The following is a 71,761-nucleotide window of genomic DNA, read 5'->3' as shown; positions in this document are numbered from 1 at the left end:
GGGGGGGGGGGTTAAGCATTCTTGATGTATTTTCGTGCATGTGTTTGCATGTGCGCGTGTATATATCCACATGTAAAATACAACAATTTGTATTTTACATACCCTCCTGGCTACGCCAGTGGTCGACCACCTCGTAAGACTCATAAAGCGAAAAACTGAGGCATAAACACTCGTTGACTGCATCTCATGAAATCGCTTACCACAATGCTCGGGATCTGCCCGAATTTTTTTAATCAGGCATGTAGCTGCAACGCCATCATGACTATTAACCATAATCATGACTGAAGAAAGAAAGAATGAGAGCTGTGGCGGCGCTGCGGCGCTGTAAGGGCAAGGACATAACATTCTTTTCTCTATGCACCTAGGTGCCGGCATCCATTCGCGAGCATCTCAAACTGAACATTTCGTGAACTCTTAGGTAGACGTGCGTGCATCACGAGCATCGGCGGAATGCTGCGTTGGACGCAAGCGCTGTCGCTGCGCATACCAATAAATCATACTCTAGGCATCCAGCCACCTTTAAATGGGAAGAAAAGGGAACGTACTCAGAAAGTGTAACGAAATCGTCGATTACAGGTTAACCGCTCACTGCATGCGCACATACAGCGAGCAAACAAGTGTAACGGCCCAAGAAGTCCTGTTTGCAGAGTACCGGTTTCTGCGGACTCGCTGCGCTGCGGGTCGCATGTAATTACTGGCTGCGTAATTACACGCTTTCCGTCGTCTTGGTAAGAGAGACCGCGCCTATTTATCATCCGCGGCCAAGCGCCTTATCCTTCAACGCGGTGGCAGTTACAAGGAAGGAGGAGTAGACCATACTGAGAGGAAAGCGTTACGTTTCACGATGTGAACCGGCGGCATGTCACTGCGGTGAGCGAATCCGACGTGAGCACACCATGGTCTCCCTGGCCATTTATTTTTTCGCGCCGACAGGGAACCATTGAACATGTTTGTTCGTATATGCCAATATAAACCGCGTGTGGGAGCAAGGCTGTAAACATCGCTATGAGTCCATCCTTCCGTCCGTCATGCTCTCGTGGTCATCTCCTTAACTTGGTGTACAGTCAAACGCCGCTACGACGAAATAGCCTGTATACAACGAAGGATACGAGATGGCATGACCGGATTCCCACTTTTCCTATGTGCTGCGAACGCCACTAGAACGAAGACCACTACAGCGAATTTTCCTGTTTTACGAAGCAATTTATATACGTTCCCAATCGCTAACTTGTTTTATGACGAATACGCTTCGCCGCTCGCGTAAAGTGCAGCGGCAAAGAGAAACGGAGTGACGGCGTTGCAAGGTCATCGCGTTAACTCTCAAAGAACTAAAAATTAGGGCAGCTTCATACCCAAGCCTGAAGGAAGAGGAGAGCTGGGCGGCCTTCTTTGTTTCTCTTCATTTTACAGCATAGCTGTTATGGCCCAGGCCTGCCGTGTGTCGTAGAGAGAAAATTATCGTAATCATGAACCGGCACGCGCTCAATGACCGCGTCCAAGTATTCTGTACAAATAGGTGGTTAACAAGAGAAGCTGAAACGTGACCACCAGCCAGGGGCGGATCCAGGTGCCAACTTTGGGGGGGGGGGGCGGTTCTTTCATCTGACCGGGGGGGGGGGAGTGGTAGGGTAGGCAGACACAGACTTTGGGGGGGGCGATCGCCCCTACCGCCCCCCCTCTGGATCCGCCACTGCCACCAGCTGTGCTGTGACCATACCTTGCGCGACTTAGTGCAAGGTGCTCATACTTTCTTCCTCTCTTCATTTTAAATGCGAAGCATTTCTTAGTGAACCCAAGGCACTTTGAGCGTTTCTATCTATCTATCTATCTATCTATCTATCTATCTATCTATCTATCTATCTATCTATCTATCTATCTATCTATCTATCTATCTATCTATCTATCTATCTATCTATCTATCTATCTATCTATCTATCTATCTATCTATCTATCTATCTATCTATCTATCTATCTATCTATCTATCTATCTATCTATCTATCTATCTATCTATCTATCTATCTATCTATCTATGTAGCCGCCTACATCTGGGTGCTCTCGTGATCGACTCCTAAGCTTGGGTAGACCAAAATTTGCATGGAAGGGTGATAGGGCTTGACGAATATGTCGGTCTGGTCATGACATGAATAACGTGAAAATCCTGTCGCGTACGTCGTCAAACCCTTTCCTCCAGACACGTGTGCACATACCCGTATACCACGGGCCATGGTGAGCGGGTATGCGCCACAGGTCATTGACAGTTCATATCTTCCCAGGGCCGGCGAGAACAGGCATTGGCCATTTAAATGCAAGAGCATAAAGAAAAACCGACATCGGCAGCGTTGTCCCGACGAATGCAAAGAATAAAAATCAGGATCCCAGCAGAAATCGAACCCGAGCAGTCAGGTATTCTACCACAGAGCCAAACCACTTCTTAAAACTGCTTTGGAAAAAGACCCTACCCAGGCGCAATGTCGGTGCAGAGTCAATTGTGGTTGCAGTGCTGGCTATCTAATTTTATAACAAAGCAATGAACATTACATATGCAATCCTATGATACAGGCGTCATGCCGGGTTAACGTCAATTGTGGTTCCAGTGTTCGCTCCGCTTTCATAGAAGTCTAATAAACATTACACTTGTATTCCTCTGATTTAGCAAGCTATATTCAAGCGTTGCTCGACCCCGGAGGAATACGCTAACAAAACTACTATGCTTAGAAAAACACGTCGACCCACCTCGTAACGCTCAAATGGCTCAAAGCAAAAAAAAAAAAAAAATGCAGCATAGACAACTACTCGCGCTTCGCATGAAACCCGATTCCCACATGGCGTGGTATCTGCCGATTTTTTTTTTTTTCGCCTAGTGTCACCTGAATCAATGTTGAATAAACATTTTTCTTCTCTCTCGTTATACTGATCGACTTTATTGGAGTCATTAAAGTGTCACATGCGTGTAACAATTTGACATGTATAAAGAAGACTTTTCCCGGCCCCACCCACTTAGTTCTACAGGCGTTTCTTTAAATACATCTTTAAATACATTGCGCACAATATTCGACGTGTCAATGTCCCACGATACCATTCGCATCGCGTCCTCGGACAAACAGCGCACTCTAAAGGGTCGCCGACAACCGGTATCACAGAGTTAATCGGTAGGTAATCTCCTTTAATGCGTTCATCAACGAAGCACCGGCGAACAACTTCGAGTGAACGGACGTCACACCAACACAGCGCCATTTATTTTATTATTATGATTTTTTCTTGTTATGCGTTTCGTTTATGGCCAGCAGAGCGCGATAGTGGCAATTTGCGGTGCTCCCTAAGCACTGCCGGAGGCTGTGCGCGCTCGAGGTATCTCCGAAAAAGCATTGCGCTGCATGTGTACTTCGCGGAGCGCTGCTATCGCAATTCTCCGGTGCCTAATGATCCTGATGGGAGCGTTTATGTCTTGTGGGGTCTATGATGCGCGACTCGATCATTATGTAGCGGGGCCCGCACACGTACACTGTGGTTTCGTTCTGAGAAACGTGCTGGTATAGCGGGCAAACACACTGACGCATGTACACACACTCGAGTGTGCATGACAGGCTCTCCGCGACTCTCCGTGCATGTTGCGGCTCTTCTAGGCAATCGCGGATGGCATACCCTGCACCGTGCATGTAAGCAGGTGCTGTGCAAACTCGGCCGTTGAACCGGCTCACTCAATGTCTAGGTGAATGGGTTTGACGACCGTCAAGAGGTATACTTGCCAGAGATGGCATGCAGCATGCATGCACGTCGGCGGTGCCGCCTGCAGCCACTTCAACTGTGATTACACGTATACGTGCATTCTATTTGGAGGCTGAGTAGATGGCTAGCAGTGTGTGAACGTCTGTGAAGATCTGTGCGAAGCTGCAAAATGTCGATTTTGAAATCACTATTTACGTCTGATAAAAGAAAAAAAAAAACCGATGTAGTTGTGGTAACTCTCTTGACCCCCTGCCCTATTTCTCCTCTCTTACTTATATGAAATTATTTATTGTTCACGATTTAGTCAGCATGTCAAACGTGATAAAGTGTGGCTCCGACAGTGTGGCTTCTTGCTCACTCGACACGTTTGCTTAAGTCGACAATAAAAAGAAAGGTTGTTTTAGCCGTTTGAATACTATTCAGCAAAGTGTACAATATTATACAGTACCGAATAAAAAAGTATATTTCACCGTGAAAACAGCCTTGGTGAGCCATAAAAAAAAGAACATAAAAACCGAAATCGGCTGGCATCTTCGCACTTGAAGTTTCCGCACCCTGCAGCTCGCCGTGACGTCATAGATATTAACGGTATTTGTTTCCGGTCTAGTTATATTTTCATCGGTAAAGAAGACCTACATTGCATTCGAAGGGAGGCAGATACTGACCTTAGATGTTTTAGAGAACACGGAGTCACAGTGGCTTAGACACAAAGGTGTGCTTTGGAATACGGGACGTCATTTTGACGAATAGCGAAGTCAGAGTTATAAGCTTCGAAATTCAAGAAATGAAATTTCAGTCTTATTTTATGTACTAATAGTCAACACAATGCCGCAATATTAACGATATACGGAGTTTCGAAGAAATATTTTTTGACTAAATATCGAAGCTTCGCTTTGACAGGAAGGTTTAATTAGGTTGTGTGTTTCTTCGATATTGGTAACGTGTTACTCTATCAAGAAATTTTTTTTCTTGTGAAGCTGCCGACGCGTTGTGCTGATTTGGTTTCTTATTAGGTGTTTTTTTCAAGAGTCGAGCTCCCGTACACCATTCTTTGTGCTCTTGCTCTTAAAGGGACATTCAAGCGTAAAACGATCTTTGTCGTAATAATAAATTACGCTTTCAGAATTCCGAAATAACCACTCTTTCCGCTAGAAGATGTTTGGTAAACGGGAGAACGCACAGAAAGAAAGGGAAAATATCGACGCCGCCTTGAAGTTCCCGCAAATCGACGCGACGTCCAGATTTTGACACTGTCTACTAGGGCCTACGTAGTTATTAATGGGCAGACATGAGGTAGGTTGTCCGCTGAGTGGGCCAAACACTTAATATACCAAGTTTCACGTAATTTCTTTGAAACAATGTGGCCAATGTACGAAAGAACAAATTGAAATTCGTGACTTCGTGCACGCTGACGTGCGCGTGCGGAGTTTTCAGCGCGAAATATACTATGATCTCTTACACGTGTAAGTGCTATTGTTTCTATTCGCAAACCTATGATGTCAATATTAACGACAGTAGAAGCTTCAAAGTATGATGTATCACTGTGAACTGATTTATTGCTTCACTTTAGAGTCCCTTTAATGTAAGCCGTCAACGCATGCAGTCTACGACAGCCGAGACGAGTCATCGACAAACGGGAGACATGCGCTCTCCTGCAAGAGAAGCTGACGGGCCTGGGGAGGATATTGCGGTGTTTTCTCGGCTGCGATAAAAATTCAAGAGTGTATATATCTTACTTCCGTTCACGCATACAAAGTTGCACGTTACAAGACGAGTTCAGAGAAGCAGGGGCACGCTAGTCAATGAGATCGAAACCAGGAAACCGCAATCGTCGAGGAAATTGCCATGTGCTGGACAACTTCCGCGGAGAACGCGTGTTACAGAGTTGCACGCAAATGAGGTTACACGTGTAAGCGCTATTGTATAGCGCTGTTCTGATAGCGCGATAAAATAGTGCTACATGAAGTTGCACTCGTTTTTGGGTGAACTTGAGTTTCATCTGTTTGCAGCATACGCTCACGTATAGTTGCTGCATTTAAAGGAACAGTTTTATTGCTTCCAGCACAATACGACCCGGTAATAGTAGTAGTAGTAGTCATAAGCATGCGCAGGGATCTCCACTAGGGGGTTGGAAGTTCAACCGCAGCCCCCCCCCCCCCTCCTCTCATTGATCGATTCCCTAAGGAAATAAGCTTCGCAGTGGATGCGAACATAAAGTGATGAAATGCTTCTCAGAAGTGTCTGCCTTTGGTCCCCGATTTTTGGGCGTAGAGATGGAAACCAAACAGTTCTTGGAAAGCAGTACGTATCATGGGTCCTCGGCCGCCGTCACTGTCAAAAAGTTGCATCGCCATAACCCTGCACTTTCAACAATAATGACGAGACAGGTCTGAACGAGTAAAACGTATGGGCAGACTTGGCGCCCCCCTTAGATGATTAGGGGAGGGAGGGAATGCCCCCCCTCCCCCCCCTGTGCGCACGCTTATGGTGGTGGTAGTAGTAGTAGTAGTAGTAGTAGTATTAGTAGCTGTTGTCGCCTGATTCAAGCTGTTCAAGCTTTACCAACTTGAAATGTTCTAACTGGAACATCAATGCACTGCGCCACAGAATCGGAAAACTTATTTCTCAAATGAGATGCTATAGTAACAGAATTTTTCCTAAATTTGGACATAATTTAATTACAGCTTCACTTCAATTTTATTTCCGCAGTTGAAGCATGCCAGCTGAAGTGAACAATTCAAAAGTTAGCTCGTGAAACTTCGTTATAATTAGCTATAGCATCACTGCAATTCGTCCTGCAGGTTCGCGCTTCAGATAAGCTAGCTGATCTTCCACGGTTCGTACGACTTTCGCATTCTTCATGTTCATTTCTTTTTTACTTGTGGACTTCTGCGGGCCATGCCGATGGAGTCTTTTCTAATCGGTCATTTTAAAACATCTTAATATCGGTGCTATTGACAGATTTCTTACTAATTCCTGCCGACGTAAGTTTAGGAATTCATAGTTTGAATTTTCGTAAAGTAAAAAAAAAGCGTTACCGAAATTTCAAGCCTGTATTACTTAATTTTGTTCGCAGATAAATTATCTACAACGCCGAAATAGTATTAGTTATATTTCGCAGGAAACTTGGTGTACTTACCGCTGATTTGACAGGCTTAGTAAAACTAAAAGGTTAAAACGGCGCGAAACATAAAAATGACGCTTGTGATGTCTGTGTCTTTGGAGCCGGTCATCGTTTCGCGCTATTTTAACCTATCAGTATGTAACTAGCCCAGACTACTAAGCTTGGCGTAAAGCTAGTTCTGAAGTATGTCAGGTATATACGTTCCTTGAAATCAAATATCGTTTCTTCTTAGGCCAGGATTTTCATTTGTACTTGATGATAGAATGATTATCTTGACCCTTATCGAACAACTTTCTTGAGCTGAATTTTTTTAGTTTTTCTTGCCGAAAGCGCACCTGCGCGGTTCAGAAGCTCTTTTGTTTGTTTTGTGCATGCAGGAGCTATACGTTTCTTGATGCGATTTATTTATTTACTTAGTTGCTTACTTATTTATTTCTCTCTCTCTTTTTTTTCACTGCGTATACATACGCGACATAAGGTAGACATAAAGCTTACAGCGTTTAGTTGCAAACTGTTTTACGCTAAAACGGCTGTGCTACCTTTTACCAGAAAACATCTAAAGGACTTTCAGTTGTGTCTTGAGGGACAACCTTTGACACAAGTTTCTAGGTATTACTCTCGACAGACAACTCTCTTGGAACTGTCACGTAAAATCCCTTGAAGAACAAGTAGACGCAATAATGACTGTTCTTCGACCTGTTGCAGGCATAACATGGGGTGGGTCAGTGTCGTCACTGCTGACAGTACATAATGCACTGATAAAGCAAAAGTTCGCATATTCTTCACCAGTTATGGCTCTCTCGTTCATCCGAGGAGCGGCTTCAGCGATGAATAGTCAGAAGCCTCAGATTGTGCTTAGGAGCCTCTCGGGAAACCTCTAGCGCCTTGGTGATTGCAGAAACACAACGCCCCCCGTTTCCTGTGATGAGATCAGTATAATAATAATAATAATAATATCTGGGGTTTAACGTCCCAAAACCACGATATGATTATGAGAGACGCCGTAGTGGAGGGCTCCGGAAATTTCGACCACCTGGGGTTCTTTAACGTGCACCTAAATCTAAGTACACGGGCCTCAAACATTTTCGCCTCCATCGAAAATGCAGCCGCCGCGGCCGGGATTCGATCCCGCGACCTTCGGGTCAGCAGTCGAGCGCCATAACCACTAGACCACCGTGGCGGGGCTGAGATCAGTATAATCTTGACGGCATTACTTCCGTGTTTTCATAAAAACCACCCACTAGCGGTGGCACTAACTGAGACAGAGCTTGTATCAGCACGATCGTTGAGGAGTACAAAAATCTGTTACCAAGACATAAATTTTGGAGCTCCGGTGTGTCTTATCCATGGCGACTTGTCCCCTAATGTTGAACTTTCTATAGAAAGAATTATTCGCAAGCCATACATGTTTATGCTAGTAGCACAGCAACTGGCTTTATAAGATAACTTTCAGGTATCCTGGCTGTATACAAGTTCACCTACGGCCACCTTTGTTATTCCAGAATGGGGCCAAATTAAGACAGTTAAATTATCTTACGCGACATCGTCAAGTGCAACAGAATTATTTGCAATATTGGCTGCGTTACGATACATTAACTTATTTACACGAAGATATAAATGAGTCATCCTGTGTGATTCACAGGAAGCTTTATCGTTACTGGATAATGACATCAATTCGAAAAATTCATCCTTAATTTACGAAGCATTGAAAGAACTTACAAAAGCAAGCGAACAAAACCACCAATACTATTCCAGTGGATGCCTGGCCACCAGGGGCGTAGCCAGGGAGGGGGGGGGGGGTGAAACCCCTTCCCCATATTTTTCAGTTTTGCTTGCATATATACACACGCACACATACAAACGCACGCACGAACATACATAAAGTATGGTTGACCCCCCCCCCCCCCCCCCCCCGAAAAAAATTTCTGGCTACGCCCCTGTTGGCCACTGCAATATCCCTGGCAATGTTGCAGTGGATGAAGCAGCCGGACACGCACATAGTAAAAATAATACATCGGGAATACCTGTGACAAAAAGCGAATTACAATTATACATACTGCGACAGATGTCAGCTCGGTGTTGCAGAGCGACATGGTTTGATGGAAATTAAAGATACTCAGACCTATTTTGCATTGATCCTACTCTTGAATTACGGATCCCTTCGACGTTACATACAAGCAGGGCCTTTGAAACGCTGGTGCACCGCCTCCGGCTGGGTACCGCGTACACAAAACACTTTTTACACAAAATTTCATTAGCAGAGAGTCCAGGATGCGCATGTGGACATGCGGATGAATATGTTCAACATATTTTTTTAGAATGCCCACGATATCAGGACGAAAGACAACACGAGATTTAATGTCACTGGACCGTATAGGCCCTTCAGCTTCCGGAAAATCCTAGGTCCATGGCCAACACACGCCTTGCAAGAACGCGCACTATAATAGCGGTCAACAAGTTCCTATAGAAGGGAGTGGTACTTAAGAGAATGGTATTCTTGGAAATTATTGAGGAAACCTTTTTCGACTGTTGCTATCTATATATAATTTGACCTGACCATGTCGCGTTATGTGTCGCTTCATATGCAAACTCATTCTGCGTCCCTACGACTGGACTTTGCCAATTTCAAAGCTCGTATGTGACTGGACGTTTTGTAGAATTTATTTACAGCATAGACAGTGTTCGTGTAATGGCATTTTAAGTGAACTATAGTGTTATGCGACGAGACTGAATCTTGTGTTTTTGTTTTTTGTTCTGTGAATGGACCTCCATGAACTCTGCCTCGCTGCTATTTTATCCATTTTTTTTTTCATTGCTGTGAGTTTCACATTTCCTATTATCTGTAAAAAAGAGTAGCCGGCGCTATACAAAAGCGCCAACGTCTCCTAAACATCATATAATAATTAAAAAAAATTTCACATGCCATACTTATGCGGTCACTTTCACAAGAATATCTACGTACAGAGTAAAATAACACAGCGAAAATGAGACGGCAACCATATTTGCACCTCCGGCGGTGCAATTACGCCGCTTTGTTATTATGCTATGTCACTCGACACTGCGGTACGCACTCAGAACGGAAGCTGGTGACCTCATTTCCGGTAGGCCACCTACTTCACATGTGCACCACACTTGCGGCTGCTCTGGCAAGGGTTGGAGCACCGTAAAGAATCGAGGCAAATAAAAAGTCAGAATAAGCAAAACCAACAAGCTCCCGGAATAACTCGTCTTTCCTGCTCCAAGAGCATGACCCTGCTTCTCCCTCGGACTACACAAAGGCGCAGGGTGCGGACTGTCTGCTAGAAACCGACGTGACGTCACAGGGACTTACCCCTCCCTTCCCCTCCTCCGGGGCGAAGCCGAAACCGCGAAACTACAACGCGCTGAGGACTCCCGTCTGCGCTGACTGATCACGTCGGCTCCGCCGCCGGCGCTTGTTATCGTGGTGTGACGACGGCTGCTTTTTTTATTCTCGTGGTTCTTTCATTCCCAACACGAAGCTCCAGCTAGGGCACATCAGATGTGGCGTTGCGGGCGACGGATATCCGCTTCCTATCGTGACCGACGCCACAGCGCTCGCTCGATCCAGACGACGCTATCATCAATGGACTTTCTCTCTCTCGCTTTCGTCAGCCTTTTCTGCTCGAATTTCGAGTTGCGCTCATCTCGAAGAGTTCGGGCCGATGACGCGTTGCACTGCTGTTGAAAGAAGTGGGGCGTTCATTGCGACTGTATCGTTGCTGCATCGAACGAGGCTTCCGCAGCGACAGTCATACGAGCATGTTTCGTTCCTGAATCAGCGGATGCGGGCTGGGAGATATCGTTTTGATCACCGTGGCGACACTAACCATAGGCGCCAACATTGGTGCTCTTGAGATTTTTGGTGTTTCTGTTCAAATAAGTATAGACGTTGCATGCATACCGAAGTGTCAATGAATGTGCAGCGCCCAGCGACGCCGCAACACGCGGACACTATAAGGTCCACGTCCTCAGCCGGTGCCTTCGGTCCCGCTGCAGAAGAAGAGAAAAACAAAGATGCGCGACGCGTGCTCGAGGCGCAAGCCGCTGCGACCTCCCGAATCCCAACAAATATGCACGTTTATGAAGCACATATGCTAGACCACTCCGAGGGTTTGCATTCATGGACTGCCGACTTACGTGCCCGCGGTTTCTCTGCATACGTCTCACGTTGTGTGCGGCACCAGGCATTTGACCAGTGGCCAGTTTGCATTTGTCGTCGAATGACGTCACAAACAGCACCAGACTCAGTCGTGAGGTCATCACAAAAGCCGCATGTCAATGATATACGTATACATGCCACGCTCATGCACATTATATGCTCGCAGAAAAGAAACTCGCAGCAGACATTCGATTGCTTATACTAAACAAGCCTGGTGTCCCGCACCCAAGAACACGGATCAATACAGCAGCGTAGCCAGAAATGTTTTAGGGGCGAAGCTCCTTAAGGCGGCACCCGTTCGTCCCTCGTAGTCGTAGTCGTAGTCCGTAACAAGTCTTACGCTTTGACCTCCAGTTTGGTGCCGGTGGGAGATTTTTCCTGTGCGTTGTTGAACAATAAAAAATTCGCAGCGTGCGCGTTAACTAAAAGCCGAATTCTTCTGTCTCTCATTCCCCATTAGCAGCCATTGGCATGTTCCAGTAGGAAACGTTAGTAGAAGTAGAAGTGTAATTGTTAGCTAAAAGCCGACTTCTTCTGTCTCTCATTCCCATTAGCAGCCATTGTTTACCTCCAAGGTAGTGCCTGGTGAGATTTCTCCTGTGCGTGATTAAACAATAAAAATTTTGTTCAAAACGCCGTTGATTGATGAAATAAACCAACGAAAGACGCCAGATGTTTTGTAAAAGCAAAACGAATGAACGCCAGATGTTTCTAAAGCAAAACGAAAAGACGCCAGCTGCTTAACGAAAGACGCCAGATTTTTCTAAAGCAATGGTTTTCTAAACAATGAAAATTCACAGCGTACATGTAAAATTAAAGTGAGCTGCAAGTCGTCATAACTCATCGAACCTTTAGTATAAACGCGCCCGATCTCACGTCGGTGATGATGTACTGGGCAGAATTCACGGAAGATTCGCGGTTTACCGATGAACCTCCGCAGCTTCGCCCACTCATCATCATTCACTCCGTGGATATGCTGTGATTTTTTTTCGGGGGGAGGGGGGTTCAACCATACTTTATGTGTGTTCGTGCGTGCATGTGTATGCGTGTCTGTATATACACATGCAAACTTGAAGGAAGGAAGGAAGGAAGGAAGGAAGGAAGGAAGGAAGGAAGGAAGGAAGGAAGGAAGGAAGGAATACAAGACACTGACATAAAAATTTTGCATCCTATTTTTTCTGTTGCAATAGGTAGCTAATGAGCCACTTATCACGGCTAGAAAGCACGTTTGCTCGAGCGCGCGACGGTTAATTATATGGAGACGGTTTTACAGCGCTCAGTCGCAGTTTCTGTTTCAGCGAGCGCCGAGTGAGGCGGGACCCAGAGCGGTTTTCGTGTAAACATAGCTGGCTACCCTACGCCGGGGGAAAGGGGGGTGGAAAGATGAGAAAGAGAGAGAGGAGCGAAAAAAGCTTTCGGGGGGGGGGGAGCAGGAAGTGTAATATTTATTATTCTTCCCCCCCCCCCTCCCCCTGCCGTTATACCATTTACCAGTCTATACCGTGACTCCTATTTTGTACGGAGGACTGTGCACAGTGAACCTTGTATTAACGGTATTACTCCCCAATGTGGAACGTAATGTCATGGGAACCTGGCTCACCCCTTTTGCATGGTCCAAAGAAGCTACGTGATGTGCTTTTGCGATAAGCGAAGATGACTGACCTGTGTGCGTCGAGACACTGTGTTTAGTGCAGTATATAGACACTATATCTGAAATGCCTTGCTTTCTCCCTCATATCTTAGTGTCGGACATGCTGCATCATCTTCGACTAAACTCGTTTCTTGCTGCGTGACACTCAATTTTCATTGCTTCTTTATTTTTTAAATGCGAAGCATTTCTTGGCTATATATCTAGAGAGCGTGTGCATCCAGAGAGCATGTGAGAGAAGGACGAGCGAGCAAAAAATGTATCATGTAACCAAGGCAATCGAAGTCCCAGCATTCTCTGTTGCAGAGCTGCAAAGCATGGGCGGCGGTGGTCCATAGGTCACACTCTGGCGCTCGCCGTTGTCGCCGCTTGCGGTTCCTTTAGCACCTCTACGACGCATCACGCAAGGTTGCCGCCTCGATTCAGACGAGGTGCTCGCGGCGGCTGCCAAATTCCACGATCCTTCGGATCGTTACAGGGCTTACCCTTACAAAAATGGCTAGTAACATTGAGTAGACCACCTAGTAACCATCTATTGACATTGGTGACCGTCTAGTAACATTTGCGATCTAGTAACATTTGTCAATAGACCGTCTAAAGACCTCCTTCTTACTTTTGTATAAAGACTATTTTATGTAGACCGTCTAAAGACCTGCTTCTTACTTTTGTATAAAGACTATTTTATGTAGACCGTCTAAAGACCTCCTTCATACTTTTGTATAAAGACTATTTTATGTAGACCGTCTGAAGGCCTGCTTCTTACTTTTGTATAAAGACTATTTTATGTAGAGCGTCTAAAGACCTCCTTCTTACTTTGAGAAAGGCTCCCGCAAAATTCGCTAATTAAAAAAAGTCGTTGAATGGTAGGCGGATTTTTAGTAAAAGATAGGTGTGCCTCAGTGGTATCTATAAGCCCACCGCAAATTTACACGTACGCCATGAGTGTTTGTTGCTTAATCACACGGAAAAGAAGTGTCCCATCTGAGCTACATTGGAGGTCAAGATGTGGTGCCTATATATATACTCGGTGACCAAAGTTTGGTTGTGAAGAGCGGTACAACCGGAAATAAAGAAAAAAAAAAAGAGCGGGTGGTGAGCGGTTGTCAGTGTGAGTGTTGTATTACTTTGCGAATGTTGTGTGCATGTTTGTGTACGTGTGGTCGAGTTTGCGTGTTTCGATGCTAATTTAATTAAAGATTCTCTGGCGCATGGTGCGACAGCGAAAAGCTCCCCTATGGATGTAAACAAATACTCCCCTCAGTCCATCCAAAACCTCCGTCCTTAAAGGGGGTAAATTTTTTACTCCCCTGGACGGAGTATATAAAACCCCATAGGCGCGTGCGCTAGAGGACGAGTCCATTTACTCCCATCTCGGCTTTTTTTTGCTCACAGTGATAGGGTGTCTGTTGAACATTGTTGATAGGGCGTTACTACGAGGTCACCAGACAACCTATGAACATGAGTCTGTTCAAAGTTGGTGGCCAATTGCAGCCAGAGCGTTGATTGATTGTTGGTACAGACGTCTAGAGACAGTTGGTAGACACTCTTTTGATTGTTGGTAGGTTCTAGTAACAATTGTCTTTAGACCATCAACTTAATGTTACCAAATATTTTTGTAAGGGACAACTCACCGAGTTTCGTTATGACCGCGCCATCACAGTGACTCGTCCTAGACGAACAGTGCACCATCTACTCCTTGAGTGCTTGCAAAATAGTACGTGTTTCTTATAGTTTCACGCTGTCGCCTTCATGAGTGCTTGCAACATATTTTGCATGTTACCGAGTGTGCAAAAATCGTTGAACACTGGGTGTGTTTCGCTATCGCCGTCATGTGTCCTCACGTCCGTCCGCCTCAATTAAAGTAGCTGAATGCGTTTCGCGGAATGTTAAAAAGAAAAAAAAAAGCGGCATACTCAACTTCCCGCCGCCGGCTTCGCATAACATCGATTCCAACAGTGCGTGGGATCGGCCGCATTTCTTTCTCTCTCTCTCTTTTTTAGCTGTCTTCCATTCTCGTCACTCAGAGCCGCCTACTCAATGCCCTCGCTTGAGCCTTGGTGCAAACAAGAGTTCCACGACTATTGCGGTAACTCTTCGGCTGTAGCTGTTTCGAATTCTATAGATATCTATTCTCTTCTCTCCGCATACGAACAATTCGAGCCTTATATTCTTGCAGACACTTGCAACAGCTTTATCGGCTCGTGTTTCCGACGAGCGCCGCGGGATCCGCGTGAAGCGATCTTTCCCGATTCATCTCTCGAGCGGATACGCGTGACGTCGCTGAATACTAGGGTCACGGTCGTCGGCCTTTGCTGTGCGCAGGAAGTCAGATTTCTTAGGAAATCTGATATCTCAGCTCGCGACTTTTTCGCTGCTCGATCGCATTCCCGCAAGCTGAACTAGCGCGTAACCACAGATACACCTCGCTTCGACCGGTATACTGGATGGTTTCTCCATTCGGTCGGCGAACTCAAGCCCTGCAAGGAAATGTCTGTTAGGAGCGTGGATGATTGGGCTAGTTGGTACTCCATGATATAAGACGGTATAGCGCACTAATAACCACAAGAAACACACAGAGACGGACGAGGACGTCCTCGTCCGTCTCTGTGTGTTTCTTGTGGTCATTAGTGCGCTCGTCTTATATCATGAAATGTCTGGTATAGAAAAACATTTGTAACTCAAAAGAAAGTCTTGTTGCAGTATCTATAGCGCTCACATTGCCCCCCCCCCCACCCCTTTTTTTTATTTCGATCTGCGAAAAATTATTACAGTCAGTAATGCAAAAATAAAAGATTCCTCACGTCCCGGATGAAATTCACAGGATGCGCGACCTCATCACAGAAATAACCATTACGACGAAGTATTTCGAAGGTCCCGACCACTAATTCGTTATAGACGCGTTTTACTGTAGTGGTGCGGAAAGGACAGTTATTAGGTTGTTTTTTTTTTTTTTTCCAAAGTGCGTCAACTGTCTGCAAACAAGATTTAGAAAGATCAACCCAATGGTCCTCCCCAAAGAAAGCACGCCGTTGTATCTTGGTTAATGGCATGAATATTGATTGTATGCGAAACCAATGTACTGTGTCAACTGAACGTATTGCATGTGCACTTTCAAAAGCGTATTGTTTTCGTCGTATATATGCTATTTTTGTAACCAAATTTTGGCAATGAGAAATGACCTTATATGTTGAATTATAGTGCGCCTAGCCCACAGCTTGATGCTGGAGGAGGCGACATGACGTCATTGGCACGCATCAACGCGCATATAGCTCATGCGATAACTCCTTTACGACCTGAAACGACGCAAGACGCCGCCATTCTACTTTGCAGAAAATTGTGTAGTGCGTTATTGAGCGAATATATTGTTCACACAGGCGAGGTGTGGATGCAGCGGATTGAAACAAACTTTTTATTTTCTTTCTATTTTTTTTTTCGAAGTACAGTAGCGTCGCGCTACGAAGGCCCTATAGCTATCCGCGAGTAAGTACGGTACGTGGGCCAGCAATTGCATAAGAGCGTCGGGACGTGGCGCGTTTCCAAGAGAGAACTCCCACGGGGCCGTAGCTTCGTCGTCTCAGCATCGTCTGGGAGCGATCAGCAGCGTCTATTCGGACACTGCATGCCGCGCAAATTTACGCGGACACGTAATGCGACAGCAGATCCTTTGTCTCGCGGTGCCATTATTGTACTCGTGGTCTCGAACGCAAAGTGCAATAGGGCTCGCACCACTGGCGTAGCCAGAAAAGGGGGGGGGGGGGGGGGGGGTTATACACTTTTGAATGTGTATAGGTATATAGTCACACATACAAACGCACGCACGAACGTACATAAAGTATGGTTAATGGTTACCCCCCTCCCCCCAAAAAATAAAGTCTGGCTACACCCCTAGTTCGCACAGATTTCTCGAGAAATTTGTCCTGCTCAGGGGCACTACTTCAAGGGGCGGACGTTGCTTGCACGGCGAATCGTTATGACCAGTTATAGCTAAATCACAGATCACCCTGCTCAGAAAAAAGAGAATGGACCAGCATCTTTTATAATATGTCTGTCTTAGATTGTGCAATGATCGTACATTGGCGTTACAGTTGATAGTTTCCCCAAAACTACCATCTATATTGCCGAGCTATGGCTTTGCGCTTTCGAAGCGCCCTGCGAAGTGAGCATATTGTTATCCTTTAATAGCATGAAACAGTCATAGAATGTAATTCGATGTGCTCGGTGGATTTTGTCCTTATAAGGACATTGTTTCAATGAGAAATCACAGTTCTATACCTCTCATAAAAAATGATTCAGAAATTAATTTTTGATCATCCGACTTGCTTAGCGCATATATTTGCAGTCGCGAAGCTGCAGCCGAGAAGTGATGCTAGCTTCGTAGAGATCATAAGCCCAGTTAGACTTTCCTGCCCTGTCCGCATAATCCACTGACAAATGCACAGGCGCACCAATTAAGATCGTTCAGAACAGGCGACTCTTACGGTACACGTGACAAATCTAATACACATATACACACAAAGTATTATGCCTCCAGGGCAAGTCTATATAGCAAAAAAAAAAAAGAAAAATAAACTGGCGAGTAAAAATTATGTCGCGTAAAAGCTATAGGCATGGTCTTACGCAATTTTTTCGCCGGATGGCAATATAAAGGGATAGAGGAAAAAAAGGAAGGTCAGAGGCAAAGGCGGGGAGGCTAACCAGGTATACCTATCCATTGGGCTACATTACACACGAGGAGGAGAAAGGGAGAGAATAAACAGAAAACGGAACGATAATAAAAATGAGAAAGAGACAGTCATGTCAACACAATCGCGATGAGAGCTCCTACAGTACAGTGGACATTATTGCTACTCTTCAAGATATTGTGTTGTTAATGACCATATCTCATAGTCATGTCATATGTAAGTGCATGAAAAACTCTCTGTACGGGCTCTGTCTGCGGTAATCTGTGTGACCATCCTGTATGTATTGGACTCTGCCCTTTGAGGTATTCTTCATACTCCAAAAATCGTATGTGTACACAGTGCTTTCTTTCTTTCTTACTCTTTTATTCTTTCTTGTTCTTCCTGTTTTTCTGTGCTTCTTCAAAAGTAGTATCATGATGATGGTATAGCCGTCTTCAACGTAACCGACCTTGTCACGTTTTTCATATATAAATAAAAAAAGGAGTCGTTTTCAAGAAGTGCACTATTAGAGTTCTTGTGGCCCACGATGTCAGGCAAAGAACCTAGTATCATTTTTTTCGAGAGTGGTCTGTCGTAGAAGCGGTTGTGTCTAGCTCGCATAGCACACCGTCGACACTAGGCAGCGGCACGTACGGTGCTCCATTGTCTCGTCACACCCGCCAAAATAGCACACCGCACTATGGCCAGAGAGCGAGCGAGATGTGATGAGAAGGCAGGGAGGCTATGCGGAACAGGGACTTCTAGTTTGCTAACCCATGACCGCTGGATGGAAAAGCATCCAGCGGCCGCGGCTAGCCTATATGCTGGGCAAAGAGAAAGGGGCCATTGTCATTAGGAATCAACATACATTCGCAAATGCGACGCCCAACAACATGCTACACAAGTAATTATTGTGGCGCAATGAAATTCAACCAAATTCAACGGCTTTTCATCAGACTCGCTACGTGGTATGGTGCTCGACAACGGTCGCGGGATCGAATCCCGGCCGCGGCGGCCGCATTTTCGATGGAAGCGAAAATGCTTGAGGCCTCTGAGTCTCGTGTCTGAGTCTTGTCTGAGTCTCGTGACTCAGACAAGGTTCACCTTGCATGGTTTCTATAGGTAGCCACTCAACATTCATTCGTTTCGTTGTGCATTACGATTCTGGTGTAATTCAAATACGCACGCATTTTACCTACTTTATTAGGCAAGTAGGTATGAAAATAAAATATAGCCTCGTCGTGCCTGACGTTCTCAATGCAGTGAATCAACTAATGAATGTTCTCCGTTGCAGCTGGAGTTATTTTGAGCTCGCATATCTTTAACCTTTTACATCCCAAGTTATTTTTGAAAAATCGCGTCCAGAATACCAATTTATTTTTAGTACTTGATTGAACCGGCACATTATTAAATGACGGAAATACACTCGGAACAATATATTTATTTGTATAGCATTCGTGAGCATTTCTTCAATTCTAGAGACAGTTGACTTTGCTGCACTGATCGTCCCAATGGCCCATCAGCCGAAACGTAAATAAAACAACATTTCGTACGCGAGTCCTCTTCAATCACACACACACACACACACACACACACACACACACACACACACACACACACACACACACACACACACACACACACACACACACACACACACACACACACACACACACACACACACACACACACACACACACACACACACACACACACACACACACACACATATATATACTCTCTCTCTCCACATATATATATATATATATATATATATATATATATATATATATATATATATATGGAGAGAGAGAGAGGGGTCGCCGCCTTATGAGCCCCCCTCCTATGAAAGGAGACCTTAAGCCCTGCTTACACTTATCGTTTGACAGAGGCGACAGAGGGAAGGCCTTCTCGACGTGAGGTTGCAGCTACAGACGTTCCAGAAAGGCCCCAAGAGACCAGACAAGTCGTAAAGCTGTTGCCTTCCTTCGAGATATATAGAGAAAAACACCACCAGTGTCATCACCATCGCGCCTATGAATTTCAACTCGAGTGCGACTAATATTAAAAAAAAAGTATCCTGACATTTTCGAGAGGAAGGTACGCGCTTCACGTTTGACGGAAACGAAGACGACATAGCAACGTAGCAATATGGGCGAGTTGGTAGAGCTTCATCATAAAACAGCGCACCTACACGACGACGAAAAGAAAGAAACCGACGACACGAGCGCTGTACTATCAGCTGAATTTTGTAATTCAACACAGCAACATATATATCCATAAAGCGGGACGTCACATGGTGCAACACATACGTATGTTGCATCAGCGCTCAGTGTGTCGTCGGTTTCTTTCTTTTCGTCTTCGTGTGGGTGTCTTATGATGAAGACGACATAGACACCATGGTTTATTTTGCATTTCGGCCGTGAGGAAGGGCGCAACCTACAAAGGGTTCCCGGGCTCGCCTACCTCACACGGAACATGCACTCTGCAGCAGCCCGTGCAGATCTATTTCTGCCGGCCAGCCGGCAGGAACAGCATTTTGCGCGGTGGCCCCCGAAGATTCCTGCGGAGCATCACGCGAGCCAGCATGGGCAACACGCGCAACACGCGGTGCGAACGATAACACGTGGCTTGGCTGGCGCTGCGGAGAGAGGGATGGGCCTTCTTCCTGAAGAGCACCGCCGCAGTCGACGCTTCATTTCGTGCTCCAAAGAAAAGCGAAGAAAGATGACGACGCTGTTGCGGGCGTGAAGCAAAAAACGCAACAAAGCGCGGAATGCTTCCTAACTGACGAAGGCTGTAGAAAAGAAGCCGGTGATCAAAGCTGCCGCACCCTTTTGCAGCGGCAGGCCATCGCGAGGACCATGAAGGAAGTGCCCGGTCGGTCGCGGCACGCAGACGATGGACGGATCGCGTCGTCTGTTAGTTTTCAAGGAACCAGACGACGCCTTCGCTTCTTCCACGAGCAAGATATTAGAGGCACTCTCCTTCCTGCGCTTTTTAGGCTTGTTTGCTTCTTCTACGTCTTCGAGGAGATCATCGGCACGCCGCGTCTAATGGAGGTCCTCCTGGAGGCAGCAGACAACTAACATGGAAAAAAGAAAAAAAAAGAGGGAAAAGAGATGCGTGGAACGGCCACGGTGAATCCGGCTTGTAGGTATATTGTATAGGTGAAACTTGTTGTATAAAAGCTGACGGAAGGCTCCTCAATGTTAATTACACCTGCTTTTGCCTCGTCGAGTAACGATAAAATCGCGCTTTCGCGTCTACCATGCACTCGCACGAGTGTGACAAAAAAAAAAAAAAAGAAACCCTGACGGCTGGTTCTGCAGGTCATAACACATCGAAGGCAACGCGCCGACTTCTATCTAAACAAGAGCTAAATGTGCAAACCCTTCTTGGAAGTACTGGCCAAAGGCGCCTACAGCTTTGCACAGGGCGTGTAGTTTATTTATGCTAGCGCCGAGACGCCCAGGGAAAGTTATGAAGTGGAACGAAGTTTCCAGCTGCTTATGCAGACGCTCTAGTGAATGCAACAGAAACACTCGGGAAGTTTGGAGAAGTTACATTGAAAAGCATAGCAACAGGATGACGTCAGCGCACCACGCATAACGCCCAAGTGCAACCATGTATAGTCGTTTCTTCAATATTCTGTTGTGCGTGCCGTGGATTGAATTATGGTGTGTGTATGGTGACTTAGTGGCGAATACATGTATGCGAAATATACGAAAGCACAGAAGCAAATGCCCTTTTCCTTGAATAAATGCAAGGCAGATGCCCGTTACGAAATATCATCTCCTTGTAAAAGCCCATTTTCTTTCGCTGTGTCTATGCCTCGGATGATTGATGCTACTCTTGAAATACACAGCGCCCGTCAATTCCTTCTCATACTACTAAAATTAAAGAATCGTTACTTAAACAAGACAGTACAAGTCAAGTGCCACGCGGCTTTTCATATAAGTCAATCTCATTTGCCATGAGTAAAGTGACCATTCCATTTCGCAGCAGAGGACAGAGTAAGAAAACCAACGCTGTATTCGATCGTGTTCTCCGCAGAATGGGATTTGTAAATTTATTGAAGATGCTAGGAAAGGAGGGATAACGACTTCAACATCCGACTTCGCATGTGAAGGTTTTTCTGTCGCTGAAGAAACGTGCGGGACATATTTTGAACGTGTGAGAGCAGCTAAATTAACTACGCCGTAATAACATCACACGCACAATGCAGAACACGAGCGTCAGGGGCGTAGCCAGAAATTTTTTTCGGGGGAGGGGGGGGTTCAACCATACTTTATGTATGTTCGTGCGTGCGTTTGTATGTGTGCGTGCCTATATACGCAAGCAAAATTGAAAAATTTCGGGGGGGGTTTGAACCCCCCCCCTTGGCTACGCCCCTGACGAGCGTCATAGCTGTACGCGGGGTCCCGCATTAGGGGGCATGGTCCCCTGCCACCATCCCGCTCTCAGAGCTGCAGCTATAAGCCTTACCGTAGCTGAGATCGCAGCGTGCTTATTGCGTACGCATAAGTATGCGCTGCCCGTGTTCTGTCAAAAGTTGGTTCTGTGCAGGCATTGCTGTGTGCTTGTGGCGACTTCATGATGATATATGGTGGTTAATGGCGCAAGGGCCATTGGGGGCCAAAGAGCGCCAGGACATGTTAAGTGGTGACCTAAAAATACCTTACTTCGACGTACACCTTAAATTCAACCTGGAGTTGGCACTGCGGCGTTCGGCGCCTCCATTTTGCGAGCCAGACGGATGCGCTACGCGAGAAATACGCAACAAAGTGTACAATGCTCCACACGTGGTTGCTGTTTGAGACTGAATGAAGGCCTGTAGTCTTCTAAATACGCATACAGTCGGAGCCAACAGCGTTACAGCACTGGTTTTATGCTTTATATTGCATCCATTCAGAGGCGTACATTTCCCATTTGTCCGGGCACAGGTGGGAGAGTCGATAGTCGAACCGGCCGGCTAACTGTGATGGTAAGCCTGTTATGTTATTGCGATCGAAAGTTGCAAATTTCTACATCTGCTTACGCAAGGTTCATTCCTGCAGACTCGGAACATGTCTTTTAATAAAATGAAGCCAGTAAGGAGGGCTGCTAACGTGTGCTGCCTGTGGCGGGGGGGGAGGGTGCAAGGGAAGGGTTGGAAGGTGCTGGCTGCATACAAGAACTTTGGCCACGAAGCACATGCACCCTGGGTATTTCGAATAGATAAATTACACTGTTTTCACTTGCACATGACGAGCAAGGGAGACTCGTAGCCTTAGGCGTGCGCAGAGGGGGGGGGGGGCGGTCGGCCCCCCTAGTCACCTAAGAGGGGGGCGCGCCGCGATGAATCGCCCCCCCCCCCCCCCCGCCCTCCTGAAAGGGAACCCTGCGCACGCCTATGCCCGTAGCCACGCGCGAGCGAGCGCTAACAAACACCTCGATGATTGGGAAAACTTGCGCGAGGTTTCGCCGCCCACAAGTTGGTCGCGCTTCCGAGCGACTCGCTGAGCTTGTCGCGTCGAAAACTCGGCCAACGCGCGCATCCAGGGCACGGGTAAAAGACCGAGCACGAGAAGCAGAATGCCAGGGCCATTTCAATCTGAAGCGCAGTGGCTGCCACTCGTGAAAGGGAGCGCGAGCCGAGACGAACTAAAGGCTGTCGTTTCACGAGGCTGTAAATTCTTTGTAACCGGTCTCAAGTAGACACCGAAGACGGTGGCGAACGCACGCCGTTCTGAAACTGAGTTGGTTGGTACGCAGACATCCAGACTGTTACCAATACGCAGAAAAAATTCAAGCAATTGTAACACTTTCATTTTGATCGATTACGTTGCTTGGCCAAACCAACCTAAGAATAAATACCGACTTCACCCACAAGACCGCGGCGCGCTTGTCAATCACGTATGTAAGAGCATAGGCGTGCGCAGGGTTCCCTATCGGCGGGGGGGGGGGGGGGGGGGGCAAAGGTTCGTCGCAGCCCCCCCCCCCCACTTAGGTGACTAGGGAGGTCAATGTATGGGGCAGATTTTGCGCCCCCCGCTTAGATGACTAGGGGGGCGCCCCCCCCCCCCCTCCCCCATGCGCACGCCTATGTGTAAGAGAGCCATGTAAGCTGGCTTCCTTTCGAGCCTTAAGTACTTTTTCTGTGCTAATGTAAATACCAAGCATATCGAAAACTAAAGGTTAGTCGTTCCTACATAAAGCATGACCTTAGGCTAAGCAGTGATGACATAACCTCTGATGAAATTTTCCAGGACGTTTAAGTTTTCAACTTAAACGTACAGCCACATGAACATGTGTCTGCATGGGAACAGCTACCTGAAATACTCGAAATGTGCTAGATGTCCCGGAGATGAGAGAATATGATTGGGTGAAACGTATATGCAAATTCTCTCTGGGTGGGACATTGATGGTTGTGGGCGGAGCTTGTATTTATTCTTAGGTTGTAACCGACTATAGGTGTTGGCTAAACTGAGACACACCGGAAACAGGCAACCACTGCACCCACGTCTTTGAGTGGAGGCGAAAATACCGATATAAAAACGAGGGAAAGAAGTATGCAGCATGTTTATTAACAATGATGAATTAAGAAATGGTGCTGCTAACATGTCATCACAACAACAACCTAGGTGTTGATATGCAGTATAAAAAGGCACAGTGACCACTAGAAACAGTTCCACAAGCATACTTGATTGAGCACTGCTAAATTGAACAGCCTAGAACATAATTGTATAGGGATATAGTAAAAATAGAAAAGCAACCTATAAACAAATACAAAAGATAAAAGTCCTGACTCACATTGCGACATGATAAAAACAGTTAAAATGCAGAAGTCCCACCTTTGAAGCTTGTGAGAATCTAGTGTAAAATTGGCAGTCTTAATTGTAGGTCTTCATTGTGACCACTAAAAAGAAAACTGTACAAGTAAGAGAAAAAAAATTAAGTAATAAAAAGTAAAGCAAGAAAGAAACACTGGGAACAATTATGAGAGGCACCCAAGGCAAAAAACAAGTTCGCGAACATCTGGAAGCTGTCTAGACACTCTTCATACACACGCCCACCTGTCTAATTATCTTCCAGGAATGCCAGTGGACAGCGATTATGCTGAAGGGGGCTATTCCCCATTTGAAGCTGGCTGGGTGTCAGGAGCCAGGAGAAAGATCCAATGCAGCAGGTGTGGTAGTCTGAGAGGCAAGAAATTTGGCTTGTTGCCCTCTATTGCCCACAGAGAAGAGTCTAGATAACTTACAGTTCTCAGCTGCCCTCAGGTTGGGCTCATCACTACAATCTCTCCAGATGTAACGCACTCGCAGCTCAGGCTCAACAGCCCTTAGCAGATGAAGCTGCTTCGACACTAGAAAGAGTTCCACAATGCCAAAGGTCAGATCGTGGTAGTGGTCGGCTGTTAGATCTGTACTGCTGTGTGCTAAAGGCACCTCCTTGGCGATAAGTGCACGGTGACGCCAGTAGTCTGAAACGTAGAAGCTGAAATGCTTGAAGTTATTGCTGTCAAAGAAACCATTTTCCCTCTTGAGTTCAAGGAAGGCTGGAGCGACGGGATCCTGTTCTGTGATGACGGGGTGATATTGAGTAAATGGAACAGGCAAGAACACCTGAACACCAGATACTGTGTTCATGCGGACTCTGTTCAAGTAGTCCGCCCTTATTTCCATCCCCGTTTGACAGAGGAGGATCAGGGAATCTTGGGGAAGTTTTCGCACCACAAGGTCGATCAGTGCAAAGTCTGAGGGGACCCGCCGATCCTCTGGTATCCTAATACTGATCGTTGCAAGCTTAGCATTACTCCTTCGAAACCGGTTTGAACTGGAGACGGCAAAGCTCCGAATGTTTCCAAACACATCAGGCACACCGGCTGGTTGCAAGAACGCAAGCAAGAGCATAGTATTATCATTCTTCTCTAGGCAGGTTTTGGCGTACTCTTCAATGAAAACAGCAACGTGGTCCAGTTCTTTTTCCTTGACAAACAGCACCATTATTATCCTCGTATGCTCTGTGACATAAGGCATGCTGATAACTTCAGACTTTCCAAGGGGCCGTAAGAATTCCAGAGTTCTGTAGGTCTTGGCGCTTGATGTTTCGTTCCAAAGCAAAAGATGCATCACATAGCTAAGGCCTCGTGTTGGATCAAACTTTCTATAGCCATCAACGGTAGAAACTATTGTCAGGTTATTCTTGGGGAAGTAGTGCTGGAGGAATTCCTTTGCACAAATTTTCAAGTCTTCTATGCTAAGCTTTTCGGCTCCACTGATCAAGCTTGTGACTTCATTGTCTGCTTTCCAGAATAGATGGGTGTCGTTAAAGTACACTGAACGAATAACATCAAATCTGTTGGATGGTTTCAATGTTGGCTCAACACCAAGAGGCCATTCTGCTCGCCCCATAGTATCGTTGGGCAGATGAATAGCGACGTCAGCTATCTGTTTCTCCGTGAATGCGATTTGCCTTTTAACTTTTTGAAGATTGTAGAGACTGAAGTGGTGGTGCAGACGGTAGAAGTACTTCGACGTTAGCACTGGGTACAGAGTCACCACTGCACTGAAATCTTTCCTTGTTGTGAGAGTAGCCGGATCTGGTATGTAGCCCAAGTCCTTGTCAAGGTTCAAGGAGTAGAAAGGTTGGTCCTATAAGACACAAACAACGTAGAAGGCTGTCATTACAACGGGAACGTTCCGCGCACTAAAAGGAAAATCCTGAAAAACAGCAGCTTACCTGAAAAATATCGCTGCAGGGTATTCCCGAAACGTTCGCAATGCACTGGGCAATGTGGTCATCCAAGATTTCACCTTTCTCAGCCAAGCAAGAGTCGATATTTCCAAGTACCTTCTTAAATACTCCATTGCTCAGCAGCAAACCGGCGTCCAGATCACAGGCTCCGTTCGCAGGCCTACCCAAAAAGACTTCTACGTTCACACTGACGTGCGTAGCAATGCTGACGAGCTTTTCACCATTTACGTACGTGCTATCTCTCATGAGAAACACAAAATCGAAGTCTTTCGCAGTGTTCTTCCCACCGAGATGCTTGAGAACGTGAGAGGCCAAAGAGTCGCACTTCGTGCCGGGCAGCTGCAAGACCGATGGAGCACCGAGAGCAGTGGCCGAACTCTCCCCGTCGGAAGCGCACGAATAGAAAATAATTTTGTTGGGATGTCTGGACAACGTTCTGTTCACGGCGGCACCGAAAGGCTCGACCGTCTCTGGCGATGTAAGCACAACGACGAGCAACTTCTCGCGTATTTCCAGTTCCGTGCTGTAGAATCGCGGTCGTTTGAGGGCCACTTTCTCCGGACTGTTGGCCTGAGAAGTCTTCGAGCGGCCGTCCAAGCGCAACACGGGCTCGAAGTCTTCGTCGTCTACCGGTGCCGACTGCCAGAGCAAGAAGCCGTCCTTTGCGGAGGGCGGAGACTTCCGCCGCTGACAGCCCATGAACGGCACGGCCGTCAACGAGAGAAGTATTCCGCAGCATATTCCAATTGGCACGAGTTTTTTGTGAAGCACGACTCTCGACGACCGCCTACCGAAGAGTATCATCTGTGCCTGTCCGATTCAGAAACATCGGCACTGCTCGGCACGACTGGGGCGAGCGCACTGTTTGAAGCACACAAATTACGCAGTACTTTGTCTCAGTAGTAACATCGCGATAGCAGAAAGCGTCGCGCGCAGGCACCGCTGCATCACCTCCTTCGCTTGAGAAAGCTCCCCTCCACAGGCTCCAACTTTCACAACTGAGCGGCCCGAAAGGATCCTGCAGCAGCCAGCTCGAAAACTCCACGCACTCTTGCTGCTCTTTTGCCGCTCTTTCACGTCACGCGAGTTTTTGGGCTCTCTTACGTTTCTCTGCCGCCAGCTGCCTCTAGTGTACAAGCAAAAGTCTAATGATGATGATAGAGTGTACTAATGTTGTGATGATGATAATGCTATTGTTGGTTAATGGCGACAATGACGTAGTTTGGCACAGTAGCATTGCCTTTGAGATCTTTAATTAAGACTCAGGGATGGCCGCCTCTTAAGGCTATCTCACTTACGCTCACAATAACAAGCATTCTTTGATATTTTCTTGGTTTTATTTGTAGGTTAATAAATAATGCCTGTATTCTAGTATGAGCTTACTGTTTAAGCTACAGTGTTCTTTAGGCCTTTGTGTTTTTTTTTTGCTTGTTTCCAGTAATCAAACATGGCGGCTGCAGCTATCGTAGACGATTCGGCGCCCATGAAAGTATGTATTAATTTCGTGGTTCTGGGCTTTGAGCTTTGTTGTTTCTCTGTTTCGTTGACTGCTAGCTTCAGTAGTGGCTTATTTTTCATGCGTCTTCTAAGCGGCTGTGCAGGAAAACCTCAATTTTCATTACAATTTTGTGCCAGTCATTGCCCGCTTTTTACTGTAGTGTGCATTCACTTCACTAGTTATCATTATTTTAAAGGTATAACGTGTTCAAACTCATTGCGTAAATCGCATGTAATGATTCGGCTAATGATACCTGTGTCTTAGGCACGAACGCCTGTTAAGAAGGTAAGTACATAACGAGTGATCGTGTCATCTACCCTTCCGGCGTGCCGTCTTAGCATCGGTAGTTGTGTTGCTCGATTAATACCGATCGTTATCTTTCCAGATGGAGGTCGATGTAGTGTCGAAAGGAGACGGGCTGAAGCAGTACTACATAACTAAGATAGAAGAGCTCCAGGTGATGATTGTTTCGTTTTCCGGTAGACCGTGAAGTAACTTGTGTGAAGTCTTATGATTACTTTTTGAATTTCAGCTCGTGGTCTCCGACAAGACCCAAAACCTGAGGCGATTGCAAGCGCAAAGAAACGAACTCAATGCCAAAGGTGTGCCCTTTTATGCTTTTTGTTTAAATGTAGTGCCGTCGAATGGCTGTAAGCATCGCAGTCACTGCTAGTCAGTGCCACCTGTGTGAAACAAATAGCTGTCACGCACCTGCGAAGCACCAGAATAAGCCGATACTTATTCGTACTGACAAATACCGGCTAGGTAAAGACTATTACAATCCGTAATCACTATTGCTTATGTACATACTCACGTCCACTCATACCCACCAGCACTTATTTGCCTTCCTAGGCACTTCATTCACGCTTACCAGCAGGCGTTCTTACTCCCACTCGCGTCCTCGCCCACTCATTACAACCCACGCATGAGTAAAGTACTCGCAGAATCAAATGCGTCAATTTAGAGCTAAGTAATGCTTATACTTTCGTTTCCACTGTCTTCAGTTGGTGCCATATCATCAATATTTCGGCTCAAGCACTTACATCAGAAATGTCATCTCTTTGAGTGGCCATATTCGTGGCTTTCTCAAGTAGTTTCGAATACCACTTGTGACAGTTAATGTTTAAATGAGCTGGTTCATTCTGTGAGCATTGTACATTCATTCACAGTTGCTCACTTTCACTGTCACTAAAACTCATCAACACTTGCATGCTTCACCGCTCACCAATGTACTGATAGTTTGGTCGGTGTAGAGTGATTATGTTAGTGCACTCATGTGTGAGTATGCTGGCCTACACATACAACCCCATGCAAGGTTTTATTTATAGGGTAGTTGTTCAAGGACCATTGTTTTGTGTTACTTTTGTAAACAAGCAGCTAACATTCGTAATACTCTCTTGTGACCTTATGCAGAAGGAATTGTCTTTTCTTTTAGATGTGTATGAAATTAAACCAAGACTCATGGTGGCATGAAATGTCCTGGCATATTTACATTTGGTATGTTACACTGTTAGCATGTGTCCACGTGTTCTTGCAGTGAGAATGCTTCGTGAAGAGCTGCAGTTGCTTCAAGAACAAGGATCCTACGTTGGTGAAGTGGTCAAACCAATGGACAAAAAGAAAGTGCTCGTCAAGGTGGGTTCCAAGAGTTTTTATTGTGGTGGTTAGTTGAGGGTGACAAAACTTTTTTGTTCTTTAGCTAGCGGGTGTCGTTTCCTGATGAAAGCACATGATGCAGTTGAGGTGAAGCAGCATGCAAGAAATAAGGTTTTGTCAAGCTTCATTCGCTGATTATTCAGGTGTAGTTTATTTTCTTAGGTCTCTAAGAACCTGCAAATATTCTTGGGGTAGATGCGGCTATCTACATCACCATCACTGACTTCTGTGCCTTGGCATATCAATGGTGCATGTATGTTTGTTTCACTGTGTGCATATAAGTGGAGCTCCAATGTTTTGATATTGAAGGACACTTGTGGTTTTCTGTTACGTGCACAGACGTATCAAAAACATAGAGCATGTCTATGTGAAGCTGATGCCTAGAGCCACGGCTGCTCATTTCACCACGGCCCGTGCGCACGTTTGTTTCACTTGATGCATGGTTGAGGGCACTGCAATAGACCTTTTTCAAGCACACAAGCGCCACCAACGGGCGCGCAAGCGCTCATGGGAAAAGTGTGTGCGCCGCAGCAGTTGCCACAACGAGCGCGCGTGCCTCACGCTTTAGCTTTCCGCTTACGCCGGGCCAGCACTTGTCAGATCAAGTGAATGCGACAAGGTGTAACATATTACTGCGTAAATCAGTCGTGAACTTCTGTGTTTAACTACGACGACCTCTCTACGATTTCCATCTGTCTAGTGTTCCCGCGTGCCACTGTTGGACCACCTGAGTGGTTCCGAAGTCTCATTATTATTATTTTATTTTTGCTCCAGCATGTCCTACGGCATAAATTAAACAAAAAGATACAACTCAGTTTAGACGAATTCCAGGAGCAGTCATTACAATTCGCGAATCGTGGATCAATTCGAAATCAGCGCCCACCGACACTATTGATGAGCGTATGGTCGGGCTCTAATATTTAAAGATTGCGCGAGACAGTATGCACTTAGATACATTGATTAAACAGCGGGCGCTTCGCTCGTACCGCAGGTAACAAAAGATACGCTTTTATCGCCATTTGTTGACACTTACGGCAAATGTTATATTTTACAAATGCCGGTTACAAACGCCTATTTCATAATTTACCTTAGTTTAGTTAATTAAATATTTAAGCACAATATAAAAATACCCTAACGAGTGCCACCTGATGGCATACCATTTGTTGTTGGTTTCATTCAGGTGCAATTAATCACTTTTTTAAAATCCTTGGTTCTTGTTGTGTGAAACACCCTGCATATGAAAAATGAACATACAAGCATGATTTACAGATTTGCCAAAGGCATAAATTGACTTGTACGTTGAATGAAGGGAAGTTTGTGTGCAGTATTCGTACTAGACTTCTGAATGTAGTGCATTTTGAACTTCTTGGTAGGACATTGCAAAAGTTATCATTTTATTCATGTGAACATGGCATTTTTGGTGCTGGTGCTATCATGGGAGTACTTGCTGTTTTGACCTGGGTTGTTTGGAAACTAAGGATTCTGCTGTTCTTGTTTAAGTGCTTAACACATATCTTGTTTGTATTTTTACTTGCAGGTCCACCCTGAAGGAAAATTTGTGGTAGACATTGACAAAAACATTGACATTGCTAATGTAACCCCCAACAGCAGGGTAGCTCTGCGGAATGACAGTTACACACTACACAAGATATTGCCAAACAAGGCAAGTGCAATGTTTTAGCACTTTAGCTGACAATTGCTTTGTTACTGTGTTTATAGAAGTTTAGTTTTTCGCCACTATCTGTAATGCATGCTCATATAATTACCAGCAGTACAATCTGCTGATAACTTTATTCACAAAGTGGAGTAATCACACTGTTATATGTGTTGTCGGCGTGCTGGGGCTGATCTTGTGCCTCTTAAATTATTTAAAAAATGCCCATTATGATCACTTTTTTTTTTTTTCATTATGTAGAGCAAGTAGGCTGTGGAAGCTAAGCAAAAGATACAGCACATGTATTCAGAACTGTTTGTCGCTAATTAGAGGCCTGCCATGGCAGCGTAACTGCTGAGTGGTTGCGGCGGTCAAAATTATACATCTATAGTCCCCCACTATAGCGTGCCTCATGATCATATCGTGCTTGTGGCATGTTAAAATACATGTATTAATTATAAACGTAAGCATGAATAATTAGCTGTGTAAAAATGCAGCATTCCCCATGGCAATTGTCATAGTGCGAAATCAGGACAAAAACAAAAGGTACACGAAGGCTAACTAGCCCAAGCCGCCACCATTCCCCATGGCTATCATGTCCAATTCCTTGCCTACCAAACGAAAGAAGGGGAATGGAGGGGCCTGTTTACTGTTACGCTTAACAGTATGAAGCCAACAGATAATGAGGCCAAGAAATTCATTGGGTGCATTATTTGTAGTTTTTAATGGAAGTGTAGGAATTATGAGATAAAAGAAAAATGAATGAAATTGAATGAAAAAAATGTAATTAGCATCAACTGTCAGCACGGTCTTGGAAAGACAAAAGAACAACTCGGTGCCGAGTAACTTATTATTCATGTGTGATCAGGATGTTGCCATAGATGTCATGTCCAATATGGTGCATGCGCGTTCTCACCACTTACAGTAATGAAGCTCAAAATGAAGCAAATGTGTAGCTGACCTTGAAAGGACAATTTATCAAAGTAAATTATGTTTAAACACCCAGTGGATATTGAGTGGACAGGAAGTTGTCCATATTCAAGTTATAATGTGATTATAATAATAGATGCCAGGATGTCTTGACACTACCTTTTAAATATACAGTGCATTTCTTCCATTTGGGGAAAATGTGCTTTGCACCTCGGAAAGAAAATGGAAATGTGTCCTCTTTTATACAAGTATATGTACGCTATGCCATACAATTCCATAGATGAAAAAAATAATGTGCTTTAGACTATAAAAAAAGTGATCATTATGACTACAGCAGGCTCCCTCTGTGGAAGAAGGCTTGATCTTTCCTTAAATTTGGGTTGACTACCTGCCTGCCTGTTTGTTTGAATGCCTGCCTGTGTTTTTCAGGTGGACCCACTGGTAAGCCTTATGATGGTAGAGAAGGTGCCCGACTCTACTTATGAAATGGTGGGAGGCCTCGACAAACAAATCAAAGAGATCAAGGAGGTTATTGAACTGCCTGTCAAGCACCCTGAGCTCTTTGAAGCACTGGGCATTGCACAACCTAAGGTAAGCCTCATACTGTGACAGATGGTGGGTGTGTGCATGTATCATGAAAGAACACACTAGATCTCGTGACAGTGGGTCCCCTTTAATTTTTACTGTACACTATATGATGTGTATGCTTCGCGGTGTAACGCCTTTGCATTGCGGGAAAGCTGGCTTTTTAGACCTGCTATGGCTACAAGCGGATCGACATTTGTTTAGTAGTAGTGTCATGTGGTGGATATTAGCCAGTGCAGGTTCAACCTTTTGATGGATTGGTGTTAATTGAAGAGTTAATCATGATAAAGGTCTGCACTCCTGAGATAATCTGAATTTTTTTGAAGTTAGCTCTGGCCATTTTCAATAAAACTTGGCATCATGGTACAGAGGAAAATTCCATTACACTGTGTAGCAGTAAGGCAACGTAATGCCGCAAAGACTGCTTTCAATATGCTTTCCAACAAGAGGATCAGCGAGCCGCTATGTAAGCGTCTACAATGTCTCGCGCCTGCGCGCGCTTCTTGTGGCACCGCGGCGCTCCTCGTGCACGGGCTCGAGACAGTGCGGCTGATCTGCGAGACGACGAAGAAGTGTGTTCGGGAAGAGACACTTGTGTGGAACGCTTTAGCGGACTCTCATTTATTTCACCTACTTTTCTGGGCACAAGTTCGCCCATAATAAAACCAGTGTTTGTGTGACCCCTCTTGCAATACGTTACATTCTGGTGGAGGTGCGGGGTCTGATTGGAAGTCCCCTTGGCGCAAGAGAACGGAGCCCTGATCCTCAACGATTGGAACCTGGCGAACTGACTCCAGTACACTAGCGTTCAAGCCTCCGCCTCCGAGGAGACCCGCCTGAATTCGGACCGCTCCCCACTGCTCCGGCAACACAGGCAGCGTTCGCCGTCAACTCCACAGCGATGGCCAGCCCGGTGGCATCATCTGAACTCATCGTGTCCCCACCGTGCATGCCTGAACCCTTCCACGGCGATGCGTTCGAAGATGTAGAAGACTGGTTGGAGCATTTCGAGCGGGTCGCAAAGATCAACGGCTGGGACGAGGCAAGGAAACTGGGCCGCGTGTACTTCGCGTTGGAAGATGCAGCGAGGGTATGGTTTGAGAATCACGAAGCAGTGATAGCAACATGGGAAGATTTTCGACGACACTTGCTCGCTGCGTATGCCAGCACCGATCGCCGAGAGAAGGCAGAAAACGCTCTCCAATCCAGGAACCAGCGCACGAACGAGAGCGTCAGCATGTATATTGAAGACATGTCCCGGCTCTTCAAACGCGCCGATGCGAACATGACGGAAGAGAAGAAACTGCGCCACCTGATGCGTGGAGTCAAGCAGGACTTGTTTGCAGGGTTGGTTCGCAACCCCCCACGCACCGTTGCCGAGTTCCGTGCTGAAGCCACGACCATAGAGAGGGCGCTACAGCAGCGTGCCCGTCACTACAACCGTGATGCCAGTAATGCACCAGTGGACGTCCTTTCGGTGAGCCAAGGCAGCAACAGTGAAGCGCTGAGGGAACTGGTGCGATCCATCGTAAAGGAAGAGCTTCAGAAGCTTCTGCAGCCACAAGTCACGCCCACAGTTTCTACCCTCGCCACCATCATTCGTGATGAAGTTCGGCACGCACTTCTTCAACCGGAACCTGAGGCGCAACCTATCCGGCTCGAACAACCGCTGCAGGAACGTCGTGTACCAACGTACGCGGACGCTCTACGCCAACCCGCCGTGCACAATGCTTCGTTCGCAGCCCCCAGTGGCCACCCATCGGCTTCGCACGGAGAACTGAGGCCACGAAAAAGCGACGTGTGGCGCACACCTGACAGGACGCCGCTCTGTTTTCATTGCGGAGAAGCTGGACATCTTTACCGAATGTGCCCATATCGAAGAGTCGGTCTGCGTGGGTTTTCTGTAAATGCGCCTTGCCCGCGTAATGGTGAAAGACCCATTGAAATACAAGATTACCTGTCGAGGCATCAATTCCCAACGGCTAGTTTTCAGCACCAGCCAAGGTCACCAACACCTACTCGGTATCGATCGCCAAGCCCCCGGCGTTCAAGTTCCCCATCTTCAAGTTCACCAAGGCGTCGTTCAATGAACCCGCGGAGCCCGCGGATGTGAAGGAGCAGCCTTCACATCTGAGTTGATGCAGTGCTTGATGATGATGACTAACACCAGTCATAGAAAAAGCACTGCGGGTTGACGAACGGGTTGACGGAACGTCTAAACCGCACCATTGCTGACATGTTATCGATGTACGTGGACATGGAGCATAAGACGTGGGACGAAATCCTGCCTTACGCAACTTTCGCCTACAATACGGCCCTACAGGAGACCACGCGCGTCACACCATTTTAGCTGGTCTATGGCCGTACGGTCACTACAACACTCGACGCCATGCTACCAGTCGGCAACGACAATTATGAGCCATCCGACATTGACGACTTCCTACAAAGAGCTGAAGAAGCGCGCCAGTTGGCGCGTCACCGAATACGTCAACAACAATCCAAGGACGCGAGCTACTACAACCTGCGCCGCAGAGAAGTGAAGTACCAGCCAGGCGATCAAGTATGGGTATGGACACCAATACGACGCCGCGGGCTGTCAGAAAAACTCCTTCGACGCTACTTTGGTCCATATAAGGTTCTCCGCCGACTAAGTGACTTAACTTATCAAGTAATCCCCGAAGGACAAGGGCGCTCAAGACGGCAAAACCATGCAGAAGTCGTACACGTTGTCCGCATGAAGCCCTATTACGAGAGATAATGAAACATAGCCCCCCCCCCCCCCTTGGTTACCACCCTCAATCGCGCATCGGGACGATGCGTATTTCGGAGGGGGACTAATGCCGCAAAGACTGCTTTCAATATGCTTTCCAACAAGAGGATCAGCGAGCCGCTATGTAAGCGTCTACAATGTCTCGCGCCTGCGCGCGCTTCTTGTGGCACCGCGGCGCTCCTCGTGCACGGGCTCGAGACAGTGCGGCTGATCTGCGAGGCGACGAAGAAGTGTGTTCGGGAAGAGACACTTGTGTGGAACGCTTTAGCGGACTCTCATTTATTTCACCTACTTTTCTGGGCACAAGTTCGCCCATAATAAAACCAGTGTTTGTGTGACCCCTCTTGCAATACGTTACAGTATTATGACCTTGCTCACGTGTGTGTTCTCTGCTGTTGTCATTCACCCAGGGTGTGCTGCTGTATGGACCTCCTGGTACTGGCAAGACGCTGCTGGCACGAGCCGTCGCTCACCATACCGACTGCACTTTCATCCGTGTCTCTGGATCAGAGCTTGTACAGAAGTTTATAGGAGAGGGCTCACGGATGGTGCGTGAGCTCTTTGTCATGGCAAGGTCAGTTGCTTTCCTCTACTGGAGTTAACGTAAGGGAGTTGCACATTGTTTAATACTACTGCACTCCTGGGTTGGCAAGTTCTTTCACACCATAGTTCTGTGCTTTTTTGTTATGGAAACCAAGCCTGCTGTTGCAGAGAGATCTGCCTTTCTGGTTAGCATCATTGTCACAAGCTAGCAAACAGCATGTAAGGTGATGACAAAGTTTACATTGGTGAGATAGCAGCAATATAGGCAAGCTTCTAATAGCTGTTCACCAAGGGTTTTTCATATTTCAGATTGCCTGACTTGTTAGAGTGAAACGATCAACTTGGCTTACCTGTATTGATGCCCAAACATTATGAGGTCTTCCACAAAGCAAACAGCCCTGTTGAACAATCAGATAACACTGGTTTTCATGCTGTTGTGAAATAGACTTAGGCAGGCTCTAATGCAGTGTCACGAGCCCTGTTGCATGCATGTACAGTCACACTCAATATGAGTTGCGACATGTTGTCTGTGTTCACATGTTCACCTGCTGCTGTTTACCAGTATCAGGGTGTCTACTGACCGGGAAAACTGGGAATTCTCAGGGATTTTGGATAGTCTGGAAAATACTCAGGGAAAACTCAGGGAAATTGTGCTTCCATCAGGGAAAATCAACAGTAACTTTATTGAAAGGGAACGAAAGTCGCGGTAACGCTGGCTCGAGATTTTGTGAACGCATTTTTCAAATCGAACGGCCGCTGCCGCTGCGGGGAAGGGGTGCACCTCGACGCTCTCCTCGCCTTCGGAGTGGGGGAGTGGAATCCGGCTCATGCGTGGCATGCGGGAGCCATGAACCACGGCACATCGTATCGCACAATGTTGTCAGTGTGTTCTGTGACTACACCGTGTAGTTCTGTATTCTTTGTCACGCGTGCTGTGTGTTAGCGTCCAATATGGTGTTTTTGTTATTGCCGCTTGCAAAGTAACAAGCATGATTAGTTGTAGAAGCGGTAGCAGTAGATGTAATGAGCTTGACTTACCTTGCAAGCGATCACGATCGTTCAGGAAGCGGATGTCGTTGACAAGGCTGGTATTTTGCAAGCCATCCCGATTAGCAAAAAAAAAAAAAGACGACGACGCTTGTTGGCGGTTATCGGAGAGCTCACTCGCTCTGATCTCGAGCGAGCTTCAAAGATGCTATTTAGGACTCTGTGAAGAATAGAATAAATTTCCAGGCGAGAGCAAGCATTACTAACAGGCCCATTTACAGCAAGTGAGAGCCCCCCCCCCCCCTTTTTTTTTTTTTTCGTTGAAGGCACTGCTGAAACAAGTTTTAGGCAGTTGACTGATATTTTTTGGAGCTGCAGCTCGCAATTACCAGCCACAACACGTGGATGTTTTGCTACAAAGCCGAATTACAAAACTTTTCAGAGCCAAGGCATAGCGGTGACTGAAAGCTCGTTTGCTCGAGCGCGCAACGGTTAATTATTTGGAGACTGTTTTATAGTGCTAAGTCACAGTTTCGGTTTCAGGCAGCGCAGAGGGAGGCGGGACCCAGAGTGGTTTTCGTGTAAACATAGCTGGCTACGTGAGCAGACAAAACCATGAGCACTGCGTACATGAGCACTGCGTTGAAAACTCTTTTCAATGAAGGCTTCCTGGGTGCTGCTATAGTCCTCTCTGAGGCGTAAATACGCGTGACCCCCCAAAAATGCACTGCCGAGGCAAGGACACCAGCCTTTGTATGCCTGTGCAAGTCTACCCCCTCTTTCCGTTAAAAAGGTCTGCTAGGAGAGGCTTCATAAGGATCGTGGAAGCCAACACAAACTTGTGACACTGGGGGTGGTCGGTTGTTTACACGAAAACCAAAGGCGCGTTTCACATGCAGTGGCGCAACACGCACTTTAGGATTGATTTTAAATATGTTCTAGACGATATTATCCGTTGATATTTCGTAGATGATGCGTGTGTGTCCACACAATTCTTTCCCACAATTTATCTCGCCTTCAAAGTTTTGTGATCAATGCACACTGAGTTGCAGAGTATGCATTGTACGCAAAAGGTGTCGCCTTTCTGTTGTGGATGATGGTGATGTGGCTCTGACTTTTGGAACAAGCAATCGACAGAGAAGGTGGTAGCCAAGGCATGTTTCCGGCACCAGCACTCACTTCTGGCACATTGCTGTTTTTGTGAATGAAAATGGGGCAAAAATGATGCCTACCTTGGAAGCATATTGGGATTGCACTTTATGCAATTTAAGTTGGCAGAAATACATTTAAGCTCTGTACGCAGCTAATTTTAGCATCGTGTAGATAACACGGACTGATGCCCTGGCTGATTTCATTAAGGGTGAAATGCTGGGCAACAGCAGCTACAATAATAAGCAAAGATAATCTATTGGCGAGGTTTAGTACTGCGTATATAGCGTCCGTAACGGCGTTGTATACGCAAGAATTCTGCAATTCGCATAGTGCGCATGAGCAGAAGTTCTGCGCACACTCTCAACATGAAATGCAGCATTCTTACGCATGCTATGTACACAATACTGAAACTCTTTATTGTTGCATTGTTGTGACAGGGGAGAAAATGGCAATTCAAAGTTTATGTCAAGTAACGAACTCCTTTTTGAGCAACCTTGCACCCCGCAAAAGCAAGTAATGCTCAAAGCAAAATGATAAGCTTGAGCACTCTTATTGGTCATAAAAATCTGTTTGCCTGGTTGAAACACCTTGGCTCTTTATCTACTTGTGTCAGTGTGGGTATGCCTTGGTTTGGTTCTTCTGCACTGCTGCTAAGCAGTCTGGGTCAACTTTGCAGGGAGCATGCGCCGTCTATCATCTTTATGGATGAAATTGACTCCATTGGATCATCCCGTATTGATGCTGGCTCGGGTGGTGACAGCGAGGTCCAGAGGACCATGCTGGAGCTTCTGAATCAACTGGACGGTTTCGAGGCAACCAAGAACATCAAGGTAGGAAAATGTTTGTACGAGTTGCTGGTTTAACGTTTGCAAAAAGCTCCTTTTAATCTTCAGAACAATAGATACTGCTTTCCTCACCGTGCACAGACATTCAATGTGCTTTAACTTTTGAGATGTATAAACATGCATTGCGGCTGTTGCTGTCTACAGTATTGCTTACTTTCTTTTGCCATCGTTTTTTTTTTCTGCAGTGACAATCTGCAGATTTCAACATTATGCTGGAAACCTGTCTTATCAAACTCCCAGCTTATTTTCGAGCATTCCACTAGTTGTGCAAAGCAGTGAAAAATGCACAGTCGAGTCTTGTTATGGTGAAGTTGCATATCACACTAATGTAGCCATATATATTCAATATTTGTTATAAGCATATGCTCATCTCACCGTAGCAGTACTAAGATGATTCTTTTTACTTAGTTATATCTGTATTCATCGCATCAAGGTCCAGCTGTACTGCTGTTTATATTTGTACTTGGAAAAATGGCTACTTTTCATTTCAGCTATTAGCATAGCAGTCATGCCTTGCACTTCCACCATTAGAGAAGCAGTCATGTTGAAATGACGTTTTCATTCAACAGATAGCAGTGCTTGCTCTAGCAGGATTTTCTGTGCTTTTTTATGTACAGTCAACAGCCGATTTTCTGGACATGCTTGAAAATTCGGCTGCTTACGCGGCACGATCACAAGTCCCATGGACGTCAATGTATAAAAATGGCTGAAATTTTGGACGCTGAAGCTCTTCGGCGTCCGATTTTTTGGACTTTCTGCCCAAACTGAAGGTCCGAAACCGTGTTCATTGAAGCCCCCACTCTTACCGCGTCTAGGTTCGAACCAGCGCTTTCGCGGGTCGATCTGTTCACGGCCGTAGCAGTGTCCGAAAGTCAGCTTTGCCGCAATCCACAAGTGTTGTGGGGTGAAGGAGACCGAAAATTCGAAGGAGCCACTATCGCGGCGATATCTTTACGGACCAGCAGCAGAAATGCATGGGGGCGTGATGGCGGCAGGTGGCAAACGTGCCAGTATGACATCGCTGACAACTAGGGATGTGCGAATAATAAATTTTAGGTTCGAAGCGAATTCGAAATGAATAGTGATATGATCGAATAATTTCGAATTGAATAGTTCGAATAGAATATATCACATATTATAAAGAAAAATGAACATATTTATCATGACTCAACTAACCTGAATAATATGTATTTTTTAATTGGAACAAGGCATGTGCAAATTTCATTCATTTTAGTTCAAGGTAAAGGGGAAGCAAACTTGAATAGTAGCTGGATTTGAATTTGAGTAGAATGCAAGTAATAACCAGTAAAATACGTTAGGTTTTAACATTTGCTATACTTAGAGCATGTAAGCCCGTATAACAAGCTCTTAAACTTAAAAAGAGTGATCAATCTACGTGAGGGTAATATGTTCATTTAACCTTCAGGTGGGGCTTCGCCGCATTGCGGATTTTTCTTGGATAGGTGTTTTCACGGCATAGCACTCCTACGCTGCAGTGAAACCACCTTTACAGGAGGTTGCATGCCGTTTAACCCCTTAACTACTTTGGATGAGCAGAGCACGTCCTAGTAGAATAGGTACTCCCCTCTAGCATTCAGGACAAGAGGCACTCTTTTACAGCTTAGATTGCGTGTAATCCACCAGATGGCAGCATTTACTTGACAATTCATTTTTCTCCTGCGGAAAGAGCGCGGTTTTTGTATGAAAAGATGGCTTGCAGTGGCGGCCACCCATGCTTAACTGGCTCGTCAACACGAAAAAGAAGCTTATCATTTTCGTCATCTTCTTCGAGTGATGATGATTCGGATACAGATGTTTATCTTGTGTCCGGAAGTGAAGACAGCGATGGCGGTGAATTGAGCATCTCCTCCGGTGATGATGAAAACAGCTCGGAAGCGAACATTGCGAGTGCTCGCAAGTGGATCCTGCTTGATGCGGACTATCCTCCTGTGAAGCCTCCCCGCTTTCCATTCTTGGTCATTCGAGGCAAGTAGTAGTAAACAACTTTATTATATTAAGGCAAGACTTTCAACTCGTCATCGCCAGATGACCTTATGGAATATATTCAGCAGTTTCTTCAAAAGTGCTTCATTTCCTCTCGGAAGCGAGGAGAAAACGGGAAAAAGTTGAGAAAGGAAACTCGCTTTTGGTGCAGGAGCTGCAACAGGCCCCCTTGCGTTATTCCGTGTTTTGATTTGACTAAGTATGTGGTACAAATACTTTTTCAACATCGACTAGCTACTTTTTAGTACAGTCAAATTCGAAATCAGCAATAAAAAATATAGGCACTTTTGGTTGGGAAATTTTCAAAAAAATAAAGCACTTAAGGGGTTAATATACGTGTTTCGTTCATTTCGAAATTTCGAATATTTTAAATGCGTGTCGAAGCGAATTCGAATACTGTAATTTCGAAATTTCGAATATTTTAAATGCGTGTCGAAGCGAATTCGAATACTGTAATATTCATTCGAATATTCTTAACACTCAAATATTCGCACACGCTTACTGACAACCCTTCATGATAAGCGTCTTGGGCTAACTGCTTGGTAGTGCATGTAGCCAGTGCAGTTCTGAGTGTACTAAACGCGTCATGCTGTCATTGATGTTGCCTCTTTGTGCGAGACCACTAAGTCCGCCACACAGATGCGCTGCTTTGACAAATGAAAGCAGCTTGCCATCGCAACGCCCGTGTGCGGTCAGAAACGGAGTGGGCATCACGAACACTTTCATTACAAACGCATGTGTACGGTACAGCAAGTGCCCCGGCAGTGACGGCGTCAGCTTAGTTGGCAATGTGCTACGTACAACTAGGAACGATCGGCTGACGCTGCAGCAAATGCTGCCTGTCGGCAGAGATTTTTGTACAATAGCACATCATTTACATGCGCCCGTGCATCAGTGAAAGCAGGAGTCTTCCTCCACAGCCTTTGTGTTCTGCATCATCATTTCCAAACACTACATGCGAGAGAGCCGTAATTCTTTCTGTGTTTTGATGGTGTCGGCAGTGCTCATCACTAGATGCAAATTTGCAATCGGCGGTTGGTGCGGGGTACCAAATGTCTTCACAAGAGCGTGGGCGCTCACCAAAATGTCTGGTAAGTGTATTTGGAGGCACTAAAGCTGCTTCGGACATGGCTATGGCGATTTGACCACTTGAGCGGAATACAAAGGCATGAATCTATTTTTTCGGACTGCCTGTTTTTTTAGGACTTCGTGGTCCCTAGGGAGTCCGAAAAATCGGACTTTCACTGTACGTATTTGGAGAATGAAGTACGATGGCAGTACGTGGATCACCTTCTGTGAGGTGATGAGTATGCTAAAGTATGGCCACTTCTTGTTCAGGGGGTACAGGAAATTTACAAGACAAAGCGTTGATTTCCAGCTACACTTGGTTCTCTGGAGTTTGGAAGGCAGGTTTCTTTAGCTTTGAGTTTAACCCTTTGAGGGTTTTCGCCGTACATGTACGGCACTTCCTGTATGTTTTAAACGCACAGCTTTTTCGATCATTTCTCGTGCTTGTCACGTGCTGCCTCGCTTCGGGAATACGTGGAATATTATTCATGCGCCAATGTCTCTCCGTTGTTTTTTTTTTTTTTGCTTCGCAAAGCAGAGCGCCCGCAGTGCAGCTGGTTTAAAACGCGCGCCTTTTTTGATCATTTCTCTTGCTTGGAATGTGCTGCCACGCTTCGGGAATACGTGGAATTTTTTTCATGCGCCGATGTCTCTTCGTTGGCTTTTTTTTTCTTTTGCTTTCTAAAGCGGCGCGGCGGCTTTCACTCGCTCAACAGAGTGCACGCACGCGGTGCGGCTGGTTTTGGTTTCATCCTTCTGGTGGTTATCGCTTCTCACGCTTGCAATGCTGATGGCTGTCTTGTTTCTAATCTCTCAAAGGGTGACCGCTTGTGACTCTCTCGTTTATTGCTCCCTAGGGCGCGTTAAAATTTTTTTTTCCATACGGCGCTAAATTACACAAACGACGCCTCTGTGGTTGCGTTTCCTGTTTTTGGGAGTACGAACATTTTTTTTTACCAGGAAAGTACTCTGCTGCGCTTATTTTTCTATGTCTGTGAGCTATGTTTAATACAAGGCATAATTTTTATTGATCAAAAATTGTATAAGTGTTTTGGGGGATTTTGCTTGATGTTACTCATGAATAAACCGTGTGTATGTAACAACAAAAATGATTTTTTTTTAGTCACGTTACGGTCCCCCCGAAAATTTTAGACAATTTTTTTTCTTTTATAGAATCGTCCGAAGAATTTATTTCAGCAATAAAAAAAAATACACATTTTTAAACTGCATTTTGCGAAAAAATTTGACCCTCAAAGGGTTAGCCTTCCTTCTATTCATCTGGAGTAAAATTTATAAGCCATGTATGGATTTGCTGTTTCATTCACATAACAAGTAAGCTTCTCGTAATGTATGCTGAAATTCCTCTCGGGGTAGGTAGCTTGTGTCATAGTGTGGCATACTGTACTTTCTCTGCCATGTTGTCCTGCTTTTCAGGTGATCATGGCCACCAATCGTATCGACATTCTTGACCCCGCACTTCTGAGACCTGGCAGGATTGACCGAAAGATCGAGTTCCCTCCGCCGAATGAAGAGGTATAGTAATACAGTGAAACTTCGCAACAACGAAATTGATGGTGCGCGGAAAAAATTTTGTTCAAGCGAACGTTTCGTTGTAGTGAAATAGAAAAAAATATAGCTGACCTGAGTTAGAACAGAGAAACTTTTATTTCCAAAATTCAAAAAGTGTCGGCTGCTTCCTTTGTTTCCCCAGCAGCGTCATGACACGATTCTCATATATGCATAGCGACGCCATGTTGAAAAGCATGCTGAAACAACGGCTTCCGCGAACGAACCAAACAGAGGCACGGGTGCGCAACATGAACTGCACAGTTGCGCTAATACGTTCTCCTAGCGCCCACTCTGGCGCCACTGCTCCAGACAGCCATTCATGGAGAAGCACTTTCACAGACGCATTGGTACGCGCGACAGTGGCTCAAATCAAGCCGTGAATGACGCATTTTATAGTAGCACATTACAGGTTGAATACTGAAATCGTTATTAGAAGTGCCGATTACCCCACATATGCGAACAGTTAGTCCTAGGAGTGCCAATATTTTGTAGAGTGGGCCTCAATACTCTCCATGAAGGTTGCCCGCTTTAATCACCTGACATGAAAAGAAGTGCTCTATTACGAATAATCGAGAGTTAAAAGGCATTCCTTCATTTTATCTTGATAGGCCTGCAATTTTTCAAGTGTTCTCCTTGACGAGCGACTCTCTTTTTCGATCTGTTCACTGCTTTCTTTGACTGTGGTTTGGGAGGCCTGATCTACAGGAAAGCTGCATTCTGTGCATGATTCTGAGGCCAACTGTGGAACGAGCGCTTCGATCTCGTCTTTCCCAGGGTGCGAGGAACATTTGGTCTTGGGAATTTCTCCTGAGCTTTCACAATCACCTGCCCAAGCTATTGCGTCATCAGCTGGATTCATTTGCCGGCGTTTCCTGGGCTGCGTGTTCTTTTTTTGCAAATAGCGCGGATAACCGGGAAACACAGACGGGACCGCAGTCGGAAGCATAAGCTTAATCTTCATGTTCTTTTTGTAGTCATTAGCAGTTAAATGTAATGAACATACCAGCGACTTGTCGCTTGGCTCCCACTTGCTTCCTTTCCCTGACAGTCCTTGGCGAGAAATATTCTTCAGCCACACTTCCCGATGCTGTAGATCGCAGGAGAATTCGTAGTACTATACAGCAGTGTCTTTTCTCGCGTTCGAGTTGCACAGCGGTACACAACAGCTTCGTGGCATCACGCCACTAGAAAAAACCGCCTGCCACACACGCACACACCGAAGAACCGTACTCAAGCACAGGAAATATGAGGCAAGCTGCTCACACACATGATCACACAAAAAAAGCACACAAGAAAGCACACGAACACACATAAATCCTGGGGCGACCACATGCATTGTAGCACGAACCGGCGTCTGCCTTGAGTACAGGAGCGGTGGCGTCCTCACGAAAAACAGCAGCTGCAACTGTCAACTCGGCCGAGACGCGCTCGCCCATTGACGGCGACGCGACGCAGCAGGCCACACCTTTTTTATTTTTTTATGTAGTGGCCGTGGCATTGGAAAGGCATGATAAAAGGAATCATTGTGCGGTTGGACCTAGCATGGACAACTGAGCTATAGCTTCGGATTGTCTGCGACTAAGAAGCAACTCAAGCCTGTTGCGAAAGCAGGGCAGTCTCATTGCTGTCGCTATCAAGCGATGGCAGCACCCATGCTCAGTCAACAGCGGCGGTTTCTGGTAGTGCCAACACGTGATTTAGACTTTGTAGATGTATCTCTATGTTCTAAAATGCACCAAAATGTTCGAGATTGTGTTTATTGCACGGCAAATTAAATTTTTGAGCCCGGAATAGCATCGTCAAATTTCGTTGAAGCGGAAGGAACGGCAGCAGAAAAAGTGTTCCTTGTGGCGAGCATACTTAGGCATTGACTCCTATGGACTGTTGACGGGGAACCGAGAATTTTTTGTTGTACCGGAAATTTCGTAGAATTGGCGTTCGTTGTAGCGGGGTTCAACTGTAGTGACAAGCATCTGACTTTAGCAGTGAATTTTCTAGTTGGCATGCATGTGTTTGCACTAGTCTCTTGTTGAACCCGAATATGTTTGAATCAGGGTAAACTTCGCTCTTAGTCGGCAGGTTTTGAGTGAGAAAAGCTAGGAGAATGTAGCTGTGTTTTGGTTTTAGTCGGGACATTTTATCAAGCACGATTTTTTTGGCTTGGCCATAGCTTGATGACCCGAGTAAGAGCTGCACTTCATGTCTGTGTTGTTCCCCTTTCATACATCATAAATTATTCACCCACAAACTATGTTTAACAAATAGCTGAAGGTTCCTTTGCTCTTGCAATGTAATCTGCAAATTTCACTGTGGTCTTAAAGCAAACATGTTGTTCATGGTCTGAGCACTGACAACTGTGAGTGTTTGGTAGTTTTAGCGTCAACATTTTGCATAGGTGCACAGAGTTCATCCACCAGCACCATCATGTCTGCTGCAGATGTGAAAAGTGTTAGAATTTTTACAAAGAAAGCGTTTTTTGTTAACTGATGGTCCCTTGTATTGCTTGGGCCTGGTGACAAGGTGCACTTATGTAGCTGCAATAATGCTTCAACAAAATTGGTTTATTAAGGCCTTAATAAATGGACTGTTGGTGTCGTCATCCTGCGACGTCAGGAAAGAGGGATAAACAGTACCATATAAACAGTATTTTATTAAAGGCATCCATAGCGGTTGGTATAGTTTGGCGTCATAAATCTATTTTACCTTTAAAAGCAAAACTTGCTATATACAATGCTTTATTTCTTTCACATCTAAACTACTGCATGTTAGTGTGGGGCACGACGACTAAAACAAATTTACGGAAGATTTCACCCCTACATAATAAAATCCTTCGTCTAATTTATAACCTTCCTTACAGACATACAACGCAACATTTGTTCAATGAACACGAAATCATGAATGTTTTCAACCTCTACAGTTACAGGCTCTTACGCAACTATAAGATCGAACAAAAAGACGTCTATCCACTATTACAGAGTTAGCTTCCATGATGCGTTATGAACCAAAATACCCCCACCGTCATCAACCACACTGGATCCTTCCTCGTACGAGGACTAATTATGGACAACAAAAAATTACCTATCAGCTACCGTTACATTTAAACAGACTACATTCCTCAGGTATTGACATAGCAGACATCACCTTTTCTCAACTACGCCAATATCTCATTAACTCATCTGACATTGAAAACTCCTTGAAATAATCGTGCCTAAATAAAAATGAGGATATAACCAACACTGTTACCGGTATAGTAAATTTTGTGTTTAGTGTATATGTAGTTTATGTACTGACGTCTGATCTATGTTTGTAGGTATACATGTTTATTGCATTGTGTTTCTTTTTCTTTCTGCCAGCACCGCAGCCTGCTGTTGCGAATTTCTGTTATTGCTAGATTCCAGAATGTTGTGTATACCCTCGTCAGATCTTGTGTTCTGTTGCCGCCACCGCCTCTGTCTGATGTAAAGGGGGGTGAGAACATAGTCAAGCGGACAGTCGCTTTTATTCTCACCCCCTCCATCAACTTTGTATTGGTGGAAATAAACGTTATTATTATTATTATTATTAAAATGTGATCGTGTGATGTCGTCATGTGGTGATGTCATCACGTCACAGATCATCAAAATTTGTGACGTCATTATGATGTCACTGTGACTTTGTGTGACGTAATGTCATGTGGTGACGCCATCACATGACATCATACCTTGGTCAAAGGTGGGCCGTTCATATAGGCTCTGCGTTAGGTGCAGAAAGAAAGCTTTCGGAGGGTGGCAGGGCAGGGTCAATACATTGACTGAGTATCAAAAGAAGATGGCTTTTGCATTCGAGTCATCTTAGGTGAATGCATAAAGGACCCTGTGAGTTTAATCTCCAGTGCCATGCCCAAAGTAGTTGCTGGGATCAGTGCGCGGCCCAGTGGCACTCAAGCCAGTCAGGTGTTGTCAAAAAAGGAATGTGAGGTCGAATGTAAGAAAATTCAGTACCAGTAAAGGGCACAACAGACTTTGCAAGGCTGCTTAACTGGTATGCACATTTTTCTGGTGTTCATAGAAGAGAATGTGCACTAGAACAGAGGAGCACATAGCATCATCTGTTGTCGCGTGAGTACTGTCAACCTGAAGTGAGTGTAAATTTGTTGCACGAGCACCTATGACACCATGTATATGTTTCACTGGCGCCACCTTTATTTTTTTGGCACTGGTCCTTCGTAAACCCACATTATATCCTTCTGATGTCAAACGGCTTTATGACTTCACTGATTCATTGATTATTTTTTAGCAAAATGGTGTGTCATAAGTTCGACGGTACCTATGCCTTTGCGCAGAAATTTATTTGCTTCATGCATTCAGAAAAATGTAATTCAAAAGATGACTTTATAATAAATACTAACGCCACAAGGCCAACCAAAGACAAAAGCATGAAGATTGGACTAGTTGACATGTACTACTAGCATAGCGGCACCAGTGTTACCTGTAGTAATTTTTGTAGGAAATAGTTTTGCACAGCTCGTGTGTTGCCTCACTCCTCATCATACGTGTGACTGCATGTTTTTCTGCAGGCACGTCTAGACATCCTGCGCATCCATTCACGCAAAATGAACCTGACGCGAGGCATCAACCTGCGCAAGATTGCAGAGATGATGCCTGGTGCATCAGGAGCTGAAGTCAAAGGTGTGTGCACCGAGGCAGGCATGTATGCCCTGCGGGAACGACGCGTCCATGTCACTCAAGAGGATTTTGAGATGGCTGTTGCTAAGGTAAGTTCCTTTTTCTGAATATCGATTCAACTCTTGAAGTGACAGAAAAAAGATTGTTGTAGAACCTGCAAGAATGTCCGGAATACATAATAAGGTCGCAGGCTACTTTAAATCGTTTGACCTTTATTAGATTGGTACTTCAGCACTGATGCCACTCCCAGAAGTAGATGCACTATGTGGAATTCTTGTGTGAGATAGTTCTTGCAGTGTGTGTGTGTGTGTGTGTGTGTGTGTGTGTGTGTGTGTGTGTGTGTGTGTGTGTGTGCGCGCGCGCGCGCGTGCGTGCGTGCGTGTGTGTGAAATTTGCGTCAATATACAAGGCCTGACAGCTAGGCTCACAAACAACTGTGTTTTGCTAAAAGCAGCACTGTACAAACAGCTGCCTAAATATTTCAGAAACCTTGATACGGTGAAGCCTCATTAATATGTACCTGCCGTGAACACGGAATAACTGCGTACCAAATGGTAGTGCACGTCAACCAGCAGCTGCAAATTTGCATCTCCTAATGCACGCCATCGCCGCCAACAAATAAATATAGCTCCACTGCAAATATTGCCTCAAGTACACAACACAGCGTCTTTTCTTTTTGCCAAAGCGCAGGAAAGATTCTGGCTCTCTTGCACGACCGTCCGATAGCGCGCAGTGGTGAGGCCAAGGGGCATTTCGAAACTATTGCAGGGTCCGGGATATGCAGCAACTGACATAGCAACAAAGCAGACAGTATCGGCTTTCCGTGTTACATGTGTGCGCGTCTGCACCGCGATCTGCCACTAAGCAAAAACTGACACAGTTTAAGATACAGCCGCGTGAAGCCGATCGTCGCCTGCTCGGCTCAAGCTGTCACTGCGGGGCTCTTTACTGTACCGTACTCGCCTTTGCCTTTTGAGCGTTCTTCGTGCCCACTTCGTTCTAGACTGTGCACAGATGCGGCGATTAGCTAGTTGGGTTATTGCAGCGGCGACGAGCTTTCTGCAAGTGATGTGCACTCTGCATCTCAGCGATGCCCTAGCGGCCCTGGTAGCGGATGGAGGCGCGTTTCGGTGGCCGCCTAATAAAAGCAAGCATATGGTTACAACAGCGCTACGCTTGTTGTACCATATGCGGGCACTTGGCGAGTGTCAATGCAGCGAGGTCTATCGGCGCCCGCAATGCTCAATTCAGCATCAGCAAGCTGCTTTTGTTTCTACAAAGTGGTGTGCACTTGAACGCGGTCCCACTCACCGAGGCGACAGCGATCGGCGGCTCAGCGCGCTTGAGTTGTTGCCTATCAAGAGTGAACAGTAGGCTTAAACTAGCGCTACGCCACACGCATGCCCGAGCAGATACCATATAAACCGGACTATAGGTCAAGTGGGAATATAGGTCGACCCCCCAAGTTTAGGTGACAAAAAAAAAAAAGACCCAAAATCGCTGAAATGTATTTACAGTCGAACACGAATATATCGAACTCGAAGGGGATTGTGAATTAGTTCGATATATGAAAAATTCTATACAGTAAAACCTCGTTAATTCAAAGTCACTGGGACTGTGAAAAACTTTCTAGTTAAGCGGGTTTTTGAATTAACGAAACATAGAAAAAGCGGGATGCAAGGAACTTTGAATTACTGAAAGTAATCAGAGGTGGTCGTTTGGCCTTCTAGTTTGTGGCAAAAAAAAGAGTCTCGTGGTCAGCTGAAATGCGTGCCTGCGGAAAAGAAGGCGTGCTTCACTGCAGCACAGTGGTGACATGCGGGCAGCATGTCACCTGCTCCTTGCAGCCTCAGCGCGTCATGATGCGACCATTCGCCCATTCTTTCTGGTAAAATAAAGAATATGATAATGGCCAGTGTGACGGAATCGGCAATGTGTTCTGGCTGGAAAACATGATCATTGAAGTTTTCACTGAGTTTTCGAAGTAGGCGTTACAGGCAAGAACTCCGCCAATCGGAGGTTTGCATACACCATGAATTCCGTCAGACCGTCCTTTATTATCTTTTCTTTTCCCAAAAAGAATGGCTAAATCATGACACGCTAACGTTGCGAGAAGCATGCAACATGCTGCCCGCGTGTCACCACTGTGTTGCAGTGAAGCACGTCTTCTTTTCCGCAGGCGCACGTTTTAGCTGACCACGAGACAGTGTTTTCTTTTCTTTTTTGCGCTAGCAGCAGCGAGGCTGGGTTGCTTCAACTGTCACTCATTAATATCGCTACATTGCATTGCCCTGTGGCTCCTAAGGGCCGTCGCTTCCGCGGATTTGCGGCGAAATCGGGATTGGGAATTGGCACATGGCGCCCAAAGTTTTTGAATTAACCAGGCTGGCGCTGACCGCCACTTCAAATTATCCACTCAGGTTTACATTGCAAAATACGGGACCACAGAAACCCTTCTAATTATGTGGGATTTCGAAATAACCGAGTTCAAATTAGCGAGGTTTTACTGTATAAAAAAATACAGGCCCCGAGACCTTACCAGTGACGGACGATCACCCACAATCGGCGCATTCAAGAATGACAACTAATTCCACACACACGATGCAACAGAATGTTTTATTTGCGCGAAAAAAAATCGCTTATCTTGGCCTGCTTCTTCGTCTTCGAAATGAAGTTGAAGACGTTGGCCTCCATCTTATTGAGGCTGTCCAGGTGCGACAGTCCGGTTCACTCCATGTCGCCGCAAAAACGGCAAATTGAGCCGAACGCTGCCGCCCCTTCAGCGGCGGAGTACGCGCGTATAGCCGCCGCCTCGTCCAGACGATCTTCGTCGCCACTTGAGCTGTCGGCCTGGGCATCCTGGGTCTGTGCGACCGCAGCTACAATGTCCTCGTCTGCGAGGCTCGCAACAGCCTGAACATTGCAGTCCGCTTCCTCAAAATCGTCCGCAGACACTTCTGGTGGAACGGCAGCCGGGAAGAGGGACGACAACTCATGAAATGCGTCGTCTATGCACTTGTCGTCGCTGTCTTCACTGGTTTCCGCAAGTTCCGCCATCACGAAGCCTGCCTTCCGGAAGCAGTTGGCCACAGTGTCCGTCTTCACATCTCACCAGGCGCCCGTGACCGTTTGAATGGCACCAAGCAGGTCAACATTCAGCCCACCTTGAAGGACTTGATGATGCCCTGGTCGAGCAGTTGCAGCTTCGCTGTCGTGTTGGCCAGCAGAAACTTCAGCTGGATGTTTTTGAGCTCGCACACAAAAGAGGAATGCGGTGGTATGCGACAATTCACGGAAGTGAACTCCGCCAACAAAGCACTCGCGATCAATCGCGATGGCGGCGATGGCTACTTGGGCGCCCGGGCAACCTGCGAGGGCAGCAGCGACGTACAAAAGGCGCGAACTGTGGTTGGCTGAGCAAATACGAAAGGGGCGGGCTGTGGTTGGCTGATCAAAACTCACAAAACAGCAACAAAAAAAAGAAATAAAAGGCGAAAGGAGGAGGCTGCCAGCTCCTTCATTCCTGCTCTCCGAGCCGACGGTAACGCGGAGAGCGTAGGAGAAAGAGAGAGAAAAAAAAAGCAAAAAAAAAAGCCATTCCACAAGTTGGAGAATGCGCCCAGCAGGAGTACAGTCCGAGCCCTCTCGCCCTCACGTTTTTCTAGCGTTTCGAGTGTTGGCTGAGGCGCGGTGCCGTGAAGGTCGCAGGGCTCAGCGAGTGCCGAAGCACGCCTTCCAGCTCGCGCGGTGTTCGATGTATCCGATGGCGGGTAAAAATACCGTTCGATATAGACGTGCGAATTTCTATACTTTTACAAAGGATTTTCAAGGGGATAATTTAAGAGTTTGATATAACCGAAAATTTGATATATGTGGGTTCGATATATCCGTGTTCGACTGTATTTTCGAACGGCATCGCTCACCCATCATCTGAGCACCCCTCAACTACTTTCAGAGCTTCTCTTATTTGTCAGAAGCATCATCATTGTCTTCCAAAGACGAGCGTTTGTCACTGGCCGCCTCTCACAGGGCATCGTCTTCCATGCCATCGAGCTTGTTGCTGATGCTACACTTTCTGAAAGCATTTTGCACCATGGCATCTGGCAAAGAAAGCCAGGCCAGAAGCACCCAGTCACAGGCGGTCGCAAGTGGAGGCCTCTGTAGGCGGCCCGTCAGTGTCTTTGGGTTGTCACTGGACATCCACTCCTGGTACCCCAGCTGTACCCGGCCCTTGAAAGGCTTGTTCAACACAACGTCGAGCGGCTGGAGGGTGGAAGCCATACCACCTGGTATCATGATGAAATCCGTTCTTCTGTTGCCAAGTCCGCGTTTCACAGCAACGGTCAGGTGACTGCGAAACACATCCAAAACCAGCATGCTGCAGTGACACGGCAGTGCACCTGGCTGACGGTTTCAGACCGCTCGAATCCATTCAAGCATGATGGCCTCATTCACGTGAGCGACATCACCGGGCCAGAACGCTTCCTTCGGCATTGTTTTTCGTTTGAAAATGACGAAGGGTGGTAGCTTTCTGCCGTCTGCCATGCAAGCCAGCATAACGGTGAAACGCGAGTGCTCGTTGCCAGTGGACAAGAGCTTCACATCCTTGGCATCGTGCTCTGTGATCGTGGTCGACGAAGGCATGTCAAACGGCGTGGGGGTCTCATCAGCATTGCCAATTTGCCCCATCATGTAGTTATTGTCCTCCTGAAGTTGGATCACGAAGCGCCGGAAGTCCACAAGCTTGTCCTCGAACTCTTCCAACAGCTTTTGACAGATCGATGTGCGCTGCCGGAGAGAAAATCCTTTGTGTCTCATGAATCGACGCATCCATGAGTTTGGTGCACGGAACTCTTCTCTTGGGAGCCCAGCTTCTTGAGCGAGTTCCACGGTTTTTTTGCGAATGGTATTCATGGTCACTGGCAGCAAGCGTGCATGAAATTCCCGAACAAGGTCCACGAGCGCATCTTCACGCTGCGGATGAACTGCACTCCACCCATGAAATGATGTCTTCTGCGGGTTGCATTTCTCCAGCTTGCCTTTCTGCACTCTCCAATAGTGCACGCCTTCTTCAGAAATGCCGAAGTGGCGCTGAGCGGCCATGTTGCTGTTCGCTTCGGTGAAGTCAACAACATTAAGCTTTAAATGCAGCTGAGAACTGCCTTCTCGTGCCACTAGTACTCATCTGCAATGAACATACTCAAAAAAATCTTAACACGACGTCGATCGGAGCACAGCTCGAACACACAAAGAAAACAGCGAGACGGAAAAAATATGTCTGCCACGTGATATGGACGTGGATCAGAGTTGCCAGATGCTACCGAGCTAAGAAGCACATTATCATCACAAAAGAAGCCCAAAAAAGCGGCGCGACTTTCGCGAAGAAGTCCAAAATACAGTATAACCTAGTTACAACGGATCTGTTTACAACAGACATTCGGATATTACATACCAATTTGCGGCGTTATGCCGACCTCCGTATTTGTTCCATTGATTGAGCTTCGTTTACAACGGATTCTGGTACAACGGACATTCGGATATAATTGACTAAAATGTCAGGCCAGCAAGGTGGTCAGGACTCCTTTAGAGCGGACTTTTCTACCACGGACACACCAAATTCAGTAACTTCAAACATCGCTTAGCATACTTCCGGGACGGGAACACCGATTTAAGAACGAAGGCCGCCGATCTCCGGTCTGTCAATGATCAGCTATGCCTAGCTGTAGCGACAAAAAATCGGCGCGCAGCGTGCTTGGTGTTGCGTTTTGGGACGCTGACACGCGAAATTGCGAGCCGCTGCCACCGCTTCTCGGAGCGGTCGCTGCACGGCGAGCTTGGCCGGGGGGTCCGCTGCCGATGCGTAAAATGCCCATCCGCGGTTCTGAGGAGCCAGCAGGCGATGCGATTCGTTGCTTGCGACGACGAAGGACATTGCGGCTTCTTCGTTTTCGCATGTCCGCTAGCGCGATGTTCTTGTCCGCAAAGTTCGGATTTGTCTCGTACATCGGCACCGCGAGCAGAGTTAGGCCTAGCCACGACATCGTAGAAAGCTCGGTTGCGATGTGCGTGGCCGCGGTGCCCGATGTTTCAAAGTACGTCATGCTCGATTGCGAGTACAAAGAGTTGTCCCGCGGTGGTCTTCGTCATAAGCTCCGAAATACTGATAAGAAGAACCTCGAACTGCGGGTCCAACGAGTCAACGCTATTAGTCGCACGTCTGCGATGTTCGCGACGAGTGCGGCGCGCTATCGTAATCTGATGATTGAGCTTCCGCTTGTGGATGCCCAACTAAGGCGTTCTAAATTATCGTCGACCCGTGAACACAGAACGAGTGTGAATGCGTCACTAAGTAGCGCAAATTTCGACAGCCACGACCTCGCGACGCACAAGCAGCAGACGACGATCCCGAAGCGAGCATCACGGAAGAAGCAGCCAAAACATGTGCTTTTTGTACGCTTGTTACTGAAAGGAGGAGCCAGCTGAAACGGAGAACTTGAACACGGAGAAATGCTCCTTACGACGAGCCCAAAATGGTGGCGCCCCGTTGCGCCGTTGCCAACCTATAATATTGAAAAACGCGTTTTTTTGTTTGCTATTCCCGCAATTTTCGCAAAGTCGGCAGACGCAAAGAAAATTTTTATTAGCACTTCTACGTAGTTTTCATTGCAGATAATTTGGAATCAGATAGAAAATGGGCTACAGAAACTGAAAATGCGATTTTCCAAAAATCGCATTTTTTTTTGGTCCCCCGTTAAAAATAAGACCATGTTTGTGACTCATAATTCTCTCCGGTTATAACAGACCCATTCAGTGTTTACATAAAAGTCTGTTGTAACAGTACTTGGATTTTACATACTCCTTTTACAACAGACCAAAATCTGCTTCACTATGAAGGTCTGTTGTAATGAGGTTATACTGTATGTAGAAATTGAAGGAATTTTCCCATTCTTGAAAATATTTTCAAGCCGGTATGGATAGGACAAACCACTACGGCTTAAGCGGTCAGCGAATGCATTAATCCCTATGAGACTCAGTCGGGGATTCATTGCAACTACGTTATAACCGTTAGTATGTTTAAAGCGGGTACGTATTAACGAGGTTTTACTGTAATCCAGTGTCATGCAGTGTCTGTGTTGATGAATAGCAGATGGTCGCTGAGTGTCGGAACTACTTGTGCACAACAGTCAGCATCTTATGCAACCAGAAAAAATTACACCATCTCCCACTCAAGGGAACCATGAGGGTATGCGAAGCAGCATTGGGGGCGCACACCAAGTTTCCGTTACGTTCACTCGGCGTTTGTGTTAGTGTGTGAGGTTTGTATTTAGTGTTTGTGTTATCATTGCATTGTGTTTGTGCATTGCTTTCCGTTAGCGCCGAGTGAACGAGTGGCGCCGATGTTGACATTACAACTCATCTGAATCGGAGCGACGCGAGAATGACGGAAGCCGACCGAGCGCACGCGCTTATATACACATGAAATGGGGGAGGGAGAGGAGAGAGTGGGTTACAGGCTGTATTTCGCTGCGGTGTGGCTGCATCACGTGGGAAGAGAGGCTGCGCATCTTCTGCAGCGGGGGGGACGAGAGGAGAGAAGGCGACTGAACAGCTGTGTAAAGGAGGAGAGTGGGAGAGAGAGTAGGCGCATGCTCAGTGGAGCGCGGACGCCACCACCGACGACGAACACAGCCCCCAGCAAAAGCTGCTTCGCATCTAAAAGCAACACGATCCATGGAAGGTTGTAATATTATAATATCACATACACGCACACGCACGCTTCTCTGCTCTGTTCCCCTCTTAAAGATTGTACTATGACCTGTGCTGGTCTGCAGTACTTTATGTTTAAAAAATGTAAAACAAATTATTTCTGGCCGAAATTTTCCCCACCCAGGGTCAGTAACATTTGTGGGTACTTTCATCTTTAGTGAAACTTCTCATTGGAGCAAAGGACGGGCTGCTGATAGCTTAGCCAATAATTGTACACTGGAAGTCATATCTTCTAAATTGGTCTGTCAAGAGGATGGCCAGTAGTCCAGTTCCTGCATTTAAAAATTTCAGACAGTGCTAGTGCAGCATATTACTCTGTAGTAGAAAACATAGACCTATCTTAAAAATAGGAGATATGTCTGCTTCATTGGGAGTGCAGTGGAAGCTTGCTTCCAGATGGTAAACAGTGTGTGAACTTACTGGTGTTCCCTTTGCTGTAGTTGGTTACAACCTAACAAAAAAATGTCTTAGGTTGTAACCTAAGACAAAATGTAACCTAAGACATTTTTCTCTGCCCACAGCTTGTGCTGTCCCTCCCAAAGAGAATTTGCATTCAATAACACTTGCCTATTTATGTGACATCAAGCACTTCTCGACCAAATGTAATGCTTAAGGTAGCAATGAACCTTTGACTCTTGATATGTGTAGTACTTACATTAGCCGAGAAAAAGTACTTAGTTTTAGCAAAAACCAGCTAGCACGGCTGTCTTTCACAGGTGCACCGTGGTTCTGTGGGCGGAGCTTACATTTTTTCTTAGGCTGTAACTAACAGTAGTCCCTTTTATTTAGACTTGTTTTATTTATACATGCCTTTGATGAAGTGAAACTCGACGTAGCACATACTCTCCGAATGTAACGTGCCGTCTCGAGGGCTGTGGCTTACTGTTAGCAGGAACTACTTAGCACTGAACAATTCCTATTTTCTCGATCTCAGGTGATGCAGAAGGATGCAGAGAAGAACATGTCTATCAAGAAACTCTGGAAGTGAGGAGGTGGAAGTGTACATAAAAGCAAGAGGGGCTCGCTGAACTGCCTGTTATTTAGCTTTGGGAGGCACCGCAGGTATGAGCTACTGTTTAGAAAATTAAAGACCTGTGCTTCTTGTGTACCTTGCGTCTCCCTGTTTCTGTTTGTTGTCATTCGGCCTTGCTTAGTTTTTACATGGTGCAATATATTAGTGGCTATGATATCGAACTTCTAACCTCGACGCCACAGACTCGGTTCTAGCTCTGGTGGCCAGGTTTTGATGGGGGTGATATGCTTCTTTGCATTGCAGCCATGTTAAAGAGCTCCAGATATTCACAGCATATCTCATAATCATATTGTAGTTTTAGCAGACAAGATATCATTAGTTTTCTTTTTTTCGTTGTAGGCCGGTATCTCTGCTATGATAGTTTTTTGCTACCATATGCCATGATCACCTTGCCCACAGTGTAATTGGGCTAGTTGAGGATAGAGGTGTAATTGGGCTAGTCTACCTAAGTATGTCACTGTTCAACTTCCCTGGTGCACCATAAAAGTTTGTAGGACTCTTGAGCTTCGCCTTTGAGAATAAAACGTGATAGCTTAATCGAGCCCCGTACACATGGCCCTCTGAATCGCTGGCCTGGCTTCTCTTCTCGGTGGACTCTTAAACCGTGTCGCAAGCAAAGAAATTTCTGTGCATGTAAGATTGGCCATTTCAAAATATCCGCCCGAGCGCTTTGTAATTGGTGGGCCTTTAAACCACCTACTCGTTTTGCAATTTGCATGTTTTGATGCCTGGTGCAATTCTATGTTTCTTCCATGCAATATTACACGAGTTTAGGAGACTCCTTGCACTACATGACATTCATATGTGTGTTTTTTTGTTTTTTTCGAAACAGTTTCAAGCACTAGCATAGCTCTGTGGTAGAACACCTGCCTGCCATGCTGAAGGCATGGGTTTGATTCCCACTCGGTCTAAAGATTCTTTTTATTTGCATCTATCTCGAATTTTTGCTCATGGACAACATTGATTTTTTGTTCACAACTAATGACGCTGACACCGGAATTCCTGCAAAATGAGCTCTTAGCACGTGATAGCTGTAAGAGTGTTTCTCTTAACTGTTTTTCATGATCACAGATTGTGTAATAGGGCAGACCTACCTTGAATTATCAAGCATGGCAGCTGACTGGAGTTATTCAGCCTGCTTGTGCATTACCATGCCGTTTTTATAGATCATGAAGAGCTCTTGCTTGAAAGTGTTGCTTATGTAAACTTTGCTGCTACTGCTATTGTATTGCAGTGACACTACTTATAGGCGTAACTAATTCCTGAGCATTATCGATGATTTTTGCGCAAACTTTACAAAAAGTGACTGCCGTGTGTGTGGTCCTTCTCTGTCCCCAGTCACTTTTTGTAAAGTTTGCGCAAAAATCATCGATAATGTTTAACCAACTAGCCCACTGCCAAGTTTTTCTCAATTCCTGAGCCCCTCAACTGCCATGAGCAATATTAAAAAATTTGCAAAGGATGCAACATTTTTTGCTTGCATTTTTATCTTTAAAAGCATACCAGGATAGTCTGTAGTACTTTTACTACTCTTGCTGATCAGGATTAGCATAGGTATTGTGTGATATTTGCTTGTCAAAATGACAAGACAGTCCAAACTTTATTTGCAGATACGTACCTGTGGTAAACAAAATGTTACAGTAGTATGCCTTGACAGTGCAGCATACTGGTGATGATGTAAATCTTGTTCCAGTTCAGGGTATGGTCTACGGCGTGTGACTTGTCATTTTTGCTACTCCTGCTTGACGATTTGTCATTGTTAAAATGTTGATTACATTGTCCCACAACCAATCATTGCGGCTGGGATTATTGTCACCCTAAAAGCTTGTAACGTGCTTTTCAACCATGCACAAGGCTGTAGTGTTGGTGTCATTCTGTAATAACCCAGTGTTTGTTGGCAGATGCAACTTCGGATAAGTTTTTCAAATGCGAAGCATTTCTTAGCGAACTTGTGCGAGTTTGAGCGTATCTGTCTATCTATCCTAGCTGCCTACGACTTTGTGCTTTCCTGGCCGTTTCGTCAATCGGATGTATACCAAAATTGGTATAGAATAACATGACCGTATTACGAACATAAATGACAGGTCATAACATGAAAATCATGACATGCATGTCATGAACAGCATGATTTACATTCCACGGCCTTGGGGCTCTTGCGGCCATTCCGTTAATTCCATATATACCAAAACTGGTATGACGTGACAAGAGTTCATGGCGAACATAATGACAGGTCCTAACGTGCAAATCGTGACATGCATGTCATGTGCGGCATGATTTACATGACATGGTCTCGGGGCGCTCGCGGCCGTTTAAATGAATGGATACATACGAAAACTGGTATGACGAGACATTTCGACATGTCGAACAAAACTGACATGTGGTAACATGAAAATCATGACACGCGTGTCATGCACGACATAATTTACATGCCGCGCTCATGACGCACTCGCGGCCGTTTTGCTAGATTGATATGTACCAAAATTGGTATTGCGCAATGTGACTGTATTAAGAACATGTATAACAGGTGGTAACATGAAAACCATGACATGCATGTCATGATTTACGTGCCACGCTCATGGTGCATTCGCGGCCGTTTCGCGGGCTTGATATATGCCAAAAATGGTATTGCACGACACGACTGTATGACGAACGTAAATTAGGTGGTAACATGAAAATCATGACATGCGTGTCATGTACGACATGATTTACATGGCACGCTCATGGTGCGCTGGCGGCTGTTTCGCTGGATTGATATGCACCAAAATTGGTATTGCGCGATGTGACTGTATCAAGAACATGAATAACAGGTGGTAACATGAAAACCATGACATGCATGTCATGATTTACATGCTTGGCTCATGGTGCATTCGCGGACGTTTCACTAGCTTGATATAAGCCAAAATTGGTATTGCGCTACGCGCCTGTATGACGAACGTAAATGAGAGGTGGTAACATGAAAATTGTGAGAGGCAAGTCATGTGCGACATGATTTACATGCCACGCTCATTGTCTGATCGCGGCCGTTTCGCTAGCATGATATACACCCTAAATTGGCATTGCGTTACGCGAATGTATGACAAACATAAATGACAGGTGGTAATATGAAAACCATGACATGCATGTCATGTATGGCATGATTTACATGCCACGCTCATGGTGCACTCGCGGCCGCTTCGCTCGCTTGCTATACACCAAAATTGGTATTGTGCGGTGTGACTGTATGACGAACATAAATGACAGGTCCCAACATGCGAATTGTTATGATGTCATGGACGGTATGATTTACATGACACTGTTATGGTGCGCTTTCGGCCGTTTAGATAAGTGGATATATACTAAAATTGGTATGGCATGACAGGAGTGCGTGATGAACATAAATGACCGGACCGGTCATACAGTGTATATACCAGAATATACATTTCATTGGCATGGTATTTACCACATTGTGCATGACGCGTGCATGGCAAACATGCGATATATGGTGAACTAGATGCCATAGCATGAATGAATTCATTTGGCCCAAAAATAAAGCAATGTATGCAGGTCTTTGCTGGCTGCTTCGCATTGCATCGGTTCCCACAGTGCGTAGGATCTGCCGGATTTTTTCACTGCCTCGTATAAACAACTGAAGCTGTTTGCAAAAGATACTTTGAAGCATGCATGGGACAGATATACTCAAAGGGAAAAGGTTATTTTTCATGAAAATGTGCAACGCGGCAGGTTTTTTTTTTTTTTTAGTATAATGACTGCTATGAGCGGTGGTAACCGCGTCGTGTCGCTGCGAATTTGGCCACTAACGGTAATGTTGGCTCTGATGAAAGTGTTTGTCAAAATTACGCTGACATGACACAAACTGTACATTACATGGCCCTAAATTTTCACATATCCATTCGCGGGTACTCTACAGTGCTTTTGCTATACAGTACATTACTTCTGCAATACTGCAGCCGGGATCTTTCTTCTCTGACAGCACTTTGAAAAGAAAGTGAGCTGCATGTCAAACACCTTTCATCTGTCAAATGATGTTTGCTATCCGTCATTCACTGTGGGCTGAATAATTCAAAGTGCATGACAAATGCTGCAAAACAGTCTTCTTACCTAAACTCTTAGTTACAGTGAAAACATCTTGAGGGGTGAAATAAAGTTATGGTGCATCAGTCGTCCTGATGCAGTGGAGGCTTCTTTCACTGTTGAAGCTAGGATTGCAGATTTTTAATACATTGCATTGCAAGACAATGGTAGCCTTTTTCATGGTTGAGGAATCAAGGCCCCCACATTGGTGTTGGCAAATATCTAATCAAGCATACAAGATGTTTTCACTGCTAACAGTACAGGTTAGTAGCATGTAAACTTGTTTTCTAACCATATTAGCTAAAAACAGTAAGCATGCCAACACGCCTTAACAGTTTAATTAAAATGATGCAGAATGTTTCAAGATAGCTTGGATTTGGGCACTGGTGTAATGAAACTATTAGCACTCATGTACGGAAACTTTACTGTCAGTTTCCTTGCTTCTAACACTTTGATCTGCCCTTTTCTGCTGATTGCTTGAATAGAAATTTTTCGTGGTGTTTTTTAAACAGTTTTTATGCATCATGTGTGTCTGAACGATTGCACATTTCAAACGTAAAAATGCTAAGATTATGCACATCGCACGTGTCATGTTGAAATGATACAAAAAGTTTAAAAGTCTGAATATAGTGATGTAAAAAGCTGGTGCACTTGGAATTGCACAGGAAGGCTGGTGCCTTTATTGCATATTTACGAGTTAGCATTCAGCACATGAATGTTCGTTGGAAAATGCATGCATACACATATCAACAAACACTTGTTCTTCAGCCTTGAGCGCTAGAACTTTACTCCTGCTGCATATTCCACACTGGTAATTTTGGGACCTGACATTTCCTGCGTTCATGCAGCGTGTGTTTGAGGTCATTTAAAGTTCGTAAGAGTTTCAGACAGGAATGATGTGCCGAATGGCAAGTCTGAAGGCCTGCTGTGTTTCACTGGGAACCTCATGTGCTCTTGTATTTGGGTGTTGTTCAAAAGGCCTGGTAGTCATGTGGAAGAATTGTTGCAAGTGACGTGGCCTAGCGTCAATGGGCTTTCCTAATGTCAGTGGGCTTTCACAACAGGTATAGTGGTTGAGGGGCGTTTGTGGCAGGACATTAGAACGGGTGCTCCTGCTTTCGTGGAAAGCAGGCATAGGCTTTCACAGAAGGCACGTTACATAACACAAGTCATACCAATGCTGCAAGAGCGATCGGGTAACACAGGCACACAGAACACGTTGTGTCGCTTGTATGATCACCGGCGGATGCGTCGTGGGGGTGTCGTCTGTGTTGTGTTGCTGGCCTTCTCGTGCTTGGAATAGTAGTGCGCACTGAGTGCAAGAAGGGACTCATACACCCTTCGGCAACATGGGCACTTGTGTCCATTGCCACTCTCATGCACAGCCAGATGTGCCCTGATCTCCTCTTCATCGCGAAAGAGTCTCTTGCACGAACACCGGAAGAAGAAGCCAGTTCGCCGGTGTCGGCCCAGATGACGCGAGTAGGCATCGCCTCCGGTGAAGGTGCGGCCACAGAAGGTGCATCGGAATGGGGACCGACTGTCGTGCACGCTGCCCCGATGCAGAAGCAGAGCAGATGCCGAAGCAAATGACTCGAAGCACCTGCATGCATCGCCACATGCTTGTGTTAGTACCAGCACCTATAGGTGTCTCTAAACTGCACTTTGTTGCGAATAAGCAAACACTTGCCGTGAGAACACTCTTGATAAGCGAGAAAAACGTGCAAAAAGAAAATGCCGATGGCGATACCACCTTGAAGTTCTTGCATCAGCCACCGTGACGTCATAAATTTTGACGGATTCTACTGGGGCCTACGTAGTTACTGATTGGCAAAAATAAGTCCATTTTCCTCAGAGACTGCCAGACTACCATACTACCTGAAGGCATCAAGTCTGCCAGAACGAGACCCTCGCTATGAATGAATGAAAGACGATTACTTTTAAGGGCTCGTTTCTTAGACACAATTTTAATGAGAACCAACAGACAGTAATGCCAAAGAAAGTATAGGGTATGACTTGATGCCTTCAGGTAGTATGCGAGGGAATATTGGTCAGCTGCCGGCTCGTAAAAAAAGATCACGTGCTATGTGACGGCAACAGGCAGAAGAAGTGTTCCACATTCGCCGCCATGGCTGCGACTGGCGCTGACTAACACTCCCAGGTTTAAATGCACATATATACCCCATAAAGTGGACGGGAGGATGACCGCCGCCGTATCTCAGTGGTAGAGCATCGGACGCGTAAGCGCTGGACACATGGTGCGAATTCGGATGCGATTCGTCGTACGGCTGTTCGTGCCAACAGCCGCATCCGACAGACGCCCAACAGGTTCCATCAGCGTGCGGAGACGATTCGCACGCCGCACGGGCATCCAACTTGCTGAATGTAGCCGCGCGGCTGCCGCGTCGGTCTGACGGCCGCAGCCAATGGCAGCGCGGGAGACGCCTGACGTCACGCCTCTGGTGGCGCGTTTGTTGCTTGTTTGTTTGTTTGCGCGTTTGTTGAACTACGTTCGGACGGCTCCGATCATGAAAAACGTTGGTTAAACTTTCTTTCTGACATCAAATAACTCATGACATTTGTGCAAGGCGGCGCCCGTTTTCGAACCACTAGCGAGATATCGAGCCGCGATGGAAGGCCACTTCGCAGCTAACAGCCGCACCGGCCGTCTCGGCGAACCGGCCGGCTTTGCTTCCACCGTTGCTCGTCAAATCGAGGTCTACGAGAAAACCAATTGCGCATGTAAATGCGTGTCATCAGCTTAAAAGTTTTAATCGTGTTGATAAAAATAAGTGCTCGACGATCAGCTCGCGTTTGATCGCGAACGGCGCTAGCGACAGCGTCCGCCTTGCTAGGCCTACGCTCGGTGTCGTGACAAGCCTACTCTCGGAGTCGCGAGTGAATGCGGTCTGTTGAGATGCTTGTCGCTTGCGAAGGCGTAGCTTTATTGGCAATGTTCTTACAGAACGAAGCGTGGCTGCGTAAGGTTGTTTGTTTTGCAGTCAACGAAGAGGATGCGATGTCTTCCGAGCGTGCAAGCCGGGGTGCCGTGTGTGGGCGGAGCCTGCGCGCTGATTGCTCGTTCGCCCCCATGTGTCCTGAATCGCCGTATACCGCGTGCGGCGTCGCACGTCGGATCGGATGCCGAATCGCACCATGTGTTTAGCGCTTTATTCGAAGGTCGCAGGTTCGGTCCCTGCGGGCGGCAAGTTATCTTTTCGTCCACTTTCTTCACACTTTATCCTAATTATAACGAATAGCATCCCCTATACTTTCTTTGGCATTACTGTCTGTTGGTTCTCATTAAACTAATTCATTGTTTCACTTTAGTGATATGTCGCTCTGGATGGCTTCGAAAAAAAAAAAAAAAAAGCGGACCGAGATTGCTTCTATGGCTTTGCGAAAGCAAGTGCTTGGTCAGTGCGAAAAGGACCTAGGACTTTAAGAATGTGCACGACACAAGCGCTGGCATGTAATACATTCTTCAAGCCCTGTGTCTTGTTTGCGCTGGCAATCATGAGTATACTCCCAACTCGCCCGATTAGCTACCGTTTTACAAGTGATCGGTACTGCGCCGAGTGGCGACGCAAAACACGCCCGAAGAACGTACCTGGAACACTGGAATGGTCTCTCGCCCGTGTGCTGCCTCTGGTGTATGACGAAGTCGTACTTGCTGCTGAACTCCTTTTGGCAGATGAGGCACGTTAGGCAGCCAGCGTCGTCTCGCTGGGCCGTAGGAAGCGGGGAACGTTCCTTGTGCCACGGGTGCGGGCTGGTCGGCGATGATGGGATCAGGTAGGTGTATGTTACCGGTAGGCCTGCGCGAACGACATACCACGGTTAACCGAAACAGCCACGTGTGTTTGAAGGCGCGTTCGCGTCGACCAAATCGTGCAGACGAGTAACAGGCCTGTGCTTGTTTGAACGGCCTGGATATACAGGTATCCTGAAAAGGCTAGACTACTTGGCGCACAGAGCTCAACACACTTGTCTAAAATGCCCAAGCGGCGCGTTCCGGGCTGCACTGGCGACGTCTACCGACTACGCCTGGTTTGAGATGCCCACGTTAAAGTGTTCTACGTCTAATCATGCATCATTAGTGGCAGCATGTCTAAATTTGGGCTACCTCAAACCACGCGTTGTCGGTAGACGCCGCTTATGTAGTCCAGAATGCGCCGCTCCAGCGTTCTAGACAAGCGTGTTGAGTTCTGTACGAATTGTAAAAAACAGTCCGATGGTGACCTCACAGGCTCACACGGACCACATTGCAAAATTAAAACTACGGCCTGGATGCAGTTCAATCCGCATAAGCTAAGCCGCGATCGTACCGTATGGATAAGTTCATAGGGCTAATAATTTTATACAACCACAATTCGTAACCTACACACGTTATTTCCAAAACGATGGGTTTCACTAGTGCATGGCTTCAAACCGCATGCACTTGCCTCAATGGACGCCATCAGTCAACTCGCCGGTACATTTCAATGCCATTGTGAATGTTTAAATTTACTTGAAGCGAATGTAGGCACAAGCAGGGGCGTAGCCGGGGGGGGGGGTTTAAGTGCCCCCCCCCCCCGAAATTTTTCAATTTTGCATGTGCATATATGCACGCACACATACAAACGCACGCACGAACAAACAAAGTATGGTAGCTTTCGCTCCACTGTCAAGATAAGTTGTCGCCGAGCATAGCAGAACAACATCGGTGGTGGTCTTGTAAAAAGAGCCACTAGTATTGGGCAGTGAACCTACCTTTTTGACGTGTGGCCGGACTGCTAGTCATGATGCTGGTAGCTGGAAACAGCGTTACACGGTTGCGTATGGCTGCTGAATTCGCAGACCGCGTCGTTCCACTAGGCTGCAGCCTTACGCTGCTTCAGAGGCCTCGCTGTTTTCGATTACGCCGGCCGGGCCACAGTCGAAGCAAGCAAGCGCCGCTGGTGCTGCTACTGCTTCGGGCACGTCGGTGCCGTTTGAGCCGATGCTCCCGTATCAGCTGCATGCTCGCGCGACCAATCGACCATATGATAACCATGGTGATTACCGCCCGCCGTTCCGATGGCTCACTGGCTCTTGTTCTTCCTTATCGCTTGTTCATATCCACTACGGGTGATTGCCCGTAAGAAACAGGTGGTTTTACGATCGTTTTTATAGCGAGGCTGTATATGGCTTGGCGGAACCGAAATTCGTTCGCCCTATGTGCGCAAGAACTGCTGGCGCGTATGTGCCACGGAAATTGGGCAAGACACACTACTCGCCACTGGTCCACTAAAAAGGAAGACGGGAACGCACGGGCGGCAAACCCACATTGCGATTTCTGGACAGACGTAACCATAATTGAGAAAAACTTTAATGAACTGTCGAGATTAACCCAGTGATGAACACTTACGCCGCACGTTTCAGCTTCGCTGGTTAACCATCTGTACGGAGCGCTTGTGACCTTGGTGCTTGGGCGGTGCCATGGCTTTTTATTATGTTAATAGGGAGTTTTCGAATAGGGGCCCCAAAGTCCTTTGCGTGTGCTCGCTTTGGGTCAAGTAGAAGCTAAGAGTTTTCGAATAGGGTCTGCGGTGCTTCGGACACGACCCCTTGTTCTAGGCAGGGCCGTACCCAGGAATTTTTTTCGGGGGGTGCTTGTGTACAGAACGGCTAACTTTGGCAACTGGTGGTCGCTGTGAATGTGCAAGTATTTTCGTGTCACCCGAAAAGTTAAAGCATGAAAAAATTTCGGGGGGTGTCAGAACCCCCTCAACCCTCCCTTGGTTACGGCCCTGGTTCTGCCAAGAGCCGTCGCTTCAGTGGGTGCCGTCGTGTTTGTTTGACGCAAAGCTTTTGGGGCAGGCTTTGGGGCTCCCGCTAAATCCGAGAAATAGCGTCCCCAGCGCCAAACCCAAACGCTGTTTGGTTCTCGCGCATGCGCAGTGGCCTCGACGCTATTATATATATATATATATATATATATATATATATATATATATATATATATATATATATATATATATATATATATATATATATATATATATATATATATATAACCCTTGTGCGCGCACCTTAGCATACCGCACCGTGGTAAAACGTCAAGCTGAACTTAACCATCCAACGCCGATGGTTTTATTTCGATCTCATTTCGTGTTCCATCTCGACTTGGTTCGCCTTCGGGCGAAATCGAAAAAAAAAAGGGCGAAGCTTGCATTAAGCCGCGCAAAGCTTGAAACAGCGAAACTGGACGATTCTGAACACTAATCTGGTTGCTTCTAGGTAGTTTATATGCCTTATCTAGGTGATGCAGGTTGTTTCTAGGTTGCTTCTAGGTTCATAACTTCTGTAAGCGCAAAAGTCACGTAAGACCACGAATTAAGAACAGAGGACAAGCGCTACTTTCAACTGAGATTTTAATGGGTGGTAACGCCATATATAGATATGTAGCCGCCAGAAAGGAAAGGGAGAAAAACTAGACAAAAAAAGAACAGTCGAGAAGAGACATGCTATCACAGTACGGCGTCTACTCGTGCTAACACGTGTCAAGAGCGTATGCGCAAGCAAGGGTCTAAATGATGAAAACCTTTTTGTACATCACCCAGATAGCATCAGCACAAGAAGTGCCAAGGCGCGCACTACGTGACTGCACCATGCGCACATTCCAAAAAGTGAAGCTCCTTGCTTGTCAAGGCAATCGAAGGAGCGCTAACCGCAATTAAATCGCCCATCTTCATCTCAGCGGCCTCGACAATTAATCTGGAGTCAATGTCCGAGTCCCGATACAACACCACAGTGTTATCTAGAAATCTCTTCTCGATTGTTATTTTTTTGTCGTCTAGTTTTTCTCCCTTTCCTTTCTGGTGGCTACACCTATATATTTGGTGTTTCCACCAATTAAAATCTCAGTTGAAAGTAGTGCTTGTCCTGTGTTCTTCGTGGTCTTTCGTGTATTTCGCGCTTACAGAAGTTATGGATCAGTACCAACTAGCCCGATCTCAGTGGCTTCTATAGGTCGTTGCTAGGCTTTATAGCTAGGTGACGCTAGGTTGTTTCTACGTTGATTCTCAGCACAGAGAGGTGCTAGTTAAGCCACAGACAGTCACAGACACGGCACGTATGTCCAAACTCCATAGACAGAAACTCGCGCTGAAACCAAGCGTTCTTACCTCTCGCATAGATCTACGGGCACGTCGTCGTTGACGTAGGCCTTCGATCGCTTTGGGGTCTTCTCTAAGCCGCCGTTGCCTTTCCCGTTACCTAGCATTTTCTCGTTGTACGTACTCAACTGTTGCCTTCTTCATTTTTAGTGGACCAGTGGTGAGTAGTGGGGTTTACCCCATTTCTGCGGCACATACCCCTTTATGAATCGGGATACTGCATACAACTTACGGCAAGCTTAAACAGATTCGCTGTTAAAAAATTACCTCGTCGGCATCACGTGATTTACGCGATCCACGTGTTAACATATTCGTTATCAAATTTATTTTGTGTTATGCTTGCATGTCGTTCATATTAGGATATCCGAGCTACAACAAATAAATAGAGAAAAAAGAAACTATCGCAATGGCGTGTCATTTGTGCCATTCATGTCATGATGTGCTTCATCTTCGTGCACTCATGTCATCCACATGCGAAGTTAATGAAACAACTTCACCAATACTTAAGATAGATAGATAGATAGATAGATAGATAGATAGATAGATAGATAGATAGATAGATAGATAGATAGATAGATAGATAGATAGATAGATAGATAGATAGATAGATAGATAGATAGATAGATAGATAGATAGACGTCATATTCGTCAAGCCCTTTCAACCTCCCATGCAAATTTTGGTCTACCCAAGCTTAGGAGTCGATCACGAGAGCACACAGATGTAGGCGGCTACATAGATAGATAGATAGATAGATAGATAGATAGATAGATAGATAGATAGATAGATAGATAGATAGATAGATAGATAGATACCGGACCTCTTTGTCCGGTAAAGAATTATCTTATTTGATTGTGTAATAACGTATTATCTGATGAGTGACTGGACTTGTGGGTTATTTCCGTGTTTTCAGATGAATCCGAAAAATATCCGATAAACACTCGCCGGTAAATTTTTTGACAATTCGTGTTTATCCGATAAACTCCGATTTTAACATCCAATGTGACCCATTGTGACCCCTTTATTTATCCAAAGGGCATGTTCTAAGCGGTCATTGATGCAATGGTCGGTTTGGCCGATGTATCAATGACCCGGTTTGGCCGAGACGACATCTTGATATACGGTCCCCTGGCGGCACCGGGGTGCGCCAGACGATATCGAATGCACGGACCTCGTAAAGTATGCTTGCGTTTATCGCAACAAGCTTTAACGTTGTAATCTGCACAAACGTAGGTGTTTTGTATCCAAGTATTTGTGCTTGTGCGTGACATTTTTCTGTGCGTTCCGACCTTATACAGCCAACTAAACCACGCTTAGTGCGTTCTGATGTTTTTGTGTTCAGATATTTTTTCATCTAAGATGTTGGAGTACTGATAATAATGCAAAATTAAACTTCGAATTTCGAAGAACTGGGGATTTATGAAAAGTAAACGCCGATTATCGCCGAATTTTTGCCAAAAACATAAACTCCGAAAAACACCCTTCGAATTTCCAGAAAAATAAACTCCGAAAACACGGAGCCTTAGATATTATGTGTCAAAAGAAAAAAAAAATGGCGAAGCTTGCACTAAGCACTAAGCCGCGCAAGCCTTGAAACAGCTAAACTGGGTGATTCTCGGAAGACTAATCTGGTTGCTTCTAGGTTGTTTCTGGCCTTAGCTAAGTGATGAGGGTTGTTTCTAGGTTGCTTCGTTGCTAGGCTTTAGCTGGGTGATGCTAGGTTGTTTCTACATTGATTCTCGGCGCAGAGAGGTTCGAGTTAAACCACGGACAGTCACAGACACGACACGGATGTCCAATCTCCAGAAACAGAACCTCGCCCTGTAACCAAGCGTTCGCACCCCTCATAGATCTACGAGCAGGTCGTCGCTGGCGTGGCCTTCCATCGCTTCGGGGTCTTCCCGCAGCCGCCGTTGCCTTTCCGTTCCCTAGTGTTGGGCTAACTGTTGTCTTCTTCATTTTTAGTGGACCAGGTGGTGAGCAGCGGCATATACCCAATTTCTGTGGCACATACCTCATAGGCCACACAGGGTAGGTCACACGGCATAGGCCGCACAAATCACGGCTGCCTTAAACAGCTTCGCTGCTAAAAAAAAAAAAAAAACATTTCTGCGCATGCTATTCTGTAACCGCGTGTGGGCGTCGTCTATTTATGAGTCTCTCGTTCTATTAAATGAACCAACTGCTGTAAGATTGCGCGCGTGTTGTGCCCTTCTTCGTCAAACTCTCATTCAAACGCTTGAACTTTTTTTTTTTACTATTCTGTGCTGATAGCCTCCTTTTTTACGACGTGGTAACTTTGACCTATGCGTCCACGAGACTGTCACGGATACCGCGTTTATATCTCGAACATCTGTTCTTGGTTCATTGCCTTGCCGCTAATCAGATTCTGAGTCTACAAACTCTTCCTAAGTGTGCACATGCGAGTATTTAAACAGCTATAAAAGATAAACTTTGTTTATATAATCTTGACAACACGGCAGTGTTCGTATCTGCTGATAAGTTTAGACCATACTGGCATGACATATGATACTTATGTGATAGAATTAAGTGAATAATCTGAAAGAGATAGGAACGGGGAAGTATAGTTTTGCACAATACCAACTCCATCGGTCTTGCTGACGTTCTTTTGTCATTTGAAAGAAATAGCTGAAATCTATACTGAGTCACTGACTATCGGAAGCAGACATCTTATTTAGGCGTTTGATTCTCTGACAAGAATCGCTGGAAATCTGAAATTAAGGAAAATAAAATAAAAGTCGGAGTTTTTTTTTTTTTTGTAAGTTTCTTTCCTCTTTTTTTTTCAACTCCACAGAAGACGAAAAATCCTTTAACACGACCTCGCAAAAGAGTACCACATAAGCTGATAACGAATCATTTTCCAGTCTTGCACGTTTTAATTGGTGCAGTTCACGGCGCAATTTATTTTGGTGAGAAGTTTGCTCATTTTTTTAAAGGGACACTAAAAGCAAAAATTACACCATCTCCCGCTAAAGGGGACCATGAGGCGATGCGAAGCCGGAGCACTTGCACGATCGTGTTCCGTTGGCGTTCGTTGGGCATGCTACCGACCTCGCGTCGCGGAACGTGAAGAGGAACGCTACGCGCGTCGTGTCTTCCCTCTAGCCTAGCCGTTAATTCTCACAGGGCGAGCGGGGAACATGGCGGGGAACGCGGTCGACAGGCGCGCGCGACAGGGGGGGGGGGGTGGAAGCGTAGGAGAGGAGAGAGAGGGGGAGGAGACGCGCATGCGCTGGCGCTCATCGCGGCGTTGCGCAGGAGAGAATGAGGCGCGTGAGAGGGGGGGGGGAGCGTAAGAGAGGAGAGGAAGGGGAGCAGGATGCGCACGCGCAGTAAGGGTGGTCACACCGCACACCACCACCGCCACCACCGGGTTGAACTCGGCCATAAGATGCTTCGCATCTAATGCCAGAGTGAAAGCTCAATGTATGACAACTTCTAAAACGGCAATCGGATTGAACTCGGCCATAAGATGCTTCGCATCTAATAACTATTTATGTCAGAGTGAAAGCTCAATGTATGACAACTTCTAAAACGGCAATATTATCAACAGCAGTGCCCTACTTACCGAGGAATTAAGCTAAATGTATCACATGATGAGCGCCACGAGTGGGACATTTTCGAAGTTGTCCCGATGACGTATGAGAGTCTGCCTACAATAAATCACGAGTAATCAAACTAGCAGCAATAAGAAAAGAACCTTCCGTGCATCAAAAGACGTAATA

General features: G+C 46.0%; 3 protein-coding genes across 3 annotated transcripts; 1 reads left to right on the top strand and 2 right to left on the bottom strand.

Moving 5' to 3' along the window:
- Positions 1–23,890: 23,890 nt before the first annotated feature.
- Positions 23,891–27,153, bottom strand: LOC119387953 (chondroitin sulfate glucuronyltransferase). Its single transcript, XM_037655536.2, has 2 exons — positions 26,068–27,153; positions 23,891–25,979 (listed from the first exon to the last, which is right to left on the bottom strand). Exons 1-2 carry the CDS (start codon positions 26,884–26,886, stop codon positions 24,480–24,482), a joined length of 2,319 nt encoding a protein of 772 aa, XP_037511464.1. The 5' UTR covers positions 26,887–27,153; the 3' UTR covers positions 23,891–24,479.
- A 343-nt stretch (positions 27,154–27,496) lies between these two features.
- On the top strand, positions 27,497–56,882 carry LOC119387954 (26S proteasome regulatory subunit 8). Its single transcript, XM_037655537.2, has 11 exons — positions 27,497–27,571; positions 27,966–28,037; positions 28,113–28,182; positions 29,118–29,215; positions 30,774–30,899; positions 32,250–32,411; positions 35,586–35,749; positions 38,534–38,687; positions 43,209–43,307; positions 47,899–48,096; positions 56,709–56,882. The coding sequence occupies exons 1-11, from the start codon at positions 27,530–27,532 to the stop codon at positions 56,760–56,762; spliced, it is 1,239 nt and encodes a 412-aa protein (XP_037511465.1). The 5' UTR covers positions 27,497–27,529; the 3' UTR covers positions 56,763–56,882.
- A 4,631-nt stretch (positions 56,883–61,513) lies between these two features.
- Positions 61,514–65,886, bottom strand: LOC119387955 (zinc finger protein 84-like). The gene is made up of 3 exons (XM_037655538.2): positions 65,631–65,886; positions 64,489–64,696; positions 61,514–62,481 (listed from the first exon to the last, which is right to left on the bottom strand). Exons 1-3 carry the CDS (start codon positions 65,659–65,661, stop codon positions 62,115–62,117), a joined length of 606 nt encoding a protein of 201 aa, XP_037511466.1. The 5' UTR covers positions 65,662–65,886; the 3' UTR covers positions 61,514–62,114.
- Positions 65,887–71,761: the final 5,875 nt, after the last annotated feature.

The sequence above is a fragment of the Rhipicephalus sanguineus genome, chromosome 3, assembly GCF_013339695.2.
Source record: "Rhipicephalus sanguineus isolate Rsan-2018 chromosome 3, BIME_Rsan_1.4, whole genome shotgun sequence".
Taxonomy (NCBI): domain Eukaryota; kingdom Metazoa; phylum Arthropoda; class Arachnida; order Ixodida; family Ixodidae; genus Rhipicephalus; species Rhipicephalus sanguineus.
This window is presented reverse-complemented; position numbering and strand designations above follow the sequence as displayed.

Excerpts from the sequence above, each read along its gene's own strand:
- LOC119387953 (XM_037655536.2), bottom strand. The coding sequence starts at position 26,886 with ATGATACTCTTCGGTAGGCGGTCGTCGAGAGTCGTGCTTCACAAAAAA. Across the intron at positions 25,980-26,067 it reads CCTGCAGCGATATTTTTCAG|GACCAACCTTTCTACTCCTT; the intron begins GTAAGCTGCTGT and ends TGTGTCTTATAG.
- LOC119387954 (XM_037655537.2), top strand. The coding sequence starts at position 27,530 with ATGGCGGCTGCAGCTATCGTAGACGATTCGGCGCCCATGAAA. Across the intron at positions 28,183-29,117 it reads AAACGAACTCAATGCCAAAG|TGAGAATGCTTCGTGAAGAG; the intron begins GTGTGCCCTTTT and ends GTGTTCTTGCAG. Across the intron at positions 29,216-30,773 it reads AAAAGAAAGTGCTCGTCAAG|GTCCACCCTGAAGGAAAATT; the intron begins GTGGGTTCCAAG and ends TTTTACTTGCAG.
- LOC119387955 (XM_037655538.2), bottom strand. The coding sequence starts at position 65,661 with ATGACTAGCAGTCCGGCCACACGTCAAAAAG. Across the intron at positions 64,697-65,630 it reads TCCGGCCACACGTCAAAAAG|GCCTACCGGTAACATACACC; the intron begins GTAGGTTCACTG and ends TCGTTCGCGCAG. Across the intron at positions 62,482-64,488 it reads AGACCATTCCAGTGTTCCAG|GTGCTTCGAGTCATTTGCTT; the intron begins GTACGTTCTTCG and ends CGATGCATGCAG.